This window comes from Coregonus lavaretus, assembly GCF_964263955.1.
Source record: "Coregonus lavaretus genome assembly, chromosome: 8".
NCBI classification, from domain to species: Eukaryota; Metazoa; Chordata; class Actinopteri; order Salmoniformes; family Salmonidae; genus Coregonus; species Coregonus lavaretus.
In genome coordinates this window covers 47,169,068-47,235,591 of record NC_139995.1, presented here as the reverse complement: position 1 = coordinate 47,235,591, position 66,524 = coordinate 47,169,068, and the positions used below count along the sequence as shown (strand labels likewise).

The following is a 66,524-nucleotide window of genomic DNA, read 5'->3' as shown; positions in this document are numbered from 1 at the left end:
TTGGAGGACTCAGCCCAAAATAATAGTGGATTACAACCATTTACAGTCATTGATTACAAAAATATTATGTTTTATAAATACAATGTGATTCCATGAAATGCCAAGTATCATCTACAGTAGATAGATACGACAAAGTAGTCATATGACTACTTTGTCGTAAATGGACAGTATGTACAATGGCGCAAGAGAGGGGATGGCTGCCGTTTTATGGACTCTTAACCAACCGTGCGATTTTGTGTGTTTTTTTGCATTGTTTGTAACTTATTTTGTACATAATGTTGCTGCTACCGTCTCTTATGACCGAAAAGAGCTTCTGGACATCAGAACAGCGATTCCTCACCTTGAACTGGACGAATAATTTTTATTTAATGAGTCGGACCAGAGGGATTTGCTCCAGACACCCGACAGGGCCCTCATCACCGTCATTCGCAGTAGAAAGAAAATGAGATATCGCGGAAGGAGATCGTGTGCCTGGTAAGGAGCCGGCGACGAGTGGCTAATCTGCCTTTGCCATCGATACTATTGGCCAATTTACAATCGCTTGATAATAAAGTAGACAAACTACAAGCACGTATATCCTACCAACGGGACATTAAAAACTGTAATATCTTATGTTTCACCGAGTCGTGGCTGAACGAAGACATGAATAACATACAGCTGGTGGGTTATACACACTATCGGCAGGATAGAAGAGCAGCCTCTGGTAAGACAAGGGGTGGCGGTCTATGTATATTTGTAAACAACAGCTGGTCCCCTGTAGCTCAGTTGGTAGAGCATGGCGCTTGCAACGCCAGGGTTGTGGGTTCGTTTCCCACGGGGGGCCAGTATGAAAAATGTCATTAAGGTTTCGAGGCTGACGTTTGGCAACTCGAACCTTCAGCTCCCTCCACAGATTTTCTATGGGATTAAGGTCTGGAGACTGGCTAGATCACTCCAGGACCTTAATGTGCTTCTTCTTGAGCCACTCCTTTGTTGCCTTGGCCGTGTATTTTGGGTCATTGTCATGCTGGAATACCCATCCACGACCCATTTTCAATACCCTGGCTGAGGGAAGGAGGTTCTCACCCAAGATTTGACGGTACATGGCCCCGTCCATCGTCCCTTTGATGCAGTGAAGTTGTCCTGTCCCCTTAGCAGAAAAACACCCCCAAAGCATAATGTTTCCACCTCCATGTTTGATGGTGGGGATGGTGTTCTTGGGGTCATAGGCAGCATTCCTCCTCCTCCAAACACAGTGAGTTGAGTTGATGCCAAGAGCTCGATTTTGGTCTCATCTGACCACAACACTTTCACCCAGTTCTCCTCTGAATCATTCAGATGTTCATTGGCAAACTTCAGACGGGCCTGTATATGTGCTTTCTTGAGAAGGGGGACCTTGCGGGCGCTGCAGGATTTCAGTTCTTCACGGCGTAGTGTGTTACCAATTGTTTTATTGGTGACTATGGTCCCAGCTGCCTTGAGATCATTGACAAGATCCTCCCGTGTAGTTCTGGGCTGATTGACAGTTCTTTTGTGTTTCTTCCATTTGCGAATAATCGCACCAACTGTTGTGACCTTCTCACCAAGCTGCTTGGCGATGGTCTTGTAGCCCATTCCAGCCTTGTGTAGGTCTACAATCTTGTCCATGACATCCTTGGAGAGCTCTTTGGTCTTGGCCATGGTGGAGAGTTTGGAATCTGATTGATTGATTGCTTCTGTGAACAGGTGTCTTTTATACAGGTAACAAACTGAGATTAGGAGCAATCCCTTTAAGAGTGTGCTCCTAATCTCAGCTCGTTACCTGTATAGAAGACACCTGGGAGCCAGAAATCTTTGATTGAGAGGGGGTCAAATACTTATTTCCCTCATTAAAATACAAATCAATTTATAACATTCTTGACATGCGTTTTTCAGGATTTTTGTTGTTGTTATTCTGTCTGTCACTGTTCAAATAAACCTACCATTAAAATTATAGACTGATCATTTCTTTGTCAGTGGGCAAACGTACAAAAATCAGCAGGGGATCAAATACTTTTTCCCCTCACTGTATCCATTTTATTATTTTTTGTATGGGGAGGGTGTGAGATTTATATATGTCATTAAATCATATACAGTATATGATTATGTGATCATATATATGAAAATGTACAGTGGTGTGAAAAAGTGTTTGCCCCCTTCCTGATTTCTTATTTGTTTGCATGTTTGTCACACTTAAATGTTTCAGATCATCAAACAAATTCAAATGTTAGTCAAAGATAACACAAAATGCAGTTTTGAAATGAAGGTTGTTATTATTAAGGGAAAACAAAATCCAAACCCACATGGCCCTGTGTGAAAAAGTGATTGCCACCTACAACCTAATAACTGGTTGGGCCACCCTTAGCAGCAACAACTGCAATCAAGCGTTTGCGATAACTTTCAATTAGTTTTTTACAGCGCTGTGGAGGAATTTTGGCCCACTCATCTTTGCAGAATTGTTGTAATTCAGCCACATTGGAGGGTTTTCGAGCATGAACTGCCTTTTCAAGGTCATGCCACAGCATCTCAATAGGATTCAGGTCAGGACTTTGACTAGGCCACTCCAAAGTCTTCATTTAGTTTTTCTTCAGATATTCAGAGGTGGACTTGTTGGTGTGTTTTGGATCATTGTCCTGCTGCAGAAACCAAGTTCGCTTCAGCTTGAGGTCACGAACAGATGGCCGGACATTCTCCTTCAGGATTTTTTGGTAGACAGCAGAATTCATGGTTCCATTTATCACAGCAAGTCTTCCAGGTCCTGAAGCAGCAAAACAGGCCCAGACCATCACACTACCACCACCATATTTTATTGTTGGTATGATGTTCTTTCTCTGAAATGCGGTGTTACTTTTATGCCAGATGTAATGGGACACACACCTTCCAAAAAGTTCAACTTTTGTCTCGTCTATCCACAGAGTATTTTCCCAAAGGTCTTGGGGATCATCAAGATGTTTTCTGGCAAAAATGAGACAAGCTTTAATGTTCTTTTTGCTCAGCAGTGGTTTTCGTCTTGGAACTCTGCCATGCGGGCCATTTTTTCCCAGTCTCTTTCTTATGGTGGAGTCATGAACACTGACCTTAACTGAGGCAAGTGAGGCCTGCAGCTCTTTGGATGTTGTTGTGGGGTCTTTTGTGACCTTTTGGATGAGTCATCGCTGCGCTCTTGGGGTAATTTTGGTCGGCCGGCCACTCCTGGGAAGGTTCACCACTGTTCCATGTTTTCGCCATTTGTGGATAATGGCTCTCACTGTGGTTCGCTGGAGTCCCAACGCTTTAGAAATGGCTTTATAACCTTTTCCAGACTGATGGATCTCAATTACTTTCTTTCTCATTTGTTCCTGAATTTCTTTGGATCTCGGCATGATGTCTAGCTTTTGAGGATCTTTTGGTCTACTTCACTTTGTCAGGCAGGTCCTATTTAAGTGATTCCTTGATTGAGAACAGGTGTGGCAGTAATCAGGCCTGGGTGTGGCTAGAGGAATTGAACTCAGGTGTGATAAACCACAGTTGAGGTGTGTTATAACGGGGGGGCAAACACTTTTTCACACAGGGCCATGTAGGTTTGGATTTTGTTTTCCCTTAAAATTAACAACCTTCATTTCAAAACTGCATTTTGTGTTTACTTGTGTTATCTTTGACTAATATTTAAATTTGTTTGATAATCTGAAACATATGGCCATATATTACTTTTCCGTATGGGATAGTACTGTGAAATTGTGAAAATTATGATCATTAACTTTTAGTGTAAGAGCTGTTTGAAAAGACTACCTAAAATGTCAGCCTGTTTTGGTGGGGTTGGAGTTTTGGCCTGACTGGTCACATCACCAGGCGGTAAATTAGTTAATAGACCAATAAGAATTAGTTTGAAACCTTTCTGCCAATTCATTGATTGATTTTGTTTGTCAGTTAATGAAAATACATATATATACAGTACCGTTCAAAAGTTTGGGGTCACTTAGAAATGTCCTTGTTTTCTAAAGAAAATCTTTTTTTTTGTCCATTAAAATAATATCAAATTGATCAGAAATACAGTGTAGACATTGTTAATGTTGTAAATGGCTATTGTAGCTTGAAAAGGCTGATTTTTAATGGAATATCTACATAGGCGTAATGAGGCCCATTATCAGCAACCATCAGTCCTGTGTTCCAATGGCACGTTGTGTTTGCTAATCCAAGTTTATCATTTTAAAAGGCTAATTGATCATTAGAAAACCCTTTTGCAAATATGTTAGCATAGCTGAAAATTGTTGTGCTGATTAAATAAGCAACAGGCTCAAAATGGCCAGAAACAAATAACTTTCTTCTGAAACTCGTCAGTCTATTCTTGTTCTGAGAAATTAAGGCTATTCCATGTGAGAAATTCCATGCGGGTACTATTTCATGAAGCTGCCAGTTGAGGACCTGTGAGGCGCCTGTTTCTCAAACTAGACACTCTAATGTATTTGTCCTCTTTCTCAGTTGTGCACCGGGCCTCCCACTCCTCTTTCTATTCTGGTTAGAGCCAGTTTGCGCTGTTCTGTGAAGTGAGTAGTACACAGCGTTGTACGAGATCTTCAGTTTCTTGGCAATTTCTTGCAGAGAATAGCCTTCATTTCGCAGAACAAGAATAGACTGACGAGTTTCAGAAGAAAGTTTTTTGTTTCTGGCCATTTTAATCAGCACAACAGTTTTCAGCTGTGCTAACATAATTGCAAACGGGTTTTCTAATTATCAATTAGCCTTTTAAAATTATAAACTTGGATTAGCAAACGTGCCATTGGAACACAGGACTGATGGTTGCTGATAATGGGCCTCTATACGCCTATGTATATATTCCATTAAAAATCAGCCGTTTCCAGCTACAATAGCCATTTACAACATTAACAATGTCTACTCTGTATTTCTGATCAATTTGATGTTATTTTAATGGACAAAAAATGTGCTTTTCTTTCAAAAACAAGGACATTTCTAAGTGACCCCAAACTTTTGAACGGTAGTGTGTATATAGACACAAAGTACAAAGATTATAACAGCTAGTTTTCATATTTCCCCTCCCTACTCAGATCACTCCCAGACAGTCAAAGCTAAATTTTTGCTTGAAAAAAACGCTCTTGCTAAGAAGCTTTCTTTTTGACTGAAAACAATCACAGTAAGTTACTTAATTGTTACTCAGAAATGATTTAATATTGAGATAAAAACGGCTGCATTGGGCCTTTAATTAAACAAATCTGTCCAACATATTAAGGCCACCACAGGTGGCTGGTTGCACCTTAATTGGGGAGGACGGGCTCATAGTAATGGCTTGAACGGAATCAATGGAATGGTATGGAACTCATCAAACTCACTCCATTCCAGCCATTATTATGAGCCATCCTCTCCTCAGCAGCCTCCTGTGAAGGAAGGTCATCCTTGTATTGGCCTAATAGTCAGCAACTCCCTACACATTGCAATTTGTGTATTGAAACTGACCACTGACCCTGTATATGGCTTCTTTGTTTCTCATGTTCTTATTTCTCTTTTTTATTTATTGCGTGTTTTTGTTCCACCTTATGTTATTTTTAGTGCTACATTGATATTGTTTACTGCATTGTTGGGTTTGGAGCTTGCAAGAAAGGCATTTCACTGTACTCTGCATGTGACATTAAAACTTGAAACTTTAACTCTTCCTTGAAAGGATACATCTCTGCCTCCCACTGAATGTATTTCTAATAGCTGAACATACTGGAGTAATACTAGCTAAGTCCATTCATTCTATTATTTTCTTATTTTGATCGCTAAACAGTATTTAACTGGAATGCTGCTGATTTTAGTACCATGTTTACATACTTGTCTTAAACACACCCATGTGTCGCAAATATATGACGTCAACATTGGTGACATTTCTGAGGGAGTTCTATTACGCTGGCCCATGGCCCGTTCCATCATCGGTCGAAAGCGGGGAAGTCGAAGAGGCAAGACTTTTCGACTCTTGAAAAGGCAGCATGGTGCATCGTCCAGAAACATATAACATCTCTTTTCCATAAAATACATGTTTGAATTTTCAAACTAGTTTTCATTGGGAAGGCAGATAAAGCGTTTTTTTCAAAAGCAATCACTTTTGCATGTGAAAACACAGAATTCTGCTCATTACAACTTCACGTGCTTCATTACGTCATTTTAGTTTTGAGCCGATTTCGCCATCGGACAGAGCAGGGCACCCCAACCGCACCTGGCTCACGCCCGGGAGGCAGGCCATTTCCATATCGAATGCGATCAACTTTCCAGCCGGTTAAAATCACGCCAACACGGGCGACAGCGCGAGATTAATCGAACCCCCTCTCTTTGTTGACAGTGGATCTCCTCGACCTCGATGCTACTCATAGAATGGCTGTTGATATAACTTTACTGTTCAAAGCCAGTGTCAAAACGGTCAAAACCCGAAATAAAGCTATGGGAGTAGTGTCTGATTCGCTTAAAGATGAAATCTTCAAGAAGAGCAGACCCAAGAATGGATTTTCTCTCAAGGCGAAGGAAGTGGTGAGTGTCCATTTACTGGCTAACGTTATTCTTTATTTTTTATTTTTTTTCACCTTTATTTAACCAGGTAAGCCAGTTGAGAACAAGTTCTCATTTACAACTGCGACCTGGCCAAGATAAAGCAAAGCAGTGCGATAAAAACAACAACACAGAGTTACATATGGGGTAAACAAAACATAAAGTCAAAAATACAACAGAAATATATCTACAGTGTGTGCAAATGTAGTAAATTATGGAGGTAAGGCAATAAATAGGCCATAGTGCAAAATAGTTACAATTTCGTATTAACACTGGAATGATAGATGTGCAAAAGATGATGTGCAAATAGAGATACTGGGGTGCAAATTAGCAAAATAAATAACAATATGGGGATGAGGTAGTTGGATGGGCTAATTACAGATGGGCTGTTGGAGATGCTTAAGGTGCAGTGATCGGTAAGCTGCTCTGACAACTGACGCCTAAAGTTAGTGAGGGAGATAAGAGTCTCCAGCTTCAGAGATTTTTGCAGTTCGTTCCAGTCATTGGCAGCAGAGAACTGGAAGGAATGGCGGCCAAAGGAGGTGTTGGCTTTGGGGATGACCAGTGAGATATACCTGCTGGAGCGCAGACTACGGGTGGGTGCTGCTATGGTGACCAGTGAGCTAAGATAAGACGGGGATTTGCCTAGCAGTGATTTATAGATGACCTGGAGCCAGTGGGTTTGGCGACGAATATGTAGTGAGGGCCAGCCAACAAGAGCGTACAGGTCACAATGGTGGGTAGTATATGGGGCTTTGGTGACAAAACGGATGGCACTGTGATAGACTACATCCAATTTGCTAAGTAGAGTGTTGGAGACTATTTTGTAAATGACATTGCCAAAGTCAAGGATCGGTAGGATAGTCAGTTTTACGAGGGCATGTTTGGCAGCATGAGTGAAGGACGCTTTGTTGTGAAATAGGAAGCTGATTCTAGATCTAACTTTTGATTGGAGATGCTTAATGTGAGTCTGGAAGGAGAGTTTACAGTCTAACCAGACACCTAGGTATTTGTAGTTGTCCACATACTCTAGGTCAGACCCGCCGAGAGTAGTGATTCTAGTCGGGTGGGCGGGTGCAAGCAGCGTTCGGTTGAAGAGCATGCATTTCGTTTTACTAGTGTTTAAGAGCAGTTGGAGGCTACGGAAGGAGTGTTGTATGGCGTTGAAGCTCGTTTGGAGGTTTGTTAACACAGTGTCCAATGAAGGGCCAGATGTATACAAAATGGTGTCGTTCGCATAGAGGTGGATCCGAGCGTCACCAGCAGTAAGAGCAACATCATTGATATACACAGAGAATAGTCGGCCCGAAAATTTAACCCTGTGGCACCCCCATAGAGACTGCCAAAGGTCCAGACAACAGGCCCTCCGATTTGACACATTGAACTCTATCTGAGAAGTAGTTGGTGAACCAGGCGAGGCAGTCATTTGAGAAACCAAGGCTATTTAGTCTGCCAATAAGAATGCGGTGGTTGACAGAGTCGAAAGCCTTGGCCAGGTCGATGAAGACGGCTGCGCAGTACTGTCTTTTATCGATCGCGGTTATAATATCGTTTAGGACCTTGAGCGCACCCATGACCAGCTCGGAAACCGGATTGCATAGCGGAGAAGGTACGGTGGGATTCAAAATGGTCGGTGATCTGTTTGTTAACTTGGCTTTCAAAAACTTCCGAAAGGCAGGGCAGGATGGATATAGCTCTGTAACAGTTTGGATCTAGAGTGTCACCCCCTTTGAAGAGGGGGATGACCGCGGCAGCTTTCCAATCTCTGGGGATCTCAGACATTACGAAAGTGAGGTTGAACAGGCTAGTAATAGGGGTTCCGACAATTTCGGCAGCTAATTTTAGAAATAAAGGGTCCAGATTGTCTAGCCCAGCTGGTTTGTAGGGGTCCAGATTTTTCAGCTCTTTCAGAACATCAGCTGTCTGAATTAGTGTAAAGGAGAAGTGGGGGGGGGCATGGGCAAGTTGCAGCGGAGGGTGCAGAGCTGGTGGCCGGGGTAGTGGTAGCCAGGTGGAAAGCATGGCCAGCCGTAGCAAAATGCTTGTTGAAATTCTCGATTATTGTAGATTTATCGGTGGTGATAGTGTTTCCTAGCCTCAGTGCAGTGGGCAGTTGGGAGGAGGTGCTCTTATTCTCCATGGACTTTACAGTGTCTCAAAACTTTTGGGAGTTAGTGCTACAGGATGCACATTTCTGATTGAAATAGCTATCCTTTGCTTTCGTAACTGATTGTGTATATTGGTTCCTGACTTCCCTGAAAAGTTGCATATCGCAGGGGCTGTTCGATGCTAATGCAGTACGCCACAGGATGTTTTTGTGCTGGTCAAGGGCAGTCAAGTCTGAGGAGAACCAGGGGCTATATCTGTTCTTAGTTCTGAATTTTTTGAATGGGGCATGCTGATTTAAGATTGAGAGGAAAGCACTTTTAAAGAACAACCAGGCATCCTCTACTGACGGAATGAGGTCAATATCCATCCAGGATACCCAGGCCAGGTCCATTAGAAAGGCCTGCTTGCTAAAGTGTTTTAGGGAGCGTTTGACAGTGATGAGGGGTGGTCGTTTGACCGCGGACCCATTACGGACGCAGGCAAAAAGGCAGTGATCGCTGAGATCCTGGTTGAAGACAGCGGAGGTGTATTTAGAGGGTCAATTTGTCAGGATGATATCTATGAGGTTGCCCATGTTTACAGATTTTGGGTTGTACCTGGTAGGTTTGTTGATAATTTGTGTGAGATTGAGGGCATCTAGTTTAGATTGTAGGTTGGCCGGGGTGTTAAGCATATCCCAGTTTAGGTCACCAAGCAATACGAACTCTGAGGATAGATGGGGGGCAATCAGTTCACATATGGTGTCCAGGGCACAGCTCCGGGCTGAGGAGGGTCTGTAGCAAGCGGGAACAGTGAGAGACTTATTTCTGGAAAGGTGGATTTTTAGAAGTAGAAGCTCAAACTGTTTGGGCACAGACCTGGATAGTATGATAGAGCTCTGCAGGCTATCTCTACAGTAGATTGCAACCCCACCCCCTTTGGCAGTTCTATCGAGACGGAAAATGTTGTAGTTGGGGATAGACATTTCTGATTTTTTGGTGACCTTCCTAAGCCAGGATTCAGACACTGCTAGAACATCAGGGTTGGCGGAGTGTGCTAACGCAGTGAATAACTCGAACTTAGGGAGGAGGCTTCGGATGTTAACGTGCAAGAAACCAATGCTTTTACGGTTACAGAAGTCAACAAATGATAACGCCTGGGGAGTAGGAGTGATACTGGGGGCTTCAGGGCCTGGGTTAACCTCTACATCACCAGAGGAACAGAGGAGGAGTAGAATAAGGATACGGCTAAAGGCTTTAAGAACTGGTCTTCTAGTGCGTTGGGTACTTCTAGTGCGTCCGGCAGAAAATCCGTTATGATCTGGGTCGATAGCACGCTGTGCAGACTGGCCGACAAATTGTCCAGGCTAGAGCTAGAGCTGGCTGTTGGGTAGTGCAGGCCACGGACAATGGTGAAGACGCTAATGGTGGCTAATAGCAAGTAGCCATTCGGTTACAGCTAGACTAGTTTCAGCTTAAGGTTCTTGATAAAAGTTATAAAGAAATAATATAATCCTTTCCACGTTGGGTGAGGCGGGTTGCAGGAAAGTATATTTAGCTAAAGAATGAAAAGTAAAATTGAGAAATACATACAAAATAGACAAAAAACTTAAAAAAAATGGCTATTTACACAAGGACACAGAAAAAAACACGACCGCACTGCTACGCCATCTTGGATAGCTAGCTAAGATATTAGTTGTTGTAATTTATTTTCATAACAGTTGTAGCTATAGACGGGGGAAATAGAAATGTAGGTAAATCAATAGAGTTTGGGTGTTGTTACAGTTAACGTTAACTTAGCTAACTTGACGACTAACTATAGCTAAAGGTTTCTTATTTAGCTTAGTCATGACAGTTACCTAGCTAACGTTAACTAGATAATCAAATCAAATTATGTTGGTCACATACACATATTTAGCAGATGTTACTGCGGGTGTAGCGAAATGCTTGTGTTCCTAGCTCCAATAGTGGAGTAGTATCTAACAATTCACAACAATACACACAAATCTAAAAGTAAAAGAATGGAATTAAGAAATATTTAAATATTAGGACGAGCAATGTCGGAGTGGCATTGACTAAAATACAGTAGAATAGAATATAGTATATACAGTGGGGAAAAAAGTATTTAGTCAGCCACCAATTGTGCAAGTTCTCCCACTTAAAAAGATGAGAGAGGCCTGTAATTTTCATCATAGGTACACGTCAACTATGACAGACAAAATGAGAAAATAAAATCCAGAAAATCACATTGTAGGATTTTTAATGAATTTATTTGCAAATTATGGTGGAAAATAAGTATTTGGTCACCTACAAACAAGCAAGATATCTGGCTCTCACAGACCTGTAACTTCTTCTTTAAGAGGCTCCTCTGTCCTCCACTCGTTACCTGTATTAATGGCACCTGTTTGAACTTGTTATCAGTATAAAAGACACCTGTCCACAACCTCAAACAGTCACACTCCAAACTCCACTATGGCCAGGACCAAAGAGCTGTCAAAGGACACCAGAAACAAAACTGTAGACCTGCACCTGGCTGGGAAGACTGAATCTGCAATAGGTAAGCAGCTTGGTTTGAAGAAATCAACTGTGTGAGCAATTATTAGGAAATGGAAGACATACAAGACCACTGATAATCTCCCTCGATCTGGGGCTCCACGCAAGATCTCACCCCGTGGGGTCAAAATGATCACAAGAACGGTGAGCAAAAATCCCAGAACCACACGGGGGGACCTAGTGAATGACCTGCAGAGAGCTGGGACCAAAGTAACAAAGCCTACCATCAGTAACACAGTACGCCGCCAGGGACTCAAATCCTGCAGTGCCAGACGTGTCCCCCTGCTTAAGCCAGTACATGTCCAGGCCCGTCTGAAGTTTGCTAGAGTGCATTTGGATGATCCAGAAGAGGATTGGGAGAATGTCATATGGTCAGATGAAACCAAAATATAACTTTTTGGTAAAAACTCAACTCGTCGTGTTTGGAGGACAAAGAATGCTGAGTTGCATCCAAAGAACACCATACCTACTGTGAAGCATGGGGGTGGAAACATCATGCTTTGGGGCTGTTTTTTCTGCAAAGGGACCAGGACGACTGATCCGTGTAAAGGAAAGAATGAATGGGGCCATGTATCGTGAGATTTTGAGTGAAAACCTCCTTCCATCAGCAAGGGCATTGAAGATGAAACGTGGCTGGGTCTTTCAGCATGACAATGATCCCAAACACACCGCCCGGGCAACGAAGGAGTGGCTTCGTAAGAAGCATTTCAAGGTCCTGGAGTGGCCTAGCCAGTCTCCAGATCTCAACCCCATAGAAAATCTTTGGAGGTAGTTGAAAGTCCGTGTTGCCCAGCGACAGCCCCAAAACATCACTGCTCTAGAGGAGATCTGCATGGAGGAATGGGCCAAAATACCAGCAAGAGTGTGTGAAAACCTTGTGAAGACTTACAGAAAACTTTGACCTGTGTCATTGCCAACAAAGGGTATATAACAAAGTATTGAGAAACTTTTGTTATTGACCAAATACTTATTTTCCACCATCATTTGCAAATAAATTCATTAAAAATCCTACAATGTGATTTTCTGGATTTTTTTCTTCTCATAGTTGATGTGTACCTATGATGAAAATTACAGGCCTCTCTCATCTTTTTAAGTGGGAGAACTTGCACAATTGGTGGCTGACTAAATACTTTTTTCCCCCACTGTACATACAGTTGAAGTCGGAAGTTTACGTACACTTAGATTGGAGTCAATAAAACTTGTTTTTCAACCACTCCACACATTTTTTGGTTAAGAAACTATAGTTTTGGCAAATCGGTTTGGACATCTACTTTGTCCATGACACAAGTCATTTTTCCAACAATTGTTTACAGACAGATTATTTCACTTATAATTCACTGTTTCACAATTCCAGTGGGTCAGAAGTTTACATACACTAAGTTGACTGTGCCTTTAAACAGCTTGGAAAATTCCAGAAAATGATGTCATGGCTTTAGAAGCTGCTGATAGGCTAATTGACATCATTTGAGGCAATTGGAGGTGTACCTGTGGACGTATTTCAAGGCCTACCTTCAAACTCAGTGCCTCTTTGCTTGACATCATGGGAAAATGCTGGAGGAAACAGGTACAAAAGTATCTATATCCACAGTAAAACAAATCCTATATCAACATAACCTGAAAGGCCGCTCAGCAAGGAAGAAGCCACTGCTCCAAAACCGCTGTAAAAAAGCCAGACTACGGTTTGCAACTGCAAATGTGGACAAAGATCGTACTTTTTGGAGAAATGTCCTCTGGTCTGATGAAACAAAAACAGAACTGTTTGTCCATAATGACCATCGTTATGTTTGGAGGAAAAAGGGGATGACTTGCAAGCCGAAGAACACCATCCCAACAGTGAAGCACGGGGGTGGCAGCATCATGCTGTGGGGGTGCTTTGCTGCAGGAGGGACTGGTGCACTTCACAAAATAGATGGCATCATGAGGAAGGAAAATTATGTGGATATATTGAAGCAACATCTCAAGACATCAGTCAGGAAGTTAAAGCTTGGTCGCAAATGGGTCTTCCAAATGGACAATGACCCCAAGCATACTTAAAAATACCAAAATTCACAACAATATTCTCTCTACTATTTTTCTGACATTTCACATTCTTAAAATAAAGTGGTGATCCTAACTGACCTAAGACAGGGAATTTTTACAAGGATTAAATGTCAGGAATTGTGAAAAACTGAGTTTAAATGTATTTGGCTAAGGTGTATGTAAACTTCCGACTTCAACTGTATGAAATGAGTAAAGCAGTATGTAAACATTATTAAAGTGACCAGTGATTCCATGTCTATGTATATGGAGCAGCAGCCTCTAAGGTGCAGGGTAGAGTAACCAAGTGATGGCTATTTAACAGTCTGATGGCCTTGAGATAGAAGCTGTTTTTCAGTCTCTCAGTCCCAGCTTTGATCCACCTGTATTGACCTCGCCTTCTGGATGGTAGCGGGGTGAACAGGCCGTGGCTCGGGTGGTTGATGACCTTGATGATCTTTTTGGCCTTCCTGTAACATCGGGTGCTGTAGGTGTCCTGTGATGCGTTGGACAGACTGCACCACCCTGTGGAGAGCCCTGTGGTTGCGGACGGTGCAGTTACCATACCAGGCGACGATACAGCCCGACAGGATGCTCTCAATTGTGCATCTGTAAAAGTTTGTAAGGGGCCAAGCCAAATTTCTTCAGCCTCCTGAGGTTGAAGAGGCGCTGTTGCGCCTTCTTCACCACACTGTCTGTGTGGGTGGACCATTTCAGATTGTCAGTGATGTGTACGCCGAGGAACTTGAAGCTTTCCACCTTCTCCACTGCGGTCCCTTCGATGTGGATAGGGGCGTGCACCCTCTGCTGTTTCCTGAAGTCCACGATCAGCTCCTTCGTTTTGTTGACGTTGAGGGAGAGGTTATTTTCCTGGCACCACTCCGCCAGGGCCCTCACCTCCTCCCTGTAGGCTGTGTCGTCATTGTTGGTAGTCAGGCCTACTACTGTTGTGTCGTCTGCAGACTTGATGATTGAGTTGGAGGCGTGCATGGCCACGCAGTCATGGGTGAACAGGGAGTACAGTAGGGTGCTGAGCACGCACCCTTGTGGGGCCCATGTGTTGAGGATCAGTGAGGTGGAGGTGTTGTTTCCTACCTTCACCACCTGGGGGCGGCCCATCAGCAAGTCCAGGACCCAGTTGCACAGGGCAGGGTTCAGACCCAGGGCCCGAGCTTAATGATGAGCTTGGAGGGTACTATGGTGTTGAAGGCTGCACTATAGTCAATGAACAGCTTTCTTACGTAGGTATTCCTCTTGTCCAGATTGGATGGGGCAGTGTGCAGTGCGATGGCGATTGCATCATCTGTGGCTCTATTGGAGCGGTATGCAAATTGAAGTGGGTCTAGGGTGTAAGGTAGAGGTGATATGGTCCTTAATTAGCCTCTCAAAGCACTTCATGATGACAGAAGTGAGTGCTAGTCGAGAGTGCTTGGCGATAGTCATTTAGTTCAGTTACCTTTGCGTTCTTGGGTACAGGAATAATGGTGTACATCTTGAAGCAAGTGGGGGCAGCAGACTGGGATAGGTAGAGATTGAATATGTCCGTGGACACTCCAGCCAGCTGGTCTGCGCATTCCCTGAGAATAGCTATCTAATTTAGGCCTAAAGTTAGGTCTATGATGTGCTCACTGCTTATATTATTTGACCTCTAACTTGCTAAGTACTTTGCATGTAACTAATTAGCTACCTGGCAGCCTTTGACAGGTTAGTGATGCGTTCCAGAAATTTCCACACAGCGAGGCATGGCTTAATGTGACCACGCCCCCGAGTAGGGTACAGGCTTAGGGCACTCCCGTTACTCCCATGTAATTAGCCTAGCTTTGGCTGTATCCTAAGCAAACTACTGACACTTTTTTTTTGTCGTTTCAATAAACGTTTTCAGCAGCCTCGTGTTGTTATTAACATACTTGGCTGTCACAACAACAAATTATTAGCATGACACTTATTCTGCCACTCTAATTTGTTATCCGACCTGCTAACACTGACAGTAAAGATAGTAAAGCTGTCATACTTAACTTCCATCACTGTTTGTTTACCCCTAGCTTTTTTGCCGGGTAGCTGACGTTAGCTGGCTGGCTAGCGAAATAAGTAAATCTCGATCTAATTCGCTAGTCTTAGATATGTTACGTAACTACTTCCAGTCTTTGCCTGCCCTGGAACGGTCTAGGTATTTAGAAAATGTGATTCTTGTTGTCTTGCCTATATGTCCTTTCAACTTGCCGGAGACCAGCTGGGGAGACAACCCTACCAAATGGCCCAAAGTAGCCTATGGCGATATCTACACCTACTTGGTGGAATCTCCAGTTTTGCATAAATATCCAAATGCAGAAGAATATTATAGCTGTCATTTGGACGGATAAAGCTCACAAGTGCTTACTACAAGCCAACTAGCAAGATTAATGCAATACACATAGCTAGTTAGATACAAACAAGTGTTAGCGATTTACCGGTGATGAAGTGCTTCGAACACACAAAAACGTATTGTGTAACCGGAGCCCACAGATTTCCATCATCATCCATCATAATAGCCTGAAACCATGAGGTTCATGACTGTCTATAATCAGCAGGGGACTCTCTAGATCTTCCTGGTTTTAATATCATTTCAAATAACAGTTTGATACATGGAAGTACTTAATTGAGTTACGTGTATTGTCATTGTGTAAATAGGGGGGCTACTTTGTCCAAAAATGTTGAATAGAATTCTATGGAAAAGCCATCCATTCCATGAGCTGTTCTCCATGAGAATGTTTTAACATTATCTAATATTTATTCTTGGGTGATCTCTGTTTTTAGTGATTATATTTTGTCTGCTGATAATTGCTACAGAGTTGTTGGGTCTAAGAAGGCTATAGGATCCGTCCAACTGTTTAATTCTGATTTATATGCATTTTTATAGAAGCTTTTAAAATTGTGATTAATCGCGTTGTTTCCAATTACCACTTTTGTATCTTTTATCTTTTACAATTGTAACTGGTTTAGTATGTATTAGTTTTGTAAGAGCTGCAAGATATTTACCAGGTTTATTTGCCATTAAGTAGTATGCTTTATTTGAGTTTAACCTGTAGTTGTTGGCTCTCATCAAAAGTAAAAGATTGCATTCCTGCTTAAGTTCAGAAATTATAGTTTCTTCTTTACCATGTAAAGATTATTTATGGTATTTTTCTAAGATAGAGATTTATTTTTCTTTAATTTACATTTCTAAATCAGATGTAACTTTTGCAGAGTACGAGATTATCACCCCCCTAATGCACAGCGGCAGGTAGCCTAGCGGTTAAGAACGTTGAGCCAGTAACCGAACGGTTGCTGGTTCGAATCCCTAGGTGAAAAATCTGTCTGTGCCCTTGAGCAAGGTACTTAACCCTAATTGCTCCTGTAAGTCGCTCTGGATAAGAGCGTCTGCTAAATGACGTAAATTAAAATTTCTCTGTCTATATTTGTAATGGTAAAGGTTTTTATTTTTTCATTTACCTATTTCATAAATTTCAGGTCCAGAAGCTCTGTCGCTAAGTGTATTTTCTATTGGTGTAATTAAACATGATACCGGAGCATGATCCGATATCACTATATCATGCATTTTTTAATCCAGTAAATTGTTGAGTGCATTTTTGGAAATACATTTGGTCAATTCTTGAATAGCTTTTCTTACTTTGAGAAAATATGGAATAGTCTTTTGTAGTTGGGAATAATAATCGTCAGGTGTCCTGTAAATAGTTTGTAGAGAATACATTTTTCAGCCTCTTTGGAGGCTCCCTAAATGTGCCTTTTTTATTACTACATCTGTCAATCTTATCGAATGTATGATTTAGGTCACCTGCTAAAATATAGTACCTGTCTGGATTTGATCTGATGAAAAATAAAAAAATGATTTTCCCCTGGTGGGATATACAATGAAATCAATGTGTATTTTTCACCATGTAACGTACAATTCAACATTTAAAAAAACGACCTTCTTGGTCCATGTGCTGGGATATAAGGGAAAATGGTGTATTCTTATTTATCAGGATTCCTACACCTCTGCTGTTACTACAGTAGGTGGCAGCATAGGCCTCTCCAACCCAGCTCCTCTTTAAATGTTCAAATGTTATATTTTTTATTTAACTCTTGCAAGAAAACCACATCTGCTGACAATCTCTAACTGTTCGTAAAACTATATACTTTTTTCCCCCCATCATGGAACCCGTGCACATTCCATGTGATAAGTTGTACACCATTACTATCATTGAAGAACCATGTAAAACATTTTAGCAGATATGACATATGAGGGCAGTGGGCATTCCATAGAATTAGGAGGATCATAGTATAAATACCCCCCCACTAAAAAACAACTGAAATATCACATTTACTTACGAATTCAGACCCTTTACTCAGTACTTTGTTGAAGCACCTTTGGCAACGATTACAGCCTTGTCTTCTTGGGTATGACGCTACAAGCTTGGCACACCTGTATTTGGGGAGTTTCTCCCATTCTTCTCTTTAGAGCCTCTCAAGCTCTGTCAGGTTGGATGGGGAGCGTCGCTGCATAGCTGTTTTCAGGTCTCTCCAGAGATGTTAGATCAGGTTCAAGTTCGGGCTCTGGCTGGGTCACCTCAAGGACATTCAGACTTGTCCCGAAGCCACTCCTGTGTTGTCTTGGCTGTGTGCTTAGGGTCATTGTCCTGTTGGAAGGTGAACTTTAGCCCCAGTCTGAGGTCCTGAGCGCTCTGGAGCAGGTTTTCATCAAGGATCGCTCTGTACTTTGCTCCGTTCAACTTTCCCTCGATCCTGACTAGTCTCCCAGTCCCTGCCGCTGAACAACATCCCCATAGCATGATGCTGCCACCACCATACTTCACCATAGGGATGGTGCCAGGTTTCCTCTAGATGTGACTTCTTGGCATTCAGGCCAAAGAGTTCAATCTTGGTTTCATCAGACCAGAGAATCTTGTTTCTCATGGTCAGAGTCTTTAGGTGCCTTTTGGCAAACTCCAAGCGGGCTGTCATGTGCCTTCCGTCTGGCCACTCTACCATAAAGGCCTGATTGGTGGAGTGCTGCACAGATGGTTGTCCTTCTGGAAGGTTCTCCCAACTCCACAGAGGAACTCTGGAGCTCTGTCAGAGTGACAATCGGGTTCTTGGTCACCTCCCTGACCAAGGCCCTTCTCCCCTGATTGCTCAGTTTGGCTGGGCGGCCAGCTCTAGGAAGAGTCTTGGTGGTTCCAAACTTCTTCCATTTAAGAATGATGGAGGCCACTGTGTTCTTGGGGACCTTCAATGCTGCAAAAAGTTTTTGGTACCCTTCCCCAGATCTGTGCCTCGACACAATCCTGTCTCGGAGCTCTACGGACAATTATTTCGACCTCATGGCTTGGTTTTTGCTCTGACATGCACTGTCAACTGTGGGACATTATATAGACAGGTGTGTGCCTTTCCAAATCAATTGAATTTACCACAGGTGGACTCCAATTAAGTTGTAGAAACATCTCAAGGATGATCAATGGAAACAGGATGCACCTGAGCTCAATTTCGAGTCTCATAGTAAAGGGTCTGAAAACTTATGCAAATAAGGTATCTGTTTTTTATTTTTAATACATTTGTAAACATTTAGTATAGAGCGTGTGGGCTGAGCAGACATACAAATTAAATTGAAATAAACACAAAGCAAATTATGTCTTTGTACTTGAGGCGCAATGCCTTTTTAGGGCTTTTTAGCTCTGCCTCCTCTCCTAATGTACCAAAAAAAAACGGTAGATACATTGTATATACATTTGAAGAAAGACCGCCACTTAAGTACTGTGATTGGTTTGTATTACTTTATAAATTAAAGTATAGTGGCTGGTGGGGGTCTGCTTGGGGTGAGTGGGTCGTACGAGAGACTGAACTGGGATGAGTGGAAGCCCCATGCACACCTCAGGGTAATGTCTGATGTCCTCCCAGTCACCCCATCCCAATCCCCTGGATATAGCCCCTCTCCATTCTCACCAATAACCACCATTAAATCTTTGTTGTAATGACAAACAAGTTATAATAATGATTTGACATCATTTCCTAATATGTCCAAAACTCTTTTTCATTTTACAACGGGTTTACAAGTCATAAAAAAAAATACAATTACATTGTAGTATAATAAAGTCCTTCCTTCCTTCCCTCTCTCCCAAACCAAATCCATCCCTCTCCACCACCCCCTTCCTGTTCTCCTCCCTTATCCCACCCAAGACAAGCTTATCCCCACCTCCCATGTTTACTCCCTCTTGCACCCCCCCCCCCCCCAAGCCAAGCTTGTCCCACCCTCCCTTCCTTACCCACCCTTGCCCCACCAAGCCAAGCTTATCACACCTCCCCTCCTAGTCCTCCCTTACCCACCCAGGCCAAGTTTAACCCAACCTCTGTCTCACCCCCCTTCTTCTCAAACACATTTACACCCCTCTATACATCTATTTACTCATCCATTCTCCTTCATTCACACACAACATATACCCTATGCCTCCGCACACCCATTCTCTCCCACCCTCCTATACATATTCATATTTACCCTCCTTTACTCTCCCATTCATATGCACAGACACATACCCACTCACACCCTCTTGCCCACACACACACACACACACACACACACACACACACACACACACACACACACACACACACACACACATAATCATCCATAGAACAATTATTGACTTACATGCTATATTTCCTCTTTTATATTGTATTTTCAGTGTCCATGTATCTCATTGGCATCGGCTAATTATATCATTACTTCCTAGAGAAGAACAGTAACTTGGGGAGAATAGTCAAAATTGTATGAGGGGGAGGGAATATTGTCTCAACTTACTAGAAGCTTGCTTGGGGATATATTGATCTATCAATTTTAAAATATTTATTTAAACTATGTTGTCTGGTTTCTACATATAATCACAGTTTTGACGGTACAAAATGGAGTTACCATCTCCCATGCGTCCTATCGGTACGCGCATGCGCCTTCCCCTGGATTTTTTTTTTCATGACTAGATCTGTGGTCAGGGGCAAATCTCTTCCTGGATTTTCAGACTCTCTCACCACGACATAGTCGCAAACCCATCATTGGTGTTGAAATAAAGAGCTCATTGCAAGCCACTGGCAAATAGAATAAGTGTGCCGCATGCAGCATGACATTTTTACATTTACATTTTTAGTCATTTAGCAGACACTCTTATCCAGAGTGACTTACAGTTAGTGAGTGCATACATTTTATCATCTTCTTGAAGCTGACTGTGTAAATAGGAACCATGTCTTTGGCTATGTGATAGTCCCCTGTAGCTCAGTTGGTAGACTAGAGCATGGCGCTTGCAACGCCGGGGTTGTGGGTTCGTTTCCCACGGGGGGCCAGTATGAAAAATGTATGCACTCACTAACTGTAAGTCGCTCTGGATAAGAGCGTCTGCTAAATGACTAAAATGTAAATGTAATTTTCATACTGTGATATGACCACTGTGATATGCAGAAGCCCCATCAAAGGCACCTTGAAGAACTCCTCTGGATTTCCCCAGGGGCTTCAGCTCTTGATCCGTACCTGATGTTCCCACCTACCATCGGCAGGAGAAACAAGCCCAGTCACACAGCTCCACACAACTATGCTTTGTTATGCTTTGCGCACCCCTGTTGCAATGATATTGGAAATGGTGGTGTAATAAAAGCAGCAGGGATGCTGATTTGAGGAAACTCAAACGTAGCCTGTGGTGCCTGCCCCTACTCCCTCCACCCTCCTGCTGTCTCCCCTACTACTACCGATATCATCTGAAACGATCTCGGTAAACCAACGTTTGGAGAAATTGAAATTGTGAGTTTGGAATGTCCTGACTGCATACAGTTATGTTGTGGTTTTCATCCGCCCCCACCCGCTCGTCGTCCTCTCTGTACGACTTCAGATACAGGCAAAACATTTTTGTGTGCGAGCCCTCTCTTCGCATGTTTGATTCCCTAAACATGCTGCAATAACATTGTTCTTTCAGCTTTCTAACAATTTCTCGAGGAAAGACGATCCTCCCAAGAGCCAGTGATTAAAAGTGGAAGATCAAAACAGAGAAAATATTAAATTAGGTCCCCAGTAACAATGTTGACGGCCGGCTCCTAATGCTGAACAGATGTGGCCCCCCTCCAACACATGCACTACCTTCTCAGTTTCCAGTGACACTTCACTAAACAGATAACAAAAAAAAATGTCAAAAGTAAACAAATATAAAGTAACATGTATAGGTTGCTTTTTTCATTAAAAACTTTACCCTTTGTGGAAAGTTAACATCTTTTTGAAGGCGAAGCGAAAGGCTCTATGGACTAGTAAGAGGGCTAGTGTGTGCAGTGTGCAGTGGTCGGGGGAAATCTTTTACCTTGTAGAGGTCGGTTGGGGGCACAGTGATCTCAATTTCACCGCTCTCCTCCTGGTATCCACAGCAGGCTGGCCTTCTCATGTTTAAATGGAGGAGGTCACCCCCAAATTGTTAAATTGTGTGTAGAAAAATAGCCTTTGGCTTCCCACCGTGCCTTCAGCAGTGCAGTTCCAAAACGGAACAGCTTTTTACTGTGTTTTCTTTGAATCTCCGAAAAGTGCGGCGATCAGCCAGCGCTTAGAAGTATGCATTATTGCTAAACTTGAGCGAGGTAGGGGGTGCCCTCATATGGCGAATTTGAAATGGAAATGATAATCTGTTAAATTCTCAAAACATTGAGTTACATTTTGAAAACCCGGGTCTATTTTAGCTTAGTTTTTTCTGTTCGCAGTAAACTGTGAACGTCTCTCCTATTGGAGAACTTTTGGCAATTGAACAGAAAAACGTTCTGGCAGAATCCAAAGTTAAAGTCGGGCTCCCGAGTGGCACAGCGGTCTAAGGCACTGCATCTCAGTGCTTGAGGCGTCACTACAGACCCCCTGGTTCAATTTCAGGCTGTATCACAACTGGCCGTGATTGGGAGTCCCATAGGGTTTGGCCGGTGTAGGCCGTCATTGTAAATAAGAATTTGTTCTTAACTGACTGACTTGCCTAGTTAAATAAAGGTTAAATAAAGAAAAATTAAAGTGCTTCTACAGTGCAGTAAATGTGATGCTTTGGTGGAATTTAGCTGCTCTGAAATTAGAATACCATAGTCTAGGCTATATTTATTGGCCCTATTACATGAGAATCCTAATTTGAGCAGTTAAATAAATCTCTTCACCCCATTTCTTCCAGTTGACACAGAGCAAGTTTTCACAAGTCACCCCACAAGAATTGCCATGAACCTGCATCAGCTGTCATGATGATCAATGAATCTGCATCAGCTGTCATGATGATCAATGAATCTGCATCAGCTGTCATGATGATCAATTCCAACTTGGATGGAAAATTACTGAGGATAATAGCGGACGATATTGCCATATTTTCAATTTGAGCCTACTAGAATGTGTGTGCCCCCAGGCTTGGAGGGAAGCAAAAGTCATTCCGCTACCTAAAAATAGTAAAGCCCCCTTTACTGGCTCAAATAGCCGACCAATTAGCCTGTTACCAACCCTTAGTAAACTATTGGAAAAAATTGTGTTTGACCAGATACAATGCTATTTTACAGTATACAATTGACAACTAACTTTCAGCATGCTTATAGAGAAGGACATTCAAGAAGCACAGCACTTACACAAATGACTGATGATTGGCTGAGAGAAATTGATGATAAAAATATTGTGGGGGCTGTTTTGTTAGACTTCAGTGTTGCTTTTGACATTATCGATCATAGTCTGCTGCTGGAAAAACGTATGTGTTATGGCTTTACTCCACCTGCTACAGTGGGGAAAAAAAGTATTTAGTCAGCCACCAATTGTGCAAGTTCTCCCACTTAAAAAGATGAGAGAGGCCTGTAATTTTCATCATAGGTACACGTCAACTATGACAGACAAATTGAGAAAATAAAATCCAGAAAATCACATTGTAGGATTTTTAATGAAATTATTTGCAAATTATGGGGGAAAATAAGTATTTGGTCACCTAAAAACAAGCAAGATTTCTGGCTCTCACAGACCTGTAACTTCTTATTTAAGAGGCTCCTCTGTCCTCCACTCGTTACCTGTATTAATGGCACCTGTTTGAACTTGTTATCAGTATAAAAGACACCTGTCCACAACCTCAAACAGTCACACTCCAAACTCCACTATGGCCAAGACCAAAGAGCTGTCAAAGGACACCAGAAACAAAATTGTAGACCTGCACCAGGCTGGGAAGGCTGAATCTGCAATAGGTAAGCAGCTTGGTTTGAAGAAATCAACTGTGGGAGCAATTATTAGGAAATGGAAGACATACAAGACCACTGATAATCTCCCTCGATCTGGGGCTCCACGCAAGATCTCACCCCGTGGGGTCAAAATGATCACAAGAACGGTGAGCAAAAATCCCAGAACCACACGGGGGGACCTAGTGAATGACCTGCAGAGAGCTGGACCAAAGTAACAAAGCCTACCATCAGTAACACACTACGCCGCCAGGGACTCAAATCCTGCAGTGCAAGACGTGTCCCCCTGCTTAAGCCAGTACATGTCCAGGCCCGTCTGAAGTTTGCTAGAGTGCATTTGGATGATCCAGAAGAGGATTGGGAGAATGTCATATGGTCAGATGAAACCAAAATATAACTTTTTGGTAAAAACTCAACTCGTCGTGTTTGGAGGACAAAGAATGCTGAGTTGCATCCAAAGAACACCATACCTACTGTGAAGCATGGGGGTGGAAACATCATGCTTTGGGGCTGTTTTTCTGCAAAGGGACCAGGACGACTGATCCGTGTAAAGGAAAGAATTAATGGGGCCATGTATCGTGAGATTTTGAGTGAAAACCTCCTTCCATCAGCAAGGGCATTGAAGATGAAACGTGGCTGGGTCTTTCAGCATGACAATGATCCCAAACACACCGCCCGGGCAACGAAGGAGTGGCTTCGTAAGAAGCATTTCAAGGTCCTGGAGTGGCCTAGCCAGTCTCCAGACCTGAACCCAATAGAAAATCTTTGGAGGGAGTTGAAAGTCCGTGTTGCCCAGCGACAGCCCCAAAACATCACTGCTCTAGAGGAGATCTGCATGGAGGAATGGCCCAAAATACCAGCAACAGTGTGTGAAAACCTTGTGAAGACTTACAGAAAACGTTTGACCTGTGTCATTGCCAACAAAGGGTATATAACAAAGTATTGAGAAACTTTTGTTATTGACCAAATACTTATTTTCCACCATAATTTGCAAATAAATTCATTAAAAATCCTACAATGTGATTTTCTGGAATTCTTCTTCTCATTTTGTCTGTCATAGTTGACGTGTACCTATGATGAAAATTACAGGCCTCTCTCATCTTTTTAAGTGGGAGAACTTGCACAATTGGTGGCTGACTAAATACTTATTTTCCCCACTGTATATTGTGGATACAGAGTTACCTGTCTAACAGAACACAGAGGGTGTTCTTTAATGGAAGCCTCTCCAACATAATCCAGGTAGAATCAGGAATTCCCCAGGGCAGCTGTCTAGGCCCATTACTTTTTTCAATCTTTACTAATGACATGCCACTGGCTTTGAGTAAAGCCAGAGTGTCTATGTATGCGGATGACTCAACACTATACATGTCAGCTACTAAAGCGACTGAAATGACTGCAACACTTAACAAAGAGTTGCAGTTAGTTTCAGAGTGGGTGGCAAGGAATAAATTAGTGCTAAATAGTTCTAAAACTAAAAGCATTGTATTTGGGACAGATCATTAACTAAACCCTAAACCTCAACTAAATCTTGTAATAAATAATGTGGAAATTGAGCAAGTTGAGGTGACTAAACTGCTTGGAGTAACCCTGGATTGTAAACGGTCATGGTCAAAGCATATTGATACAACAGTAGTTAAGATGGGGAGAAGCATGTCCATAATAAAGCGCTACTCTACCTTCTTAATAGCACTATCAACAAGGCAGGTCCTACAGGCCCTAGTTTTGTCACACCTGGACTTCTGTTCAGTCGTGTGGTCAGGTGCCACAAAAAAGGACTTAGGAAAATTGCAATTGGCTCAGAACAGGGCAGCACGGCTGGCCCTTGGATGTACACAGAGAGCTAATATTAATAATATCCATGTCAATCTCTCCTGGCTCAAAGTGGAGGAGAGATTGACTTCATCACTACTTGTGTTTATGAGAGGTGTTGACATGTTAGGTGCACCAAGCTGTCTGTTTGAGCTACTGGCGCACAGCTCGGACACCCTTGCATACCCCACAAGACATGCCACCAGAGGTCTCTTCACAGTCCCCAAGTCCAGAACAGACTATGGGAGGCGCACAGTACTACATAGAGCCATGACTACATGGAACTCTATTCCACATCAAGTAACTGATGCAAGTAGTAAAATTAGATTTTAAAAATATATAAAACACCTTATGGAACAGCGGGGACTGTGAAGCAACACAAACATAGGCGCAGACACATGCATACACACACACACGATAACATACGTACTGTAGATATGTGGTAGTGGTGGAGTAGGGGCCTGAGGGCACACAGTGTGTTGTGAATGTATTGTAATGTTTTTAAAATTGTATGAACTGCCTTAATTTTGCTGGACCCCAGGAAGTGAAGCTGCTGCCTTGGCAGCAGCTAATGGGGATCCATAATAAATACAAATACAACAATTCATTGTTTTGTGGTCTCACTAGTCTTCTTCTGTCTGTCCCCCAAACTATCTCTCTCTTTTTTTTATCTTTCTTTCTCTATCTATCTCTTTCACAAACACACACACACCACTGCCAATAATTCTCTCACCATTAGGTTGTGATTTGAGGGGATTTACCTGAGCTGAATATCCTGCTAAACACTGTCTTTACCATTTGGGTTAATCTCCATTCTCTTTTCGCACGGAGGCCAGGCAAATTCCCACAGACGTTTCGAAAAAGGGATTGCGCCTGTTTTGCATAAATGAAAAGAACATAAAGTGTAAAATATGGAGACAAATGCACAAACACTCTCTGTAGACTAGTGTCAAACTTAGGGGCAACAAGACAAAATCCAGATGCTCTGCAGACTAAACAGTTTAATTGTAACAAAAATATTGTACTGCTTCAGAGACACAGGCTTTATAGGCAAAATTCTGATTGATATGTGCCATAACGGCATTCTGTAATTAAGAAATTAGACTCATTCCTTGACAAATAGGCATATGCCACATAAGACAATATGTAATCTAAAGGATAATTGATTACTCAAACATGATCAATTCCGCTATCATTTTGCATATATGTATTAAAATAGGCAGAAACATTTCCTTAATCACAAACTATCAAACATCCAAGACTTTAATACCTGTCTCTTTCACAAAGAGATAATAACCATTAAATCCTGTTAACATTATTTTTTAAATAGGCTAGCCTTAAATACAGGTGGTGACCAGTTAACATTACGTTTGGGTAGCCTACACTTTAAGTCTGTTGTTCTACTGTTTACCAAAAATGGGCATAATATACAAAGGCATAAGAGAAGAATAATGTGTTCTTTCATCTAAGTGTTTTGTTAATGAATCCCTTAAGTGCAGTGAGACCAAACATTAGGGTTGCTCAAATACCCAACAAACAACACAACGTTCCAGTCATGTTTTCTATTAAACTTCAAAATAAAAGACTGGGCCGAAATAAGTGGAGGGGTAGAGGACGATCTGGCGGGAAGTCTGATGTGGTCCCAATTTCTTTCTTTCTCAGTAAAGCTTGAATATGACATTGCTGTTTGCATCCATGGGAGTCAGGAGAGCCTTTCTTCATCAAGTGGACACATTGCTTGTTTTTCCCCCCAAGTGATGTGGGTTTGTTCAAAGGGGGGGAAAAACACACACAAAAAACAAGACAAGCTAAACAAGATGCTGTTTTAAAACATAAATAATTAGGGGATAGATCAACTTTAATATTGCAGATAGCTTCCATCAATGTAATTGTCTGCATTATTTCCAGTCCCCCATATATATATTTTCTAAATATATATACATATATACATACACACACTCAGCAAACAGTTTATTAGGTACACCCATCTAGTACCGGGTCGAACCCCCCTTTGCCTCCAGAATAGTCTGAATTCTTCGGGGCATTCCACAAGGTGTCGGAAACGTTCCACAGGGATGTTGATCCATGCTGACGCGATGGCATCATGCAGTTGCTGCAGATTGGATGGTGGTACATTCATGCTGCGAACAGCTCGTTCCATCGCATCCCAAAGATGCTCTATTGGTTTGAGGTCTGGAGGCCACTCAAGTAAACTGAACTCGCTGTCATGTTACAGGCAATGTTTTTCCACTTCTCAATTGTCCAGTGTTGGTGATTGCGTGCCCACTGGAGCCGCTTCTTCTTGTTTTTAGCTGATAGGAGTGGAACCCGGTGTGGTCGTCTGCTGCAATAGCCCATCCGTGACAACGATCGACGAGTTGTGCGTTCCGAGATGCAGTTCAACACACCACTGTTGTACGGCGTGGTTATTTGTTCGTTTGTGGCCCGCCTGTTAGCTTGCATGATTCTTGTCATTCTCCTTCGACCTCTCTCATTTAACAAGCCGTTTTCGCCACACGACTGCCGCTGACTGGATGTTTTTTGTTTGTCGCACCATTCTGTGTAAACACTAGACACTGTTGTGTGTGAAAAGCCCAGGAGGGCGGCCTTTTCTGAGATACTGAATCTGGCGCGCCTGGCACCGACGATCATACCACGCTCAAAGTCGCTTAGGTCACTTGTTTTTCCCATTCTAACGTTCAATCGAACAGTAAATGAATGCCTCGATGCCTGTCTGCCTGCTTTGTATAGCAAGCCACGGCCACGTGACTCACTGTCTATAGGAGCGATCCATTTTTCTGTGAACGGGGTGGTGTACCTAATACACTGGCCGGTGAGTGTATATAAAACACAGGGAAATCACGTTTTGGACTGCACTAGGCCTTTAACTTGTCAAGCGCAAGAAGTCAACATCTGGCATTAGAGCAACTGGAGATTAACAGTGGTCACTAAATTAAAATTCTACATTGTTCTCAGTTTATGCTGCATTCACGTATGTGACTCAAAAAAGTCAGACTGGATGGTATGATGGCATGAACTCGTGGACTACACTACATGTTGGTTTGAAGAACATGCTAACTTACGATCAATATTCCAAACTGAATATATAAAGCACTTTCAACCTCAAAGTGAACACAGTGTATGGTATTTCGCGGTGGAATTGAATACAATGACATCCGGTTTCATCCTGCTGCCATGAATCTTGGCAATTTCTCGCATGGAATAGCCTTCATTTCTCAGAACAAGAATAGACCGACGAGTGTCAGAAGAAAGTTATTTGTTTCTGGCCATTTTGAGCCTGTAATCGAACCCACAATTGCTGATGCTCGAGATACTCAACTAATCTCAAGAAGGCCAGTTTTATTGCTTCTTTAATCAGCACAACAGTTTTCAGCTGTGCTAACATAATTGCAAAAGGGTTTTCTAATGATCAATTAGACTTTTTTAAATGATACACTTGGATTAGCAAACAGAACGTGCCATTGGAACACAGTACTGATAGTTGCTGATAATGGGCCTCTGTACGCCTATGTAGATATTCCATTAAAAATCAGCCGTTTCCAGCTACAATAGCCATTTACAACATTAACAATGTCAACACTGTATTTCTGATCAATTTGATGTTATTTGACAAAAAAATTGCTTTTCTTTAGAAAACAAGGACATTTCTAAGTGACCCCAAACTTTTGAATGGTAGTGTGTGTATATATATATATTTATTCATTTTAGTATTATTTATTTAAATCTGAGAAGTATAGTAATGTTTGCTGTAGCCGAGATTAATATAGATGACCTTTGGATATGAGATAGTTTATTGTATTGACTATTTTGTTGTGACTCATCTGAACTCTCCATTTCTCATACCCAAGAGTTCGAAGAAAACACAGTGATAAAATCAATGTCGCGTAGTCCCCTCTATTGCAAGGATCTTTGAGTGTTTCTCACGGTGTCTTATTTTGTAACAAGTAGGCCTAGTAGTTATAGGTCTAGGCTAGGCCATTGTTCACCAACCTATTCTGAGTCAAGATCACTTTCTGAGTCTAAATGCAAGCCAAGATATACCGCTCAGATTCTTTTTTTTACATGATTTAAGCCTATGCAACATTAACCCAGTTTTTTACAGAAATGTTTGGCGATGGAGAAGGAATGCCTTTGAGCTCGACCAGCCGATTGCGATCGACCGGTTGGTGACCACTGGGCTAGGCTATATCTAAAAGGAGATTTAGACAGGCTTCAAAATGGACAGCAAGGGGTCAAGCTATGGAAACATAAATGACTGACTGGGCAATTGTTATAAAATTAGCTCAGTTACCAAATCTGCTAAAGCGTTTCTTTCTCTTCTTCTCCATAATAATCCCCTGTGATGGTTTGTTTGCGCTTTGTACAGGCTGAGAGGTATGAGAGAGTGGAGGTAAAGTGGGGGGCTTTGATGATGTTGAGATTAGATTTAGCTCTGCAGACTGTCTCCTCCTGCTGCCTCGCTCCAAACACACAACACACACACACACACTCGCAAGCACATATTCATATAAATTCACATACTTTGGCAAAGACATGCATGCACACACACTCCTCCAGCCACAGGCACAAGGTTTCCTCATTGTTTAGGTATTATTTGCTCTTTAGAGTCTTAAGTTACAAGAGCAATTGATCCCGGTGACCCCCTGCAAACCCTGAAAGTTGCAGTGGGAATCTGAGCCCAAATGTATACACACAGGAGATGTATCAACCCACCCAAACCAGCACGCTTGACATTTTCACTCTGTTCTCTCCTGAGAGCTGGTGGGGCTCCAACACTGGGGGCCTACTTCCACCTGCTGGTGAGCTGTTGCAAAGCAGAGACACATTGGCTTGTATGGAATTGAAGAATATGATGTTTGCCATTAGATTTCTTTGTAAGTATATGATTTGAAATAGCACACCAGTGATCTAGTGACCCTGGGTTGTAGGTCTACTGATTATGTGCGTATTGTTAAAAAAAGTAAAACAATGCTAGGTATTATTATTGCACTGTTGGAGCTAGAAACACAAGCTTTCGATGCACCTGTGGTATTTTCAAATCTGTGTACACGACCAATAAACTTTGATTTGAATTTGATTTTCTTTACAATAATTAGCATGGTATGAGTTTATAGCTGTGAGAAATATAGTGAAAGTGCCTGGAAGAAGAGAAAAACAACAAACACTCAGGCCCCTGATGGTTAGAGTTGCCCAGACACGGGAGACAACAACACACTCCTGCCTTTCAACCATGGGAATGTTTCGCTTCACTCAACCCCTTTACAAGCACAAGTGCTCTAAACAACGATTAACATTTGACCTCTTAAACCTGCTTGGTTCTAATTGCTCTGAAGCAATGTCGCACCTTAAGACATCTAGGCCTATTTGTTTTCTAGGAGAGGAGATGGGTTTCAAGCAAATTGTAGCTCTGTATTTTAAAAAACAAAAAAAATTATTCTCAGAAAGCCCTGTCGTTTTCGTCTTGAAGATATTTTTTGTCGCCATTAGGAGACCGAGACCCAGGTCGTGGTTTAGCACAGCGATTTGGTCACTAGAAGAAAAAGACAGGACCGAAGACAGCAGGGTTTGGCTTTATAAATACAATCCAGCTCACCATACGTCTCTGTCAAATTCAGTCATTGTGTCATTTTCAATACTTTGCATGTCTGGATTATTTTTGTTTTTTTTGTTGTTGTTGTTTTTTCCTCAAACAGAGCCTGCTGTGTGTGGACTCGCACACACTTCTGTCCTTCTGCGCTCCACTCAGTGGATGGGGAAGCAATTAGGTATTTTTTTTATGTTGACCGAATTACAGGAGTAAATATTGGACTCCACCAAGTTTCCTCTGGTTTTCCTGCGCACACGTTCTCTGACATTTTATCTGTGATAAATAGTCGACAGATTATACATTTTAGGCGTATTTTAATGTTTTCTGTCAGGGGAGCTATATAGAAGTGTATAATTGTATTTACTGGTGCTATTTAACAAGGAAATTGCCAGTTTGAATTTGGTATGTCCTGCCGTAAACTAATAGTAATTGGTAAACATTCAGAATGGATATAGAGAGACAGATGGACAAGGTGGACTGTCACAGTCAATGAATGCAAAGTTGTCAATGAATGCAAAGTTGTCAATGAATGCAAAGTTTAGTTGTTTTAGAAGAAGGCCTAACTTGAGACGTGCGAGCATGGCCTGAAATTAACTCTTTGGTCCACCAGCAAAGGAATTAAATCCACCAACCTCTGACTTCTTACCAGCATTTGGCTGTGCGAGACATAGTGTGCGAGACATCGTTGAGAGATAGGCCTACTTCTCAATATACTGCGTCGTTCTCTCATAAGACCTTTAGATGTTTACTCTGGTTTAAAAAACAAAAACAAAAAAAAAGGGTTTCCAGGTGCAGCTTACCAATGAAAGTCCACAATGAATGACAGCCAAAATCATGAAGAGAAACTGTGATGTAGCCAACAAATGGAGAAAGAGACATAAATAAATTGATCAATGTTCCTGTAACATGTATTTTCTATTCATATTGACAGAACTCCAACATCACCAAGCTGAAATACTTTCTACTGCAGCACAGGAAGGACTATGTGAATGCTGGACTATGTGAACTTTACTGTACTGTACTGACTTCATAGATAAGGCTGCCTGTCACCGCCACAGGAAGGAAGACCCAGAGTTACCTCTGCTGCAGAGGATAAGTTCATTAGAGTTACCAACCTCAGAAATTGAAGCCCAAATAAAATGCTTCACAGAGTTCAAGTAACAGACACATCTCAACATCAACTGTTCAGAGGAGACTGCGTGAATCAGGCCTTCATGATCGAATTGCTGCAAAGAAACCACTACTAAAGGACACCAATAATAAGAAGAGACTTGCTTGGGCCAAGAAACACGAGCAATGGACATTTGACCGGTGGAAATCTGTCCATTGGTCTGATGAGTCCAAATGTGAGATTTTTGGTTCCAACCGCTGTGTCTTTGTGAGACGCAGAGTAGGTGAACGGATGATCTCCGCATGTGTGGTTCCCACCGTGAAGCATGGAGGAGGAGGTATGTGGGTGCATTGCTGGTGACACTGTCTGTGATTTATTTAGAATTCAAGGCACACTTAACCAGCATGGCTACCACAGCATTCTGCAGCGATACGCCATCCCATCTGGTTTGCGCTTAGTGGGACTATCATTTGTTTTTCAACAGGACAATGACCCAACACACCTCCAGGCTGTTTAAGGGCTATTTGACCAAGAAGGAGAGTGATGGAGTGCTGCATCAGATGACCTGGCATCCACAATCACCCGACCTCAACCCAATTGAGAGTCGGACCGCAGAGTGAAGGAAAAGCTGCCAACAAGTGCTCAGCATATGTGGGAACTCCTTCAAGACTGTTGGTAAAGCATTCCAGGTGAAGCTGGTTGAGAGAATGCCAATAGTGTGCAAAGCTGTCATCAAGGCAAAGGGTGGCTACTTTGAAGAATCTCAAATATAAAATATATCTTGATTTGTTTAACACTTTTATGGTTACTACATTATTCCATATGTGTTATTTCATAGTGTTGATGTCTTCACTATTATTCTACAATGTAGAAAATAGTAAAAATAAAGAAAAACCCTTGAATGAGTAGGTGTTCTAAAACTTTTGACTGGTACTGTGTGTATATATAGTGTATCTTTGATGCTTCATCAGAAACTGGGTTGGGGTTATCTTTATATGCATTAGTTTTTTTGTCCCTTTTTAAGACTTTGTCTGCTAGATGTTCTCTAAGACCACTTTTCCATCTGTTTGACCAGAAATCAAAGCCTTTGCTTATTTCAAATTTTTAGGATGGAAAATGGTTGAAAAATGTATATGCCTCACTTTCAAGAAAATATAGATTCTTAGCTTTAATTCGACACCAAATTTGATGTGCTCATGGGGCTTTTTACATGGAAATGCCCAAAAGCTAAATCTCAACAAAGAATCCAAAAAGGTTTTAACCTCCTGTTCAGCAGTGTTTAGGAAATAGTAATTGGCTTTGATACTCTGTTTTGTTAGAGACGATCCAATCGCTAATGACTTGTTTTGTACAATGCCCCTCACTTTGACGTCAGCAGAAACAACTGGCAGTCTCAGACTGAATGTACAGGTAACTGCCAATATAAAGGAAACACCAAGATAGTGTCTTAATAGGGCGTTGAGCCGCCAGAACAGCTTCAATGCGCCTTGGCATAGATTCTATAAGTTGGAACTCTATTGGAGGGATGTGACAGCATTCTTCTACACCATTCTTCTACAAGAACTTCCATCATTTGGTGTTTTGTTGATGGTGGTGGAAAACACTGTCTCAGGAGCCACTCCAGAATCACCCATAAGTGTTCAATTCGGTTGAGATCTGGTGACTGAGACACATACACCCTTTAAACCCCCTATACTCCTTTTGACATAAATAAATCTTCTAGCAATGGTAGCTAAAATAATGGGAAACTGGGCATTTTTATACATGACCTTAAGTATGATGGATGTGAATTGCTTAATTAACTCAGGAACCACACCTACTGTATGTGGAAGCACATGCTTTCAATATACTTTGTATCCCTCATTTACTCAAGTATTTCCTTTATTTTGTCAGTTCACTGTATGTAGTGATAGATGGAGCAGTGGAATTACATTTAGTATGGGCCTACGCCTACATTCAGTATGGGCCAATAGGCCTTAGCAGTAATCCTATAGGCTAAAAGGGTGGCCAGAACTACTGTCGGAACATTGGAGTCTGTCAGAACTCGGCTCATAGTGATTTGCTGTGTGTGTCAGTCAGTCAGCAGATTGAATGCAGGCTGTGTTGCAGACTTTAATGTCTGACTGGTCTAATTGAGGTGGGTGGTTGAAGAAGGCGGGCGCTAGCACAAGGTCAGTAGGGTGGTCTTTTGGAGGCTCCGTCTAATTGGGTGGAATAATTGAGCTGCAACCAAGTGAAGAGCAAAACATGCCCTGGGACTAATCCTGGGCTTCCTCTGATCAAGGCCCCGGGGGATGTGTGGTTTAGAGCCAGCAATTTGGATCCATTAGCCAACAAAATCTTATTTCTTTAAACCTGTGTCCCATAGAGAATAATAAATACAAATGTAATGAATAAGAAATTATTAGTTTACATGGGAAGAAGTACATTCTATGACATTATCTTCCCATAGACTTGACTAATATGTACAGTGGGGAAAAATAGTATTTAGTCAGCCACCAATTGTGCAAGTTCTCCCACTTAAAAAGATGAGAGGCCTGTAATTTTCATCATAGGTACACGTCAACTATGACAGACAAATTGAGAAAAAAAAATCCAGAAAATCACATTGTAGGATTTTTTATGAATTTATTTGCAAATTATGGTGGAAAATAAGTATTTGGTCACCTACAAACAAGCAAGATTTCTGGCTCTCACAGACCTGTAACTTCTTCTTTAAGAGGCTCCTCTGTCCTCCACTCATTACCCGTATTAATGGCACCTGTTTGAACTTGTTATCAGTATAAAAGACACTTGTCCACAACCTCAAACAGTCACACTCCAAACTCCACTATGGCCAAGACCAAAGAGCTGTCAAAGGACACCAGAAACAAAATTGTAGACCTGCACCAGGCTGGGAAGACTGAATCTGCAATAGGTAAGCAGCTTGGTTTGAAGAAATCAACTGTGGGAGCAATTATTAGGAAATGGAAGACATACAAGACCACTGATAATCTCCCTCGATCTGGGGCTCCACGCAAGATCTCACCCCGTGGGGTCAAAATGATCACAAGAACGGTGAGCAACAATCCCAGAACCACACAGGGGGACCTAGTGAATGACCTGCAGAGAGCTGGGACCAAAGTAACAAAGCCTACCATCAGTAACACACTACGCCGCCAGGGACTCAAATCCTGCAGTGCCAGACGTGTCCCCCTGCTTAAGCCAGTACATGTCCAGGCCCGTCTGATGTTTGCTAGAGTGCATTTGGATGATCCAGAAGAGGATTGGGAGAATGTCATATGGTCAGATGAAACCAAAATATAACTTTTTGGTAAAAACTCAACTCGTCGTGTTTGGAGGACAAAGAATGCTGAGTTGCATCCAAAGAACACCATACCTACTGTGAAGCCTGGGGGTGGAAACATCATGCTTTGGGGCTGTTTTTCTGCAAAGGGACCAGGACGACTGATCCGTGTAAAGGAAAGAATGAATGGGGCCATGTATCGTGAGATTTTGAGTGAAAACCTCCTTCCATCAGCAAGGGCATTGAAGATGAAACGTGGCTGGGTCTTTCAGCATGACAATGATCCCAAACACACCGCCCGGGCAACGAAGGAGTGGCTTCGTAAGAAGCATTTCAAGGTCCTGGAGTGGCCTAGCCAGTCTCCAGATCTCAACCCCATAGAAAATCTTTGGAGGGAGTTGAAAGTCCGTGTTGCCCAGCGACAGCCCCAAAACATCACTGCTCTAGAGGAGATCTGCATGGAGGAATGGCCCAAAATACCAGCAACAGTGTGTGAAAACCTTGTGAAGACTTACAGAAAACGTTTGACCTGTGTCATTGCCAACAAAGGGTATATAACAAAGTATTGAGAAACTTTTGTTATTGACCAAATACTTATTTTCCACCATAATTTGCAAATAAATTCATAAAAAATCCTACAATGTGATTTTCTGGATTTCTTTTCTCATTTTGTCTGTCATAGTTGACGTGTACCTATGATGAAAATTACAGGCCTCTCTCATCTTTTTAAGTGGGAGAACTTGCACAATTGGTGGCTGACTAAATACTTTTTTTCCCCACTGTATATAGTGCAAATTCTCATGTGTTTTACTTTTCGTGATTTTATTTGTAGATATCTGACCTAGTATTGATTCCGTGCTCTTTAAAATCCTATTCTGATTTTCTATTTTCTTACTTTTGATATTGAACACTGCATTGTTGAGGAAGAGCTTGTAAGTAAGTGTTTAGCTGTACTGTTTACACCTGTTGTATCCTTTGCAAACGACAAATAAACGATATGATTGGGTTTCACTCTGTCTAGTTTGAACAGGAGAATCAGAGGCTGGTGAGTGAGATGAGCAACCTAGTAGATGAAGTCAGGTTAGTGTTTAATCAGCCCTTCAGACCACTCTTACCACTACATTCCTAAATATGACTGAGGTGAAGCAAAGATGAAAAATATTAATCAATCTCCTCCCAATGTTTTTCAGGCAAATCGAAGGCAAGGTCGTCGAGATCTCGCGACTCCAGGAGATTTTTGCGGAGAAGGTGCTAATGCAAGTGAGTGACTTCCTTATTCCCCCTGGTCCAATTGGAGGAAAATGTATGTTGAAAAATAACGTCCATCCCACTTAATAAAGCGTTGTTGGTGTGTTATTAGTGTGTTTCTATTTCCTGTTTGTGTGTTGTTCACAGGAAACTGAGATAGACAGTATCCATCAGCTAGTCGTGGGAGCCACTGAAAACGTCAAAGAGGGAAACGAGGACATCAGAGAGGTAATGGCATGTTATTCTAAACAACCCCAGTAGTTTCCCCTGCTCTTTATACTATACAGTATGTTATTGTATGTATATATTAAACATTTTTGAAATATTTATCTAAATCTTTAATTACGAGGGTGTCCATATGTTTTCATTGGAGGATGTAACTTTTAGAAAAACAAATGTACCAAATATTCGTGACTGACTCGAGGTTGCTCAACACAGCCAGTGGTCTGTTTTAACTCTATGGTTTCATTGTATGCTTGCCTTGCATTTCCAGGCCATCCAAAACAATGCTGGATTCCGTGTCTGGATCCTCTTCTTCCTCATGTGCTCCTTCTCTCTGCTCTTCCTGGATTGGTACGACAGCTAACCCCTTGAACCTGGCAGAACCAGGAAGTAAGTGACTTCCATCAGAAGGAAGTGACATCAGCCTGGGCCTAGGCCTAAGTGGTTATCACATTGAAGTATATGGTTGGATAGACGAAGTGTTGGGTTTAGGACCAGCTTTTCTTACCTGAAGAGAACTGACCCCAGACCTGTGCTTTGAGGACGACTTCACTACTGTCAAACGTACTCGAGCCACTAGAGGACAGTATAAACGCATGTTTACAAACGCAGTAAAGCACGCTATTGGCTGAATGCAAAGTGCTGTCGTCCACCTGTACTGTGTGTATACAGCTCTGGAAAAAAGAAAGAGACCACTGCAAAATTATCAGTTTCTCTGGTTTTACTATTTAGAGGTATGTGTTTGGGTAAAAATAACATTTTGGTTTAATTCTATAAACTACTGACAACATTTCTCCTAAATTCCAAATAAAAATATTGTCATTTAGAGCATTTATTTGCAGAAAATGACAACTGGTCAAAATAACAAAAAAGATGCAGTGTTGTCAGACCTTGAATAATGCAAAGAAAATAAGTTCATGTTCATTTTTAAACAACACAATACTAATGTTTTAACTTAGGAAGAGTTCAGAAATCAATATTTGGTGCAATAACCCTGATTTTCAATCACTGCTTTTATGCGTCTTGGCATACTCTCCACCAGTCTTTCACATTGATGTTGGGTGACTTTATGCCACTCCTGGCGCAAAAATTAAAGCAGCTCAGCTTTGTTTGATGGCTTGTGACCATCCATCTTCCTCTTGATCACATTCCAGAAGTTTTCAATGGGGTTCAGGTCTGGAGATTGGGCTGGCCATGACATGGTCTTGATCTGATGGTCCTCCATCCACACCTTGATTGACCTGGCTGTGTGGCATGGCGCATTGTCCTGCAGGAAAAACCAATCCTCAGAGTTGGGGAACAATGTCAGAGCAAAAGGAAGCAAGTTTTCATCCAGGACAACCTTGTACGTGGCTTGATTCATGCGTTCTTCACAAAGACAAATCTGCCCGATTCCAGCCTTGCTGAAGCACCCCCAGATCTTCACCGATCCTCCACCAAATGTCATAGTGGGTGCGAGACACTGTGGCTTGTAGGCCTCTCCAGGTCTCCGTCTAGCTAATTATTAGACGACCAGGTGTTGGGCAAAGCTGAAAATTGGACTCATCAGAGAAGATGACCTTACTCCAGTCCTCTACGGTCCAATCCTTATGGTCTTTTGCAAACCTCAGCCTGGCTCTTCTTTGCTTCTCATTGATGAAGGGCTTTTTTCTAGCTTTGCACGACTTCAGCCCTGCCCCTAGGAGCCTGTTTCGAACCATCCTCGCCGTGCACTTCACCCCAGCTGCCGTTTGCCATTATTTTTGTAGGTCACTTGATGTCATCCTACGGTTGTTGAGTGACATTCGAATGAGTTGGCGGTCATCCCAGTCAGTAGAGAGTCGTTTTTGCCCTCTGCCAGTCTGTAGCTTTGTTGTCCCCAATGTCTGCTGCTTGACTTTGTTCTTATGAACCACCGTCTTTGAAATTGTAAGGATGGAAGCAACCTGATGCTCACTGTATCCCTCTGCCAGTAAAGCCAGAATTGAACCCTTCTTTTCCTCATTCAAAACATTCATTTTCAACTTTTTTGGCATGGTCAATAGTTATTTTTTGATTAATATTACTTTTGAGGTACTATTAGCACTGTTTTTGCCATCGAGCTGGTCCTATTGCAAGACGATAGTGATGACCACAGCAGTGGTTTTTATACTTTTCCTCATTAAATAAGATTTGGTTCAGGTGATCACCTAATCAGAACCTAATTCAGTAGAATGAGGTGTGCCTGTGTTGGAATTCAACAGACACTGGAATGGAATGTCTGTCATACATGTAGAAATGCTGATTTAAGAAAAATGTGCAGTGGTCTCTTAATTTTTCCACAGCTGTATATGGGCGATCAGTATCAAATTCTGACCACTACAATGCTTGTTATTGAATCAACAGCAACTGTTTTGAGCTATTCATTATTATTTGTATTGAGGTCTTGACAATACACATTGTAGACTTACGCTTTGTTGAGATGAGGAACATGGTTTTTGAAACCCTTATGGTCTTTCATATGTATTTATTTCAATGGTATGCAAACTTTTGTCGTTCAATGGAAAATATATGAGAGAACCACATACCATGGGGTAAGGTTTAGCTCTTGCAGATGGGGCATTTTCAAGAAAGGGTTATGAGTTACACAGACCATGTAAGCCTTTTGTTTGTGTAAAGATGGCAGTTATGATCAATCAATGGGAGTATTTTTGTTGGTATAACTCCACTTGGCGCTTGTGTTGAAACCTAGTCCTAATACCAATAAATTGAAGCACTGCTTGTGAAAGAAATGTGACTTTTTTCTCTTATTTCCCCAAATTACAGCAAGAGATCCACACATTCACTAGTCCAGTGGTTCCCAACACCAGTCCTCAGATACCCCCAACAGCACACATTTTTATTGTAGCCCAGGTGAAGCACCTGATTCAACTTGTCAACTAATCATCAGGCCCTCAATGAGTTGAATCAGGTGTTTTTTGTCCGGGGCTACAACAAAAATGTGTGCTGTTGGGTGTACTCGAGTACTGGAGTTGGGAAATACTGCACTAGTTGATACAAGTAACTGCCAAAATATAGGAAACGCCAACATAGTATCATAGATAGGGCGTTGGGCCACCATGAGCCAGAACAGCTTCAATGCACCTTGGCATAGATTCTACAAGTGTCTGGAACTCTATTGGAGGGATTGACACCAGTAGCGGTGCGTGGGTAAAATCACTGAAAATGGGCTTTGGAACAATGAGCTTTAGAGCTTAATTATCAGATTTATGCTTCTGAAAATCTGTTCATTTGGATTAACCTATATCCCAGTAAAAGGATTATATAACTTAAATATCTCACTTTGATCAAGGCCCTGGGGAAAATACTGTTAAAAGCCATGATTTCCTTTACATTAAGGGAATTGAACACTAATGAATTGAATTGAGCACCACTGATACAAGATTAAGCATTATTACACCATGCTCATAAATACATGAATGATCTTCATCTCGTTTAGATATGATGGATTACTCAAACATTTGTGAAATGTGTGCATTTTAATAGATATTTGTTTACATTGGTTTCCAGCTCAAAGCCTATTCCTCATTTGTCCCAATAAAAACAGCATCAAATGTACTTCTGTTTACGTCATTGTATAAAAAAATCTGTGAGAACAGAAGGCATTACTCTTAAATGACAGATATGTTGAAGAAGAAATAGCAATGGAGCAATCACTCCTTTCAGAGGTTTCATTTTTAGAGTTTGTGAGTTCTACTACACATCACTCTGTATGACTTGACTGCGTTCTAGGATGACTGACAGCTACAGAATCCCATTCATATAGCATTACACATTACATTCAATAGCAATGCAAAAAAAAAAACATTAAATATCAACGAGAAGAAAACATAGGATATGCTATGTAGTGACAATAAGCATTCCCATGCTTTAAGAAGACCTTGACGTAGTGCCTGATCAAATATAATGTAGTTCACAATAAATACGAGCTCTAAGTTCTGCATGTGGAGATGGATAAACTACAGAGGGTTCAATTACACAGGCCAAATATAGTGAGCATTATACCGGGGTTGTCACACCCTGGCTATGGGACTCTAGTTGTTGAGCCAGGGTGTGTTTGTTCTATGTGGTGTGTTTCTATGTTGGGGGTTCTAGTTCGTCTATTTCTATGTTTTGCCTGAGTGACTCCCAATCAGAGGCAACGAGTGTCAGCTGTTGGCTGGTTGTCTCTGATTGGGAGCCATATTTAAACTGTCTGTTTTCCCTTTGTGTTTGTGGGTTTTTGTTCCGTGTTCGGTCATTGTCACGTGGACTTCACGAGTCGTTTCTTGTTTTGTATCTTGTTTACACGTTAACTAATTAAAGTATGTTTGTTCATCACGCTGCGCATTGGTCTCTCCCTGACGATCATGACAGAAAAACCCACCAAAACTGGACCAAGCAGCGTGAAGAGGAGAGAGGAAGGACTTGGGATCGATGGAGTAGGGGTCTCGACTGGGCTAAGCCGAGTGAAGAGCAGAGAGGGTGGACTTGGGAACAGTGGAGGAAGAGTCTCGACTGGGTCAAGCCTAATGAAGAGCAGAATGGCTGGAGTTAGAGGCAGAAGAGCGAGAGTTGGGCGAAAACTATAGAGGCCTGGCCCACGGGGAGGAGAGACCCCCAGAAAATTTTTAGGGGGGGGCTCACGACGTCGGGGCAGCAGGAGGCCGCGATAGAGCGGTCCAGCGGGTTGGCAGAGGAGGCCGCCATGTTAAGGGGGCCACTGGTCACTAAGGGGAAGGAAAGTGTGGAGGCACGGCGAGAGGTACTGGGGTGTGTTACCAGTCCGGTCCGGCCCGTTCCTGATCCCCGCGTAGGGCCAGGGGTGTGTGTCCCCAGTGCGGTCCGGTCTGTTCCTGTTCCTCGCATCGAGCCTGTGGTGCGCGTCGCCAGCCCGGTCCGGCCCGTTCCTGCTCCCCGCACCAAGTCAGTGGTGCGCTTCGTCAGTCCGGCACGGCCCGTGCCTGCTCCCCGCACCAAGCCTACGGTGTGCGTCGCCAGCCCGGCCCGGCCTGTTCCTGCCCCTCGCACCAAGCCTACGGTGCGCATCGCCAGCCCGGTAAGGCCCGTTGCTGCTCCACGCACCAAGCCTACGGTGCGCGTCGCCAGCCCGGCCCGGCCTGTTCCTGCCACTCGCACCAAGTCTACGGTGCGCGTCGCCAGCCCGGCCCGGCCTGTTCCTGCCACTCGCACCAAGTCTACGGTGCGAGTCGTCAGCCTGGTCCAGCCCGTTCCTGCTACTCGCACCAAGCCAGGGGTGCGAGTCGTCAGCCTGGTCCAGCCCGTTCCGGCCACTCGCACCAAGCCAGGGGTGCGAGTCGTCAGTCCAGTGAGGCCCGTTGCTGCTCCACGCACCAAGCCAGGGGTGCGTATCGTCAGCCAGGTCCGGTCCTTTCCTGCCTCACGCACCAAGCCATGGGTGCGCGTCGTCTGTCTGGCACAACCCGTGCCTGGGTCACCGGTGCCTAACCAGGTACCGGTCAACGGCTCCACTACGGAGTTGAAGCTAACCGCTCCTGCTACGTCCAGTCCAGCTCTAGCCAGCGGGGCCAGACCGGACCAGGGGCGCTATGGGGGGTTTGTTGGAGGGTGGTGGGCAAGCCCGGAGCCAGAACCGCCGCCGAGGAGGTATGCCCACCCAGCCCTCCCCTGTTTTGCTCTTTTTGAGGCGCGGTCGCAGTCCGCGCCTTTAGGGGGGGGTACTGTCACACCCTGGCTATGGGACTCTAGTTGTTGAGCCAGGGTGTGTTTGTTCTATGTGGTGTGTTTCTATGTTGGGGGTTCTAGTTCGTCTATTTCTATGTTTTGCCTGAGTGACTCCCAATCAGAGGCAACGAGTGTCAGCTGTTGGCTGGTTGTCTCTGATTGGGAGCCATATTTAAACTGTCTGTTTTCCCTTTGTGTTTGTGGGTTTTTGTTCCGTGTTCGGTCATTGTCACCGTGGACTTCACGAGTCGTTTCTTGTTTTGTATCTTGTTTACACGTTAACTAATTAAAGTATGTTTGTTCATCACGCTGCGCATTGGTCTCTCCCTGACGATCGTGACAGGGGTCGTATTCAGTAGGTCACAGCGTAGCAAAGTGTTTTGAAATGGAAAACAAAATTGGGAATTTCTTATTGGACTAGTTTAGGTAGTACCGCCCTTTTTTCCTATTGAACAAGAGACAGAATTAAAAAGGTCCTCTACACAATGGAGGAGTCGATTAAAGTAATTTGACTTCAATAAGACATGACTTGTGGATTGTATTCATTAAGATTTTAGATTATCAAAATGCACATTCAAGTGAGTCACACACCGATTCATCCACAAATGGGAGAGGTAAAAAGTAATTTATTATCAGTCATTTTAGCTGGATCTCAAGGGTTAAATGGTACATGCTCTGACAATAATTCAAATGTTTTTTAGTAATAAAGACGTTTGGTTGTGTGAAATGCAGAAGCCTTACAAAGTTAACCGTGCATGTGTGTTTAAACCAGCTCCGCAGACACTAGAACGGTTCAAAGTCTGTTTATATTTGGGGTACTGAAGTGAGATTTTATTCCCGTTTATGTACAAAGATGTTTTGTCAACAAGTGTGTGTCTGTGTGGCAAGACTTGTTTGTGTATCTGTTCGCCACTCGAAAATGTAAAGAAATAACCGCGGACGCTATTCAAACAAACCAGATATCCATCCAACAAGTTCCTGTCTGTGCTTACACAAATGTATTTGTAAAATAATTTAACTGATTAAAACAATACATTATGCCTGATACATTGCAGTTATATCATATCAGTTAAAACTGGCGCACCTCAAGATCAACCATTTTAGCTAAAGAAAGTTTTTCCAGATTTCGGGTTTGCTTGAACGGCACTGTGTATCCCATTTTCACATGGCTGGATGGTGATCCTAGGGTCTGTTCAGAAGGGTGCAACGTTACAAAACGCTCAGATAGAGATACATTTTGTAGAACAGATATGAGTATCGCTCATGTACAATTGGGCATCAGGTCAGCTCTATTTATTGTATTTCTATTTGTAACATTCTTAACGTTTCACCTCTGAATACAGCCCAGTGCGTTAGGCCAGCTTCTGGTGGGTCTCGGTCTCCTGCTGGGTGACCTTCTCCTCTGACATGATGGTCATCCATGGGGACACGGACCGGGTGATGGTCTGCTTGGCCATGTTGTAATGGTTGATGATGGTGAAGAGACGCCCGCGCCCGCCAGGGGGGTAGTAGCCGTACATCCCCGTCGGCATGCACCGACCTTGCTGCAAGAGAGGGAAAGAGAGAGAGATTTAACAGAGGAACAAAGGGAATAACTATAGAAATGTGGACAAGAGAAGCAAGACTTGGAGAGTCTAGGAAGTGCCTGTGAAAACCTGTCTGGTTGTCATTACCAAAATTACCAAACATCAAGTTGCCAATAATAGAGAGAGAAAAGATAATTGATTTACCACAGCAAGTTATATCTTGCAGGTGCAATTGTATGCTGCCAATGACATGACTAGCGGATTTCTTAGAAAGATGTCGGTCTTTATTGGTACATTGAATGCTTAAGAAAAAAAGAGGCATGCTTAGTTGCTTACCGTGTACATGAAGCCCTCTGGACAGGGCTGCTCATACTGGTAGACTTTATAGACCACCAGAAACACCACGCAAACCAGAAACGCCAAAGCACAAATCACCAGCAGAGTGACCTGGGAAGATGAGACACAAACATCAACTCTGGGTTACTGAAGGTCCCTAGCCCCTAGATACTACTCTGTGGCGCTTTATGACAACGGGGCCAGAAGGCTAGGTGGAGTTATTACCATATTGCTTATTGCACCTATTCTATTGTTCAGATCTACGAGAGCTCATCAAGACATGTCTGAGGGGTTGATTAGGGAATATGAATTGGATATTAAACTGAACAGAGTGAGACACATAACGTCTTTAAAAGAGTCTGCACAAGAACATTGCACTGACATCGCTAGGGTGTTACGCAATGACTACTGGCGCTTTGAGGAACTGAGGAGGCAGGGAGTGGGAGAGAGGTGTTGGAGAAATCACTCAGTGATGAGGCCAGGACCGTATTCATTAAGCGTCTCCGAGTAGCAGTGCTGATCTAGGATCATTATAATCAAAGGCAAAACTGGTCCTAGATCAGCTCTCCTACTCTCAGACACTTTATGAATATAGAACCTGATCTTGTCTTGGTCGGGGGACAAAACATAGTAAATTATATCATTAATTTTATTTGATTGAGGTTAAATAAGAGTTCTTCTGGTTTCCTGGATATAGATGTCACATTTCTCTGAGTTAGAAACATCTTGCAAAAATCATTTAAAAAATGTATATCATGGGCTGCTATGCAAAACCAGACTTGGTGCCAGAGAAGAACTCATCTACAGTGTGCATATTGCCTACAGCAAAGTACAGTGGGGAAAACAAGTATTTAGTCAGCCACCAATTGTGCAAGTTCTCCCACTTAAGAAGATGAGAGAGGCCTGTAATTTTCATCATAGGTACACGTCAACTATGACAGACAAATTGAGAAAAAAAAATCCAGAAAATCACATTGTAGGATTTTTTATGAATTTATTTGCAAATTATGGTGGAAAATAAGTATTTGGTCACCTACAAACAAGCAAGATTTCTGGCTCTCACAGACCTGTAACTTCTTCTTTAAGAGGCTCCTCTGTCCTCCACGCGTTACCTGTATTAATGGCACCTGTTTGAACTTGTTATCAGTATAAAAGACACCTGTCCACAACCTCAAACAGTCACACTCCAAACTCCACTATGGCCAAGACCAAAGAGCTGTCAAAGGACACCAGAAACAAAATTGTAGACCTGCACCAGGCTGGGAAGACTGAATCTGCAATAGGTAAGCAGCTTGGTTTGAAGAAATCAACTGTGGGAGCAATTATTAGGAAATCGAAGACATACAAGACCACTGATAATCTCCCTCGATCTGGGGCTCCACGCAAGATCTCACCCCGTGGGGTCAAAATGATCACAAGAACAGTGAGCAACAATCCCAGAACCACACAGGGGGACCTAGTGAATGACCTGCAGAGAGCTGGGACCAAAGTAACAAAGCCTACCATCAGTAACACACTACGCCGCCAGGGACTCAAATCCTGCAGTGCCAGACGTGTCCCCCTGCTTAAGCCAGTACATGTCCAGGCCCGTCTGAAGTTTGCTAGAGTGCATTTGGATGATCCAGAAGAGGATTGGGAGAATGTCATATGGTCAGATGAAACCAAAATATAACTTTTTGGTAAAAACTCAACTCGTCGTGTTTGGAGGACAAAGAATGCTGAGTTGCATCCAAAGAACACCATACCTACTGTGAAGCCTGGGGGTGGAAACATCATGCTTTGGGGCAGTTTTTCTACAAAGGGACCAGGACGACTGATCCGTGTAAAGGAAAGAATGAATGGGGCCATGTATCGTGAGATTTTGAGTGAAAACCTCCTTCCATCAGCAAGGGCATTGAAGATGAAACGTGGCTGGGTCTTTCAGCATGACAATGATCCCAAACAAACGAAGGAGTGGCTTCGTAAGAAGCATTTCAAGGTCCTGGAGTGGCCTAGCCAGTCTCCAGATCTCAACCCCATAGAAAATCTTTGGAGGGAGTTGAAAGTCTGTGTTGCCCAGCGACAGCCCCAAAACATCACTGCTCTAGAGGAGATCTGCATGGAGGAATGGGCCAAAATACCAGCAACAGTGTGTGAAAACCTTGTGAAGACTTACAGAAAACGTTTGACCTGTGTCATTGCCAACAAAGGGTATATAACAAACTATTGAGAAACTTTTGTTAATGACCAAATACTTATTTTCCACCTTAATTTGCAAATAAATTCATTAGAAATCCTACAATGTGATTTTCTGGATTTTATTTTCTCATTTTGTCTGTCATAGTTGACGTGTACCTATGATGAAAATTACAGGCCTCTCTCATCTTTTTAAGTGGGAGAACTTGCACAATTGGTGGCTGACTAAATACTTTTTTCCCCCACTGTACATGTCTTACATCTGATAACAGATTACGCCTTATTAAACTGGGAAATACCACGAAGAGCACTTGAGCACTACAGAGATATAAATCAAGTGCTATGGGATGTCCATTGCTGTTGACGGCCCACACCTTTATAGCTTGCACATCAGAGCAGATATGGCTTTTTAAGATGATGATCTGTAACAATCGAACTATTTGCTTCTCAAAGACCTCTACGGTTGTGTTTAGACAGGCAGCCCAATTCGGATTCCCCCCCCACTACTAATTGGTCTTTTGACCAATCACATCAGATCTTTTCACATCAGCTCTTTTTCAGAGCTGATCTGACTGGTCAAAAGACCAATTAGTGAAAAATTATCAGAATTGGGATGCCTGAGTGTACTGAGTGTGACAAAACCATTACAAGGCCATTGCCATGGCAGCAGTTGAAATAATCAAGGGGTTGAGGTGCTTGGGTGAAGAAGAAGAATGGAACATGTCTTACTTTGAGTCTTTCAGATACCCCTTCAATGATGCTTATTGAGAATTCTGCTATTTTTGGGGACCGCAGCCTGCTCTTCTTGTGTTCCCCATCATAGTCTGTTTTGGTCTTTACCACAACCTGAAACACATGGAAAAATACCAAGATGTATAAACAATGAAGCTCATAGGCCTGCATGAAGGTGTTGTATGCAATCATGTGGAATAAATTGTAGGCTATTTCCTTCATGTGTGTAATGGAGAATAGGTTTATAGATGTTATCTTGAGACACTTTTATTTCCATTGGGTCCTTATTTGACCACATTCATATTACTTCAGACTATAAAGAAAATGGAATCCTTGAAAACATTGACGATGGGTACAGCATATCTATTGCATCAATAGGCTTTCAATTCACTTGAATAAATCTTACCTTGTCGAGTGCTGGGAACTGCAGTTGACTGGCATCTAAGGGTGTTATGAGGGGAATGGTGTCGAATCCATCTTCTGAGACGGCTTTGGCGTTGTTTTTGTCACTGAAATTATTCCCCAATTTAACCATTTTCCCAGACGAAAGGCTGTAAATGTATAACCTGTTCGGAGAGAGGGACAAGTGATTGTCTGAGAAATACATGTATGCGTCGTCAAAATTGAATGGCATGTGATTGTTTTCATTTTATTTTTATGTAGCCAATCACTCCTGAGATGAAGCAAAAACACAGCTGCATATCAAACACATTGCAATTGATAAAATATACTGTATGCAAGGTGTATTCTTTTTTGTTAATTTCATTATAAAAATACACGAAGGAGCGCTCGAGAATAACATCCATTGTATCCTATGAATGTTACGGTTGCAATAAGCATAATTTTAATGATAAGAATCATAACCCTGTTTATGCTATTAACTAATACATCAGCACTTACCTGTTAACGTTTTTACTTGTAGTCCGTGTTGATTTTGTTGTCCTATTTTATTGCTTTAACTGAGAAAGCCGGTGTAGGTGTGACGCAGACGATTTACAACAAACTGGATGCACAATATGGCCAAGCTATCGTTAATGCTACTCAAAGGCGGTCCCTCCGAGCTATGGATGCTGCTGCTGGTAGCGTAAGTGATGTAGGCGCAAGACATGACAACTTGGGAGCAGGTCCAGGGCAAGAAAATGGTGTTACATTTAAACTTTGAAAGCCTATTTAAAAAAAATTTAAGACATTATTTTTATTTTCAAATTATTATTGAGCTGGAAACTGCATTTTTTTTGGTGATTTGTGCTCCCCTTCTCGGCTTGCTGTTTTTCCCTATTGTGACTTTTTTAGGGTTAGTCTATTACACAATATTTGGAATTATTCAGAAATGACTCCTGTTAGAGTTATGTTATTGAAATAAGCAAGTTTATCATCATATTTAGTTACAATTAGCTATAATTCTTCAGCCCAAAAGTTAATAGTTGTGATTAGTTTGAGAAATGTATCATGACATGCTATGATGTGATTACGATTAGTCCTTATTGTGTCATAATACTGGCGCACTAACAACAGTACCGCGATCAACGCGAAGTGGAGGGCTGATCTCCAATTTCAGCTCCATGGCCGTTGGACAGCGCCGTGCCCAGCTCACATAGATTCCGTGAACCTGTTGTAGGGCCGTGGCTGCGAAGGCCTTCTGATAGACAGTTTGCTATTGTTCCCGTTCCACTTTACCCTGAAAAGTTCAATTGTGAATTTATAGTAAATTATAGCAATACTGCGCTCAGACTTTTTGATATCTTCTCTGCACTGCAACATTGTCTGTGCCTATTCTCAATCCATAGACCTTAGTTGTGATCATTCTCATGACTTCATGTTCATGCCTAATGTTATCTTCATGGAGGAGGTGTCATGAGGAGGTCAGAGAACTCAAAATGCAGACTAAATTCCTGTTCTGAAGAGATACAGTAGCCAGTGGAGCCACTAAAGGAGACATTTATTGAAGCCATAATGAACCAGAAATACATTTCCTCTATGTTGTGTGTTTGACCGAGCAGGCATACGCAATACACCATTGTAGCATTACTGCATGAAAATACAATATCCTACAATATATTTAAAAACAAACAAAACAATATATTTGGCATCTTTTATTTCATAACATAGTGCATAATTATCCATAAAGAATATACATTTGCCATCTTTATAACAAATTGTTCTAAAAACAATATATCCTATAAAGGAAATACCTGAGTTATATTGTATTAATTGAAGTTAGATAATATCATAGTGCTCAGCTGTCTTCCTTCATAAGGGAACTCTATAGCCAGTTCTGAATAGACTAAAGTTACCTCCTTTCCTCATCCCCTTCCCTTCATCTACAATGATGTGAAATAACTGAACAGATGAAAGATGATCACCAGTAGGTATCGTCATGTGGTTTTGCCCTACAACAGTGTCTTCAAATCAGTGCTGACAAAGGAGATGAGACGAGGAAAGGAAGCCACATTAGACACACTCTACTTGCTGCAGCTTTCACTGCTCCAGGTCATTGTCATTCTGCAGTGTTTTCATGGCCAGCCCCCATAGTGTTACACTGGAAAAGAAGGGTCCCTCGCTTGCCCTGTAGGGGGTACCGCTGGGGCGGCTAGCCCCTGGGAGGGCCCCACAGTAACTGTCTGGGGCCGAGAGGTACGGCCGGGCCACCACCGAGGCCCCAGACCCCTGCTGTTGTATCTCCACACCCACCTGCCCGTTCTCCACATAGGGGCCAAACACAAGGGCCTCCTGAGGTAGGTGAGCTTTGCCCAGTTTCAGGGAGTCTGCTAGAGGAGGGCACTTCTCCTGCTGCTGGGAGGGGGTGGAGGGGAGGAGGTGCTGGGGCACGATGGAGCGTAACTCGGGGAAGGACGTTGAGGTAGATGGGCTGAGGTGGATGCTAGTCGACGGAGCTTCTGGATGTGCTGGTGGGGGCGAAGGCTTTTCGAGCTCCATCACGTTAGTGGAGGGTGGTGGTGGCTGCCTGGGCACAGGGGCTTTACTGTGGCTGACAGGCTTGTGGAATGTGCCTCCTCCTCCTCTGTCAGTGCTGCTACTGCCAGGCTGCTCTGGGTCCTCTACGTCAGGGCTGGCGTCATCGGGCGTGGCCTTGCAGTGCATGCTGCAGTGTCTCCTCAGGACAGCCGAGCGGGTGAAGCTCTTGCCGCAGGTGTTGCAGAGGTAGGGTCTCTCCCCCGTGTGCGTTCTCACGTGGCGACGCAGGTCGCCCGACCCGGCAAAGCTCTTCCCTGCGGTACGGTTAGATATGAGTTATCATGATATGTACCCAACCAACACATGTACAATCAACCAGGCATTGACATTGTGCTCTCAACAACTGCCTTCATGCAGAAAAAGATACTGTTGCCTGAATTTGGAAAAATACATTCAGAGATACTGACTTTTTTTTCCTCCAAAACTGTTCTTGTGGTCTTCATGTCTGTATCTATAAAATACAGTATCCATATTAGGACAGCCTCAGAGTCTGTCCCCTCAGAGGCTGTCCTAATTTGGACACCATAATCATAGATACAGGTTGATACGCACCACAGGTCTGGCAGGTGTGCGGTTTCTCCCCGGAGTGTCTGATCTTGTGCTTCAGCAGCTTCCTGTGCATGTTGAAGGACTTGCCACACTGGTCACAGGTGAACTCTCTGTCTGTGGTGTGAGTCTTCTTGTGCTCCTTCAGGTTGCTGATGTTGCTGAACCCTGAGTAAGGAAGGATAGAATATGCATTCAATGAGGACTTGGTAACACTTAATAATAGATAGATAGATAGGATAGATACAGTGGCTTGCGAAAGTATTCACCCCTATTGGCATTTTTCCTATTTTGTTGCCTTACAACCTGCAATTAAAATTGATTTTTTGGGGTTTGTATAATTTGATTTACATAACATGCCTACCACTTTGAAGATGCAAAATATTTTTTCTTGTGAAACAAACAAGAAATAAGACCAAAAAAAGAAAACTTGAGCGTGCATAGCTATTCACCCCCCCTAAAGTCAATACTTTGTAGAGCCACCTTTTGCAGCAATTACAGCTGCAAGTCTCTTGGGGTATGTCTATCTATAAGCTAGGCCATTCCAAGACATTTCCCCTGAAACCACTCGAGTGTTGCTTTAGCAGTATGCTTAGGGTCATTGTCCTGCTGGAAGGTGAACCTCCGTCCCAGTCTCAAATCTCTCGAGAACTGAAACAGGTTTCTCTCAAGAATTTCCCTGTATTTAGCGCCATCCATCATTCCTTCAATTCTGACCAGTTTCCTAGTCGATGAAAAACATCCCCACAGCATGATGCTGCCACCACCATGCTTCACTGTGGGGATGGTGTTCTCAGGGTGATGAGAGGTGTTGGGTGTGCGCCAGACATAGTGTTTTCCTTGATGGCCAAAAAGCTCAATTTTAGTCTCATCTGACCAGAGTACCTTCTTCCATATGTTTGGGGAGTCTCCCACATGCCTTTTGGCAAACACCAAACGTGTTTGCTTATTTCTTTCTTTAAGCAATGGCTTTTTTTCTGGCCACTCTTCCATAAAGCCCAGCTCTGTGGAGTGCACGGCTTAAAGCGGTCCTATGGACAGATACTCCAATCTCCGCTGTGGAGCTTTGCAGCTCCTTCAGGGTTATCTTTGGTCTCTTTGTTGCCTATCTGATTAATGCCCTCCTTGCCTGGTCTGTGAGTTTTGGATGGGGGCCCTCTCTTGGCAGGTTTGTTGTGGTGCCATATTCTTTCCATTTTTTAATAATGGATTTAATGGTGCTCCGTGGGATGTTCAAAGTTTTTTATATTTTTTTATAACCCAACCCTGATCAGTACTTCTCCACAACTTTGTCCCTGACCTGTTTGGAGAGCTCTTTGGTCTTCATGGTGCCGTTTGCTTGGTGGTGCCGCTTGCTTAGTGGTGTTGCAGACTCTGGGGCCTTTCAGAACAGGTGTATATATACTGAGATCATGTGACAGATCATGTGACTTAAATAAAGTCCACCTGTGTGCAATCTAACTAATTATGTGACTTCTGAAGGTAAATTGGTTGCACCAGATCTTATTTAGGATCTTCATAGCAAAGGGGGTGAATACATATGCATGCACCATTTTTCTGTTATTTATTTTTTCGAATTTTTTTCATTTCACTTCACCAATTTGGACTATTTTGTGTATGTCCATTACATGAAATCCAAATAAAAATCCATTTAAATTACAGGTTTTAATGCAACAAAATAGGAAAACGCCAAGGGGGCTGAATACTTTTGCAAGGCACTGTAGATAGATAGATAGACATGAATAATCCATAATAAATGCATGTTTATAAAACTAGTGAGGTGCAGTTCGCAAACTATTCATCCTTTTTGAACGACTCTTTTTACTGACTCAAGATTCGTTTTTTTCTGAGTGACTCGTTTATTTTAGTCGTTTGTTTGACCTGCTAGTGTTGGCCGCAATGAGTCTTACAGCAGGATTAATACATGCTCCTCCCGCTCAGCGGCTCCAGAGACGTGCTCCGACCACCAACTGTCTGTCAAATATGCATGCAGGAAAATAGATCATGAGCATAGAGAAGAAAAATACATGTTTAGAACTGATAATAGATTGCATGATGCAAGAATGAATGCAATTAATTTATTATTGAATGTTATGATGGACACAGCTTTGTAGAACCAAAACATACACAGCCTCTGGTCAACAAATTGTAACTCGAGAAAAAAATTTGTTTGGGGGCTGCAGTTTCCGAATGACATTGTGCTTATCAATTCCGCCAAGAGTCGTTCACAATCTAGTCTGGTTGTGGCCACAACTAGACTTTGTTTCAAATATATCAAGAAATAATCTTATTTGTATGCCTAGCAATCAACAAATGTACATTGTTTAAAGCACGTTTATAAGTCTCAGTCACAAATTATACTAAGCCCCCTATGGTGAACGACATGTGAACAAGACAGGCTTGTAGAATCATGACTCCTTTGAGTTTTCAGTTCATCGTTCGCCAGTAGGGGGTCCAGCGTGCTCTGGCCATTATTAACACAAATGAACAAAATTAGTCGAAAGATTTCTTCTTTTGACTGAACGAGTCGAAAAGATTAGTCAGCAAAATTAGCCAAACTTCCCATCACTATTATAAACATGTTTAATAGTTGTTTCTTTACATTTTTAAATGCTTATATATAGCAGGCCTTGTTGTAAAATGTTACAATTATTCATTGATGTTTGATTTCTCAAACATGATATACTGTCCACTTTAAAACGCACACTATAACATCTGAGAATAGATGTGTATAGTGTGCCAGGAATCCATACTGGGATAAGTAATTTGTTGGTTGTAGCACTCACCACGTCCACATATGTCACACAGGTGTGGCCGCTCTCCCGTGTGGATCACAATGTGACGCTGGACATCCCCTGAGGCAGCAAAGCTGGGAGATGCCACAGTGAGGGATGGAGAAGTTGTCAGCATAACACAAAACACACCATATTAGATGGCTAAGTCCATGTCATGACTCACATCCATTGTTATCTAGACTGTTGTGGCACATGCACATTCATGATTGTTCTGTTACTGCTTAGGTCTAATGCATTGTTTGTAAATGTGTTATGTATTTGTAGTGCCCTCCACAGTGCTATCTAGAGCAAGGTTCTCCAACTGCTGGGCTAGAACAAAAGCCTGCCCACCCAGTAACTCACCAGGACCAGAGTTGGAGACCACAGATTTATAGCTGTCCATTCCAGCAGTAAGTATGGTGACAGATCACTCAATATGGTAAACTTTTCTAAACCGATTTTTTAAAAATCTAAATAAGTGTTTACCTTTTCCCACAGAGTTCACAGATGTATGGTTTTTCTCCAGAATGGCGTCGTAAATGGGTCTGCAAATTACCTGCCTATTGAAAGATATATCAGCAAAAAGGTCAGTCAGCAGCATTCATGTAAACCTCCCTATTTGCCTAGTGGACACACTAAACATAAATTCATTAAACAAAGGACAACTGTGCACCCTTACCTGTGAAAAGTTTTTCCTGCAAACATTACACTGGAATGGTTTCTCCCCTGTGAGAACAAAAACCAAAACAATTGTATCACCTTACAAAAAGTCAGCATATAACATTTATTTTTGCATTTTTCCACACATTTTACAGCTCCAAAAATCAGTAATGACACAATAGTGAAATTAACAAACTACCAGTGTGTGAGCGCTTGTGAAGTTCCAGGTTGCTTGGGTGTTTGAAGGTCTTCCCGCACATCTCACAGCAGTACTGCACCTTATGCCCAGTTGTTTCTGTTGGATCACTGATGGTTGGTGGGTCAGGTTCCTCCTCTTGCTCAACAGGTGGGGGACTTGGAAGTTGAGAATCCATCGTGGTCTCCAACACCACTTCACTGTCTCTGGCCAGGCAGTCTACGGGAGGTAGGCAGTCTACGGGAGCTTCAGGTGTCTCACTCTGGACCACTACCTCCTCTTGGTGAGTCTCCTTTGGGCAGTGGTTGACTGGTCCGCTGCTCTGCTCAAGGCACATCTCTTCTAGAGCCTTCTGAGGGCGCAGGTAGTTGTATTTCTTCAGGTAGACAGCCTTCTTTGGCCGCATGGGCTTGTTGACAGGGGAGACCTTTCCACCTGAGTTGGCTGTGGTTGATAAGTCTTCAGCAGGCAACGTTGAACCAAACTCCTTCTCAACTGGCATAGTCTGAGGACAGGGTGGGTTTGACTGAACCGCATTGCCTGAATATACAGGGGCATTCGCGCATTGTTGTGTGACCCCAAATTGGAACTGCTGCTCTTCAACCAGCACCAGGGGGCTTGGGCCTTGGTTTAACGCTGCATTGCTAGTCTCAGCAGCAGCACTCTGCTTGAAGTATTGCTTGCTGTAGAAGTTGCGTAGCTTGTAGCCGTGTACTAGCTGCTTCTCTGGGACTGGCTGGGTACTGGCTGTAGTCTCAGAGGTAGCGTTCCCACCATGAGACATTGGTGCCCCACTGCCAAAGGCAGCCCTCTGGCCTACCGAAGAAGGGCAATGAAGGTCCACGTCTTGGGCAAGGCCATTCCCGAGGAGGTAGTCGTGTTCCGAGGTCAGGACACCAGACAATGGGAAAGAAGGGGCCTCCACGGCAGGAGCGCAGGGTTTCAGGAAAGTGTTGCACATGCTCTGTACGTTTGGGACCTGCAAGCACTGGGCGATGTCCAACAGAGCTTGTACATTGTCTTGGTTGACGTCCAGATGGGAGGTGTACATGTAGTCCAGTATCTGGCCTATACCTCCCACATCCTGAATGACCAGTTGAAAAACGTCATTTTTCTGACTTGGTGAATTTTGGAACAAAGACCTGCAGTGACAAAAGTAAAAAGGTTATTTTACAATGTCGACACATTGCTGATTTAGACAAGTGGAGCTCTACATGTGGAGATCTACAAAGGTATAATATGAGAACACAAAGCATGCGTCAGTTGAATCCCCATTTCATGTCTGTTTCGTTTAATAGCAGTAGTAGAAAGGGGAAAACAAAATCCTAAGAATCAAGGTATTCATCTAGTATGGCAATATTCATGAATATATTCACTACATGACTTGTGGATGGTTATTATTAATGACACACCTGAAATAGGAGCTAAATGCAGCCAGTACATTTTTGTGGGCTTTGAAGCATACTCCTTTGACTACTAGCATGCAGTCACAGAGTAGCCCCTGTATCCTCTGCTCCTGTAACTGCTGGAGAAGGTAAGCACTGTGACTGGACAACATTTCCATGCTTTTAAGAGCAGTCTTCAGGTGACCCAGGGAATTATGACCATCAAAACAACTAGAAAAAAGACATAAAACAGAAGAACTGAGCATACTATTTACAAACAATCAATTGACTGCCTCTCATTGAAATTGTATCATTTAATTGTTGAAATGCATTGCCATGGGCCCCCTGGATAGAATTTGAGGGTTATTTAGATAGCGGGAAAACATGACAGCAGCAGGCCTATTTATGAAAAGACAACTAAATTACATGGGGACTGACTAATGTGTGACAAGTGCAGTATATTTAAACAACATAATTAATTTAGGAAGAGAACATTGTAAGAACGGCGCAAACTCCTATTACTGTTTTGAGAGACCAACCACGAGAAAATTGGACCAAAACTGGACTATCTGGCTGTGCTTTGCCGATGTGCCACATCGAAAACAAGTTATATTAAGCGACCTGCAACTGTACTAATACAAATGGTTGTAATTACACCATATACCGATCTTATTTAGCCACTACAGGGCTATATAATACGTATTTCGTTGACTTACCTCTATAATGTATCTTTCATTTGGATGATCGGTCACTTTCCAAACATTACATGACTTCCGGTATACCTTTCCACACTTCACCAAAGAGAAAATGCGGAATACCAACGTTTACCAGCCAAGATTACTTCTACTTTATGTATGAACGACCATTAAACTATGTTCATCTCTCGGTACACACAAAAGTAGCATTTTTTGAAAGTATTTAAGAATCATGAACTGGAACCCCTACCATTCTTTTCGGAATGCAAATAATGTAACACTTCCTGTCTAGAAAGAAGTCACGTGTGCGTTCGTAACCAAGTGGGAGGTGGGAATTTACCAGTTGTGAAGCCGTAAATACCAGTTGGATGGATTCCCGTGCTTTGAACTCGTAGAGAAATACCGATTGGCTAATGGCCAACAAGCTGAGTAAACCATAAACTAAAAGTACAGCTATCATGCTTGTAAACAAATTAGAGTGTTTTAAAACCATAGGCTATTAATATATTGCTTTTTATAACGTTCTGTTGTTGCATTTAACTGGCGAAAATGCTGTTATCGAAGGCAGCAAACTGCCACGTTGAAAACAACTGGGAACTCCGAACTCGGAAATCTCCGACTTCCGACTTCAGTGTGTACAAAACAACTGGGAACTCAGAATAAAACGAGCTCCGACTGGGAAGAATCGCTTTGAATGGTCATCCAACTCGGGAACTCGGGTCTCTTTCTAGAGCTCTGACTTGAAGATCACTGACGTCATAATTTGACCTCATATTTTCCGACTTGTCTTGAACGTACTGTAAATAACACATTTCCACTTGGTTATGAAGCAAAAACTAGTAAGAAGGCGGTGACCTCGGCAATTTCCGTTCAAAATAAAAGTCCCGCAATGAAGATTATTAAAAAAATAACATAAATGGCCGAAATGTTAGCAGACTTCGAATTTTGTTAAGCTATATCATTGAAAAAATAGTTAATAACCTTAATAGGACAAATTCTATTATAGCATTGACAATATTTTTAACAGCATCACTAGCATTACTAGATAGTTATTATAGTAACAACAGTAATACAAATAACACAACATTATTTATATTGCTACTATTCATAATAGTAATAACAATAATCATATCATTATAATATAATCACTTTAGAAAACACATTTAAATCCCATTGTTATTTAGCCCATTTGTATTACACTGTACACAATGTCCTGTCATTCATATTGCACTGTACACAATTTCCTGTACATTTTGTCACAGTAAAAGGGGCCCATTCTACTCAGGAGCACCTGTAGTTTCCAAATCCACAGAGTTTACACCAGAGGAGGCTGGTGCTATAGGAGGAAGGGATCATTGTAATGGCTGGAATGGAATTAATGGAATGGAGTCAAACACGTTGTTTCCATGTGTTTGATGTGTTTGGTACCATTCCATTAATTCCATTCCAGCCATTGCAATGAACCTGTCCTCAAATAGCTCCTCCCACCAACCCCCTCTGGTTTATAGTTGCTGCTAATTTTATGGTCATTTATCTGTGGAAAATCAGTCAGATTCAGACTCTGTTATGTATATTGAACATACATATTACACCTCTAGTTTCCAAATCCACAGCTTATGCCGGTTGTGTCCTATATTCCACTATCTCTGGTCCTGATTGCCTGTAGCAGGACAGCCGATATGCGGGGAGGGGTGCCAGAGCGAGAGAGAAAGGGAGAGAAAAAGGAAACAGCCAAGAGAGGAAGCACACAACAAAAACTCCTCCCTCAGTATACACATAATACATACCTACACACATTTTGCATGTCACACTAGCACACTTGGTTCACCTAATAATCAAGATTGGAGCATGGTAAGCTTGTTGATCCTTTATCAGTTGTTTGGGAAATTGCTATACTAGCTAGTAGCTAGTCAAATGTTATCTGCTTCCTGGGCCGTGTTGTTGTAGTGAATTTCCAGCTTGTAGAACTGATCATCATCCTGTCCTCCAATAGGGATGCCTGTGTTTTCTGGAAGCCTGGGAAGACGAATTGATGATGAATAGACAGAATGCAGACAAATGTGTGTGTGGGTGTTCATTCATGCACGCATGTGTGTATGTATTAATGTCTCCAGAAGGGGGCAGTCTCTCACCACTCCTACACCACAGGCAGACACCACTGATGTATTATTTGGCATTTCTGCTCATAGGTCTGGTTTACAGACAAGGTGCAGCCATAGACCACCATGTGATGGACCAGGTCCAGGTGCTCGATCATCGGCTCCATCTGAGACCGACAGAGAGAGAGGGAGGGATAGAGAGAAGGAGCAGGAAAGGGAAGAGACGTCAGAATCCTCTATGGGCTCTAATGACAAACTTATGTCATAATTGTAAAATGCTTAGACCATGGAAAGAGAGAGGGGTCATTTACCCAAGTGATATGATTTCTCCTGTTGAGCTTTGGCACCTTAATGACCTTGCGGTGGTAGTATACAGGTTCTGTTAATACGATCTGTGTTGCCAGTCCATTCCCCATATGGAAAAGATAGAGAAGAATTTAACAAGATTCTAATATGTTCTACCTGGAATATTGTAAGTAATACATATGGCAGCAAATACACTGACATATATGGGTGGTTAACATTTAGACATAACAGAAATGTTGCATGTATTATATAAAAAATATTCAAGACGCATGTAAGCTAAGCCTTCTAAGGTCTCACATACATGGGACAAACACATTTCAAAGCACTTGCATACCACTGTCTGAAGTTATTGATGCATGCAATGTGACACTTATTGAAAAAAGAAGCAAAGTCATCTTCGAGGACAAGGAGCAGGAGGAGGGAGGGAGAAAGCAGAAAGACAGGCAGGAGAGTAGGAGGACAGGAGGAGGAGGAGTGGAGGAGGAGGACAGGAGGAGGGTAGTGGAGGAGTGGGGGAAGGAGGAGGAGAGAGGAGGACAGGAGGAAGAGAGGAGGAAGGAGGAGGATTGGAGAGAAGCAGGACAGGAGGAGGAGGAGAGGGAGGAGGAGGAGAGGAACATTTCTGTTGGGGGTATTTTTCTCCTTGCTCTGCTGATGAGTATTTATCTCCACTCAAACTTGAGTAATAAAGGCCTAGTGCACACTTTAAAAATATATATTAAATTCAAAATGTTTAAAGCACCCCTACTTCCTGCGGCTATGGATTGACTGTACATAAGAGAAAATAATCAGGGTTTTAGGAAGAAACTGGAGCTTTGCATGTAGGCCTGTAGTGATATTATGAGAAGATTACAAACAATGAAGAACAACAATGAAAAACCAGAGCGCAATAGCCCAGAAACCTGGCCCTGAGCCCAGAGAAAAGGTAACACTCTTTTATCAGTAATGTCCTATTTCTCAGGGGTGTGAGCTCCTTTCTGTCCTGAAGGTCATGCTATTATTACCGTGTCACAGATGGTCTCCTGAGGAAGAATGTTTTGGCCCACCCTTACTTGAGAAACCAACTGATCTCCAACTTTGTGTTCTACAGAATACATACAATATACACTGGTGTAACGCAGTTTCTCTGGACCACCGCAAGATCGGAGTTTGCCCCCCGAAATGATAATACAAATCAAATGGAATTCCTCAGCCAGACAGCCATTCACAAAGTATAGACTGCTGATCGCTGTCCTTGTTGCTGAAATTGTGGCATGTCTTTGGGTCTGCATAGATGATATGCGTTCTGTGGTGCCAGTGCATGTAGCCTATACTTTTGCTTTAGCTAATGGATAAATGTTTATTGGTAGAACTATTCGGTCATAATTTTCTCATGTTAAACGAAACATTTCACAAAGCTATACAAGGTGTTGCAATGCTGACATTTAGACTGCTTGCTGGCAGCAATACTGCAATCACTTGTTCAGTAATTAATGTTGGAAATTCAAACAATGTTGATTGTAAAATTAATTTCCGATGCAACAGCATACTAATCAGCTACCAATATATATATATATATATATATATATGTTTTTTTTTTTTTATATATACACCTGTCCTGTATAGGCTACCTGAACCTGCATGACATGAGTCGTCCTCGCGCTCTCTCCCAGCTTGGATAGAAAGTTGTGGTGCGTAAAACCAGTCTATTAATGCCAAATAATACAGTCAGTCCACCCTCAAAACACAAGCTTACTAGGGTTCGTTTCATTATGCAGTGTTGCCTATTATCTATATAGACTATTTAGCTGCTATTTAGTTTTATTAAAATGACACATTAAATAGCCTAACAATTCTCCTAAAATATTCCTTGCTGCGTCTCTCTCTCTGTAGCTAGGTTTTCATCCAATTGGCGACATCAAACTGACTTATTGCAGATAAAAGTCAGTGCGTGGTGACATACTGCACATCAAAATAACATGTGCCGAATGAAAAATACAAGTTAAATGTGTTTCCATTGCATTTTCAACTCTACTGATGGTTTTGTCACAAAAACTTTTGCGTTATATAGAAAATGTGCCCACTCTGGTCTTGGCACGTGCGCTCTAGCCAACTGCTAAACAGTTTGCAGATCCTACTCGGCTATGAGATTATTATGGATAAGAGTGATACTATTTTTATTTGTCAAACGGCAGTCATATCCATTAATATGTCACCAGAATAAGACCCTCTATAGTTATTGGAAAGGATCATCAAGCTCATCACATGCACTTTCACCACACTGTAAAGTTCATCATAACTTATTTCATCTGTAGCCTAATAAACTGACTGCATCGTTTCCCGAGTCGTAGTGGGAGGACCAAACAACACATCATCGCGTGACTCCAAGTTTACTTCGATATGATAGGTAGGCCTATGATACTGTATTAATATTTGCGCAAAAATCCGTTTCCACCACAATTTCAGGCAGAATTACTTTTACCGACACAAAAAGATCCCACCATGTCGAACGAATAAATTGTTTGTCAGCATTTATATAATTCTACCGGTATATCGATCAATCAATCAATCAAATGTATTTATAAAGCCCTTTTTACATCAGCAGATGTCACAAAGTGCTATACAGAAACCCAGCCTAAAACCCCATACAGAAAGCAATGCAGATGTAGAAGCACAGTGGCTAGGAAAAACTCCCTAGAAAGGCAGAAACAGGTCAGTACATCAGACTATACAACCATCAAGATTAATTGTCAGATCCAACAGAAGATCTCTTTGTTTCTTGGGACCTAGAACTAGCATCTCTGTTTTGTCCGAGTTTAAAAGTAAAACATTTACTGCCATCCGTTTCCTTATGTCTGAAACACAGGCTTTCAGGGTAGGCAATTTTGGTGCTTCACCATGTTTCATCAAAATGTACAGTTGTGTGTCGTCCGCATAGCAATGAAAGTTAACATTGTGTTTCCGAATGACATCACCAAGAGGTGAAAACAATAGTGGTCCTAAAACGGAACCTTGAGGAACACCGAAACGTACAATTGATCTGTCAGAGGACAAACCATCCACAGAGACAAACTGATATCTTTCCGACAGATAAGATCTAAACCAGGCAAGAACTTGTCCGTGTAGTCTAATTAAGGTTTACAATCTCTCCAAAAGAATGTGGTGATCGATGGTGTCAAAAGCAACACTAAGGTCTAGGAGCACGAGGACAGATGCAGAGCCTTGGTCTGACGCCATTAAAAGGTCATTTACCACTTTCACGAGTGCAGTCTCAGTGCTATGATGGGGTCTAAAACCAGACTGAAGCGTTTCGTATACATTGTTTTATCTTCAGGAAGGCAGTGAGTTGTTGCACAACACATTATTTTTGAGGAATGGGAGATTCGATATAAGCCGATAGTTTAAAAAATATATTTTCTGGGTCAAGGTTTGGCTTTTTCAAGAGAGGCTTTATTACTGCCACTTTTAGTGAGTTTGGTACACATCCAGTGGATAGGGAGCCATTTATTATGTTCAACATAGGAGGGCCAAGGACAGGAAGTAGCTCTTTCAGTAGTTTAGTTGGCATAGGGTCCAGTATGCAGCTTGAAGGTTTAGAGGCCATGACTATATTCATGAATGTGTCAAGAGATATAGGATAAAAATACTTGAGTGTCTCCATTGATCCTAGGTCCTGGCAGTTTTGTGCAGACTCAGGACAGCTGAGCTTTGGAGAAATACGCATATTCAAAGAGGAGTCCGTAATTTGCTTTCTAATGATCATGATCTTTTCGTCAAAGAAGTTCATGAATTCATCACTGCTGAAGTGAAAGGCTTGGGGAACGCTGCTTTTTAGTTAGCTTTGCGACAATATCAAATATACATTTTGTATTGTTCTTATTCTCTTCAATTAGGTTGGAAAAATAGGATGATCGAGCAGCAGTGAGGGCTCTTCAATATTGCACTGTACTTTCTATCCAAGCTAGTAGGAAGACTTCCAGTTCGGTGGGTGGAGCGCCATTTCCGTTCCAATTTTCTGGAAGCTTGTTTCAGGGCTCGGTTATTCTCTGTATACCAGAGCTAGTTTCTTGTGACAAATGTTTTTTGTTTTTAGGGGTGCGACTGCATCTATGGTATTACGCAAGGTTAAATTTAGATCCTCAGTTAGGTCGTTAACTGATTTTTGTACTCCGATATCCTTGAGTAGGTGGAGGGAGTCTGGAAGGGCATCTAGGAATCTTTGGGTTGTCTGAGAATTTATAGCACGGCTTTTGATGATCCTTGGTTGGGGTCTGAGCAGATTATTTGTTGCAATTGCAAACGTAATATGCACTGTAATCCCAAACAGTTGTACTAGCTCATAAGTAATAAGGTCATAACAGTCAAATGTCGTTATGCAGTTGACCAAACTATAAAGTGTTGAGCTCTGTTGAGATTTATGCCACTTTAATTGAAGAGGGCTCAATATTTTATAGGTAATTTGTGTGGAACGCTCAAAAAGTTTAGGTAGTGTCATGACGTATCGACGTCATGACGTTCTGGTGGGTGGGTCATCTCTCCCTCAGGAAAGCTGAGTCAGCCATCTTGAATTTGCCTTGATGCGGGGATGTTTGGGCCGCCCGTGTGGATGTGGAACACAGTTTAATTTGTTTTAATTTGTTTGCAATGCGCACTTTTATGCTGCCCGCTTGAAACCACCACCACCTCCGTTTTTATCATTAGTCTTATTGCCCTCGTTTTCTTAAGCGCCATCTTATCATCACCTCTGATTTGGTAAGTAACTCTAATGTTGTTTTTGTTGTTTTTTTTAAAATTGAATTTCGATAGTCTTAAATGTGGAACTGGGAATACATTTGTACAATGTGCACAGTGAATATTTGTTGTAAATAGTTAAAAAATCCAAGTAATTGTAACTTTAGAAGTTGTTAAATATGTGACAAATACGTTACGTTACTTCATCTTACAACGGTGTAACGTTATCAGCGGGTTTCCTGGATGAACTACATTTCCCATAATGCATGTTTGCCCGGGACGTTGACGGTGGAGGAAGGTCCATGAGTTTTCGCTGTTCGCCGGTAATGCAAGTGCGTACTGTGAGTATACTTATTTCAATAAGTGTCTGCCTTACACAGTAAATATTTTACGTTATCGAGCTGTGTGTACGTGTGTGCTAGCGTGAAACGAACAATGCTAAACAACATAATGTGAGTGTGTTATCATGATGCTAACCAGGCCTGTGTTTGTATTTCTTCCTAGGCTCAAGTGTGTGGTTGTGAGATAATCTCGAAATCCTTTTAACAGTTCAGGTAGGATGTATTATGAAATAGTGTTACTAATAATTGGTTTTATTTTATGTGTTTCCACAGTCATTCTTTTGCTATTTCTCTAAATGTTTTTATCTCAACTGTGGGGTCAACAGTTGATCACTTGAACCCTTTATTAATACTTTGTTAAATACAAAGAACAACAACAGAAATAGCAGATCTATAAGCACACAACTTTGATGCTTTGCTTGTTAATAACTAACTTGCTTATCTTTTAACATTTTCATTTTTACTATAATTAGTGTACAATGAATGTTTTTGATAGATTTGGAAACTTTTTATCTATATATTCACATTATTATTTTAAAAATGTTTTTGAACATTAACCAATCATCTTTGTGCGCATGTTGTGTACAGATATCGGACTACAAAGAGTGCTACAGAGAGCCAGCGTTTCACCATCAGACAGGTGCTAATAGGTGAGTTTTGTAAATTGTGTACTAATAAAAAATAAAAAAAAGATTTTCGCCTTGAGTTATTCACAATGTTTAGATTTTTTTTTGCAGCAGAACAGATTTAATCAAATTACTGATGTGTTAACTGGTTGGCATCATTTTTTTAAATTTTTTAAATCAACTTTTGAATAGCCAAAAGTGCAAAACAGGGCTGAAATGGTTTAGACTTTAATCGAAAATATTTAAATTGCAGGCTGAAGTTGGCCCAATGGAGTGGAAGTGCAAGTTGTGTTCTGCAACTTCAAATACCCGGGGACAATTATTTTGGCACTATACTGTACTGCATAGCCAATATTCAAGAGTGTCCCCCCTGCCATGTCTCTATGACAGTTGCATTTGTACTTTTCCATCATTCGAAGCGATGAAAGCTCATCTGTCAAGATGTCATAATGATTCATGTAGAGTAGATGCAACTGAAGGAGCATGTGGTTTTTTTACATGTCCTTTGTGTAACTTCAAGCAGCCCTTTTCTGAGGAAATTCTATTGGGTCATTTGAGAAGTAATTTACGAAGTCATGAGATGGTAGCATGCCCATTCAAGAATTGTAATTACAGAACAAATAGCTACTCAGCGTTTAATGCACACAAAAGTAGAAAACATGGTGGTGATTCAGACTTTGGTGAATGTGTTGTATTGGCAGACAATGATAGTGCCCCAGTTGTAGTTGCAGCAGAAAGTCTTGGGGAACACGCTGAAAGTCACAGTGCAGGGTCTGCGGACACATTTGATCTTGATGAGGTGAACGGTCAGTGTGACACAGACACTTTAAGAGCCCAGTTGAAGCATAACTTGGCATAGTTATTCCCAAAGATGCAATCTATTCTTCATGTATCTGACATGGCATCTCAGGAGATAGTGGAACATTTGACTCAGATATTTTCCTTGTCCCAACCGATACTCAAACAAGATATTAGAGAGGTCTTACAGAGTCATGACATCACTGTCAGTGAAACACTTCTAAATGATGTTGTCAGTACTGTTATGGACAGTAATATTATTGTCAGTGCCACAGCTAAGGGGAAGCAGTTATCCTCAACCAAGAGAAGGAAAACTTTCATCGAAAATAATTACCCTGTGGTAAAGCCTGTACAGTATCTGCTACAGCCAGGACACACAGCAGTGCATGTTCCCATTCTGGAGATAATACAAAACATCTTCAATCATACAGATATTCTGGACAAAATTAAAGAAACAAAAGTGGCACAAAACAGTCATTATGTAAGCCACCAAGATGGCTTGTACTTCAAAGAGAACACATTCTTGTCTTCAGATGAGTTAACGATAACACTCATTTTGTACATTGATGATTTGGAAATAGCCAATCCACTTGGCACATCACGGAAAATACACAAAATCTGTTCAGTATACTGGACTCTTGCTGATCTTGCCAGTAAATACCGATCAGCCCTGCATGTAATTCAGCTTGCAGCTTTATGTAAAGTGGCTGACATACAGACATTTGGCTATGAAAAAGCACTTGGTCCTTTGTTGAGAGACCTCCGTACCCTTGAACAAGATGGGGTATTCATTGAGTCTATTGGTAAGGTAGTTCAAGGAACAGTCATGTGTGTGGTGTCTGACAATCTTGCAGCCCATGATTTGGCAGGCTTTTCAAAGTCTTTTAGAGCAGAATATTTTTGCAGATTCTGCACAGCGACACAAGCTAAACTTCAGACTCATGAAGTTGCAAGTGGCGAGTTCAGTCTTAGGACAAAAGACAGCCATAATAGTGATGTGCATGCTGTAATGCATGGGGGTAGTCAGAGTCAGAATGGTGTTCAGGCAGATTGTGTCCTGAGCCAGCATCTAGAGCATTTTCATACGGTCACTGGCTTTCCACCTGATGCCCTCCACGATCTTTTTGAGGGCATTGTGCCCGTAGAGCTCGCCCTGTGTATCGGAGAGATGATCCGTTGCAAATACTTCACCCTTGAATATTTGAACGAGAGAATTCTATCGTTTCCATACCAGCACACAGACAAGCTTGACAAACCTCATAAAATACCACAGACCTTCGCTGT

General features: G+C 42.2%; 3 protein-coding genes across 4 annotated transcripts; 1 reads left to right on the top strand and 2 right to left on the bottom strand.

The window, feature by feature from the left end:
* Positions 1 to 6,318: 6,318 nt before the first annotated feature.
* On the top strand, positions 6,319 to 37,020 carry LOC311134177 (syntaxin-18-like; the record flags this gene model as incomplete). The annotated part of the gene is made up of 5 exons (XM_084167790.1): positions 6,319 to 6,492; positions 36,208 to 36,266; positions 36,377 to 36,446; positions 36,582 to 36,662; positions 36,928 to 37,020. The coding sequence occupies exons 1-5, from the start codon at positions 6,340 to 6,342 to the stop codon at positions 37,018 to 37,020; spliced, it is 456 nt and encodes a 151-aa protein (XP_084023916.1). The 5' UTR covers positions 6,319 to 6,339.
* A 5,935-nt stretch (positions 37,021 to 42,955) lies between these two features.
* Positions 42,956 to 48,193, bottom strand: LOC311133258 (neuronal vesicle trafficking-associated protein 1-like). Its single transcript, XM_084166747.1, has 5 exons — positions 48,029 to 48,193; positions 47,535 to 47,694; positions 47,126 to 47,242; positions 44,222 to 44,332; positions 42,956 to 43,903 (listed from the first exon to the last, which is right to left on the bottom strand). The coding sequence occupies exons 2-5, from the start codon at positions 47,661 to 47,663 to the stop codon at positions 43,712 to 43,714; spliced, it is 549 nt and encodes a 182-aa protein (XP_084022873.1). The 5' UTR covers positions 47,664 to 47,694; positions 48,029 to 48,193; the 3' UTR covers positions 42,956 to 43,711.
* Positions 48,194 to 49,206: 1,013 nt separating this feature from the next.
* Positions 49,207 to 56,656, bottom strand: zbtb49 (zinc finger and BTB domain containing 49). 2 transcript variants are annotated; one of them, XM_084166563.1, is made up of 8 exons: positions 56,382 to 56,649; positions 55,693 to 55,896; positions 54,284 to 55,422; positions 54,104 to 54,150; positions 53,911 to 53,984; positions 53,437 to 53,519; positions 50,657 to 50,818; positions 49,207 to 50,358 (listed from the first exon to the last, which is right to left on the bottom strand). In XM_084166563.1, the coding sequence occupies exons 2-8, from the start codon at positions 55,842 to 55,844 to the stop codon at positions 49,607 to 49,609; spliced, it is 2,409 nt and encodes an 802-aa protein (XP_084022689.1). In that variant the 5' UTR covers positions 55,845 to 55,896; positions 56,382 to 56,649; the 3' UTR covers positions 49,207 to 49,606. The 2 variants fall into 2 exon arrangements, with proteins under 2 accessions (XP_084022689.1, XP_084022690.1); XM_084166564.1 differs by lacking the exon at positions 55,693 to 55,896 and having other exon boundaries at positions 56,382 to 56,656.
* Positions 56,657 to 66,524: the final 9,868 nt, after the last annotated feature.

Coding starts and splice junctions, on each gene's coding strand:
- LOC311133258 (XM_084166747.1), bottom strand. CDS start 47,663: ATGGTTAAATTGGGGAATAATTTCAGTGACAAAAACAACGCCAAAGCC. Junction 47,243..47,534: donor AGTTCCCAGCACTCGACAAG/GTAAGATTTATT, acceptor CATGTGTTTCAG/GTTGTGGTAAAGACCAAAAC. Junction 43,904..44,221: donor CAGAGGGCTTCATGTACACG/GTAAGCAACTAA, acceptor CCTCTCTTGCAG/CAAGGTCGGTGCATGCCGAC.
- zbtb49 (XM_084166563.1), bottom strand. CDS start 55,844: ATGGAAATGTTGTCCAGTCACAGTGCTTACCTTCTCCAGCAGTTACAG. Junction 50,819..53,436: donor GTGTGACATATGTGGACGTG/GTGAGTGCTACA, acceptor TTCCTTACTCAG/GGTTCAGCAACATCAGCAAC. Junction 50,359..50,656: donor GCACACCTGCCAGACCTGTG/GTGCGTATCAAC, acceptor ACCGTACCGCAG/GGAAGAGCTTTGCCGGGTCG.